The 72,089-nt window shown below is 38.7% G+C and overlaps 2 protein-coding genes across 8 annotated transcripts; one reads left to right on the forward strand and one right to left on the reverse strand.

The window, feature by feature from the left end:
- The first annotated feature begins 6,812 nt into the window (after positions 1–6,812).
- On the forward strand, positions 6,813–25,033 carry LOC104084794 (serine/threonine-protein phosphatase BSL3-like). The gene is made up of 21 exons (XM_009588745.4): positions 6,813–7,934; positions 8,164–8,224; positions 8,318–8,396; positions 8,664–8,743; positions 8,858–8,952; positions 9,031–9,130; positions 13,703–13,772; positions 16,722–16,823; positions 16,906–16,987; positions 17,085–17,264; positions 18,309–18,567; positions 18,667–18,907; positions 18,987–19,157; positions 22,167–22,405; positions 23,298–23,382; positions 23,500–23,598; positions 23,672–23,871; positions 23,950–24,025; positions 24,496–24,631; positions 24,731–24,867; positions 24,950–25,033. Exons 1-21 carry the CDS (start codon positions 7,535–7,537, stop codon positions 25,031–25,033), a joined length of 2,976 nt encoding a protein of 991 aa, XP_009587040.1. The 5' UTR covers positions 6,813–7,534.
- Positions 25,034–25,744: 711 nt separating this feature from the next.
- Positions 25,745–42,994, reverse strand: LOC104084812 (J domain-containing protein spf31-like). 7 transcript variants are annotated; one of them, XM_009588775.4, is made up of 11 exons: positions 42,715–42,994; positions 42,461–42,551; positions 42,296–42,356; positions 31,262–31,339; positions 28,672–28,745; positions 28,433–28,504; positions 28,139–28,252; positions 27,955–28,062; positions 26,186–26,258; positions 26,051–26,089; positions 25,745–25,957 (listed from the first exon to the last, which is right to left on the reverse strand). In XM_009588775.4, exons 1-11 carry the CDS (start codon positions 42,843–42,845, stop codon positions 25,953–25,955), a joined length of 846 nt encoding a protein of 281 aa, XP_009587070.1. In that variant the 5' UTR covers positions 42,846–42,994; the 3' UTR covers positions 25,745–25,952. The 7 variants fall into 7 exon arrangements, with proteins under 7 accessions (XP_009587070.1, XP_009587063.1, XP_070033701.1 ...); XM_009588768.4 differs by lacking the exons at positions 26,186–26,258; positions 31,262–31,339 and adding an exon at positions 29,470–29,547 and having other exon boundaries at positions 42,715–42,992; XM_070177600.1 differs by lacking the exon at positions 26,186–26,258 and having other exon boundaries at positions 42,715–42,990.
- Between the last annotated feature and the right edge of the window lie 29,095 nt (positions 42,995–72,089).

Raw genomic sequence — 72,089 nt, forward strand, 5'->3', positions numbered from 1 at the left:
AAGCGGTTTAGATATTCTGGAGAGTTCAGAGGTACTCCGTCTGGGGGAAGAGGTCAGTTCGTGAGAGGGCAGTCCAGCAGACCCCCATATCCAGCACCACCACTTCCTCGGGGTCCTCCAGTGCGACCTTATTTCAGTTTTATGCTAGAGAGTTCTTATCGCCCACCAGCTATTCAGGGTCCTTCCAGTGGGTATTCCGATTCCCAGGGTCATACTCTTAGTCAGCAGCCTATCACACCGAAGAGTTGTTACGAGTACGAGGATCCCAGTCACATGCGGAGATTTTTCCCCAGGCTTCGGGGTAGACCAGTACAGTAGGGTCATCAGCCTATGATTACCACACCAGTTACTCCACCAGTCGTCCGACCACCAAGAGGTGGAGGACAGGTGGGTAGGGGTCATCCTAGAGATAGAGGTCAGCCAGGCTGAGGCCATCCAGTTGGCGCTCCAGCTCGTTTCTATGCTTTTCTGGCCAGACCAGATGCAGAGGCCACAGATGCAGTGATTACAGGTATTATTTCTGTTTGCGGCAAAGATGCCTCCGTATTATTTGATCTAGAGTCTACATATTCCTATGTGTCATCTCTATTTGCTCATTTCCTGGGTGTTTCTCGTGAGTCCTTGAGTACTCTTGTTTATATGTCCACTCCTGTGGGCGATTCTGTTGTTGTGAATCGGATCTACCGGTCTTGTATTATTACATTATGTGGTTATAAAACTAGAGCAGATCTTCTACTGCTTGAGATGACCGACTTTGAAATCATCCTGGGCATGGACTGGTTATCTCCATATTATGCCATCCTAGATTGCCATGCCAAGATTGTTACCTTGGCTATTTGAGCATTACCTAGGCTGGAGTGGAAGGGTTCGTCTGTTAGTGCATCTAATCGGGTTATTTCTTTTATGAAGGCTCGACACATGGTTGAGAAGGGTTGTTTAGCTTATCTAGACTATGTTCGGGATACTACTGCAGAGACTCCGACTATTGATTCAGTGCCTGTAGTTCAGGAGTTCTCCGACGTATTTCCTTCAGATATTCCAAGTATGCCACCAGATCGTGATATGTATTTCTGTATTGACTTGGCTCTAGATACCCAGCCTATATCTATTCCACCGTATCGCATGGCTCCGAAAGAATTAAAAGAACAGCTTGAGTGTATCGCCTTGGGGTGCACCAGTATTATTTGTGAAGAATAAGGATGGTATTATGAGGATGTGTATCGATTATCGATAATTGAACAAAGTCACTATTAAGAATAAGTACCCGTTGCCATGTATTGATGATCTATTTGACCAGTTGTAGGGTGCTACGGTGTTCTCTAAGATCGACTTGAGGTCGGGGTACCATCAGTTGAAGATTCGGGAGTCGGATGTTCCGAAGACTGCTTTCCGGACTAGATATGGTCATTATGAGTTTCTGGTAATGTCCTTCTGTTTAACTAACGCCCCGACAACGTTTATGGATTTGATGAATAGGGTATTCAGGCCATATATTGATTCGTTTGTCATTGTCTTCATTGATGATATCTTGATCTACTCGCGCAGTAAGGAGGAGCACGAATAGCATATGAGAGTGGTGCTTCAGACGCTGTGGGAACAAAAGCTATATGCTAAGTTCTCTAAATGTGAGTTTTGGCTAGAGTCTATAGCATTTTGGGGGGCATATTGTATCTGGCGAGGGCATTAAAGTTGATCCCAAAAAGATTGAGGCAGTTCACAATTGGCATCGTCCCACTTCGGCGACTGAGATCAGGAGTTTTCTGGGTTTAGCAGGTTATTATCGTCGGTTCGTGGAGGGTTTTTCATCTATTGCAGCAACTTTGACCAAATTAACCCAGAAGGGTGCTCCGTTCTGATGGTCCGATGATTGTGAGGTGAGCTTTCAGAAGCTCAAGACAGCATTGACCACAACACCAGTGTTAGTGTTGCCTGCGGGTTCGGGTATGTATACAGTGTATTGTGACGCTTCACGCGTTGGCTTGGGTTGTGTATTGATGCAGGAAGGGCGAGTTATTGCATATGCTTCATGTCATCTGAAGCCCCACGAGAAGAATTATCTGGTACATGATTTGGAGTTGACTGCGATTGTTCACGCTCTTAAGATTTTGAGGCATTATCTTTATGGGGTGCCTTGTGAGGTTTACGCTGACCATCGCATCTTGCAACATTTGTTCAAGTAGAGGGACCTTAATTTGAGACAGCGCAGATGGCTTGAGTTACTAAAAGATTATGATATTACTATCCTGTATCATCCGGGCAAAGCAAATGTAGTTGCAGATGCCTTGAGTAGAAAGGCAGAGAGTATGGGTAGTTTGGCTTTCATTTCAGTAGAGGAGAGGCCATTAGCTTTTGATATTCAATCCTTGTCTAACTGACTTGTGAGGTTGGACATTTCAGAGCCCAGTCGAGTTTTTGTATGTCGTAGCTCAGTCTTCACTATTTGAGCAGATCAAGGCTCACCAGTATGATGATCCACACTTAATGATTCTTCGAGAAACGGTACTACGGGGTAGTGCCAAGGAAGTTACTATTGGCGCGGATGGTGTTCTGCGACTCCAGGATCGTCTATGTGTTCCTAATGTGGATGGACTGAGGAAAAAGATCCTAGAGGAGGCACACAGTTCTCGGTATTTTATTCATCCTGGTGCTACAAAGATGTATCGTGACCTGAGGCAGCATTATCGGTGGCGACGAATGAAAAAGGACATCGTTGAGCATGTAGCTAGGTGTCTAAATTGTCAGCAAGTTAAATATGAGCACTAGAGGCCAGGTGGCCTACTTCAGCAGATGACTATATCGTAGTGGAAATGGAAACGCATTACTATCGACTTTGTAGTCGGGTTGCTGCGAACCTTGCGAAAGTTTGATGCAGTTTGGGTGATTGTTGATAGGTTGACCAAGTCGGCACACTTTATTCCGGTTGTGACTACGTATACTTCAGAGAGGTTGGCCCAGATTTATATTCAGGAAATAGTTCGGTTGCACGGTGTGCCAATTTTCATCATATCAGATAGAGGCCCTCAGTTTACTTCACATTTCTGGAGAGCAGTACATAGTGAATTGGGGACCCGTGTAGAGTTCAACACAACCTTTCATCCGCAGACCGACGGGAGGCAGAGCGGACAATTTTGACTTTGGAGGATATGCTCAGGGCATGTGTGATTGACTTTGGAGGCCAGTGGGATCATTTCTTGCCTTTGGCCGAGTTTGCTTATAATAACAGTTACCAATCCAGCATCGAGATGGCTCCATTTGAGGCTTTATATGATTGGCGATGTCGTTCGCCCATCGGATGGTTTGAGCCCGGTGAGTCTAAGTTATATGGTACTGATTTGGTGAAAGATGCCTTGGAAAAGGTAAAGTTGATTCAGGAGCAACTTCGTACGGCACAGTCCAGACAGAAGAGTTACGCGGATCAGAAAGCGCGTGATTTATCATTTATGGTGGGTGAAAAAATTCTCTTGAAAGTTTCGCTGATGAAAGGAATCATGAGATTTGGGAAAAAGGGAAAATTGAGCCCAAGGTTTATAGGCTCATTTGAGGTGTTGAGACGAGTTGAGGAGGTTGCTTATGAGATTGCCTTGCCTCCCAATCTATCAGGAGTTCATCCGGTTTTCCATGTATCTATGCTCCGGAAGTATCATGCCGGCCTATTACATGTGTTAGACTTCAACACAGTTCAACTAGATAATAGTTTGGGCTATGAAGAAGGACCAGTTGTCATTGTTGATAAACAGGTTCGCCAGTTGAGGTCCAAGAGGATTTCTACAGTAAAAGTCCAGTGGAGGGGCCAACCAGTCGAGGAAGCGACTTAGGAGGCCGAGGAAAATATGCGGAGCAGATATCCACACTTATTCAGCACTCCAGGTATAATTCTAAATCCGTTCGAGGACGAACGTTTGTTTAAGAGGTCGAGAATGTAATGACACAACCGGTCATTTTGACTTTAAGAACCCCGGTCCCCTAAATAAAACCCTTGTATGTGCTTTTATTAATTTATGACTTGCGGGGATGGTTGGTTCGGGATTTGGAATTCGGGTTGAAATCGGAACACTTGGTTCCTTAAGTTGGTCTTAAAATACTATGTTTGACTTCGGTCAACATTTTGAGAAAACGATCCCGGAATCGGGATTTAACTGTTCTAATAGCTCCGTATGGTGATTTTGGTCTTAGGAGCGTGTTTGAAATTTTATTTGGAAGTCGGTAGTTAAATTAGGCTTGAAATGGCTAAAACAAGAATTTAAGTTTGAAAGTTTGACCGGGGAGTTGACTTTTTGATATCGGGGTCGGAATCCAGTTCCGAAAATTTTTATAGCTCAGTTATATCATTTATGACTTGTGTACAAAATTTGAGATAAATTGGACTTGATCTGATAGGTTTCGGTACCGAATGTAGAAGTTGGAAATTTTAAGTTTCATTAAGCTTGAATTGGAGTATGATTCGTGGGTTTAGCGTTGTTTGATGTGATTTGAGGTTTCGACTAAGTTCGTATGATGTTTTAGGACTTTTTGATATATTTGGTTGAGGTCCCGAGGGGCTCGGGTGAGTTTCGGACGGCTAAAGGATCATTTTTTGCCTTTGGAAGATTGCTGATAGTCGCTGGTATTTTTCTTCTGATTTCCTTATACGCGATCGCGTAAGTTCGTCTACGATCGCGTAGTGTAATTTGGGCAGAGGTGACTTTCTTCTACGCGATCACATGAGATAATTTGCGATCGCGTAGGCTTAGTTGAGGCAGTGTTGATTTTGTTTTTTGCGATCGCGTGAGGTCAACCGCGATCGCGTAGATTAGGCCAGTCTATGCATCGCGATCGCGTGACATTATTTGCGATCGCGTAGGGGAAACTTGAGAGGAAACTGGGCCACGCGTTTGCTCTATGCGATCGCGTGAAGAGGGATGCGATCGCGTAGAGTTGGAATCTTGTGCATCACGATCGTGTGGCATTGTTTGCGATCGCGTAGGGTTAATTTGGGCAGTGGGAGAATTGTACATCGCGACCGCATGGACAAATCTGCGATCGCGTAGAAGAAATCACTGGGCAGAGAGTTTAAGTTCTGAAAATGGGACTTCGTCCCATTTTCTATTTTTTTACCGATTTGGAGCTCAGATTGGGGCGATATTTGGAAGATTTTCACAGAAAATAACGGGGTAAGTGTTCTTAACTCAATATTGGTTAAATTACCCGAATCCATCATTGTTTTTATCAATTAATTGGTGAATTTAAGTTGGAAAAGTTTGAAAACCCTCTTGGATAGATTTGAAGATTTGAGGGCCGAATTATTATTGGAATTTAATAATTTTGGTATGGGTAGACTCATGGTTGAATGAGCGTTCATATTTCATAACTTTTGCCGGATTCTGAGACGTGGGCCCCACTGACGATTTTTGAATTAATTTCGAATTTTTATTGAAAAATATAGTATTTTCTTATGAAATTGATTCCTATAATTTTTAGTGATTGTATCGAATTATTTTGGCTAGATTCGAGCCATACAAAGTTGGATAATCGAGGAAAAGGCCTACTAGTGGATTAAGTTGGAGCAAGTTGAGGTAAGTCTCTTGTCTAACCTTGTAAGGGGGAATTTACCCCATAGGTGATTTAAATTAATAATTGTTGCTAATTGTGGGAGCTACGTACGCACGAGGTGATGAGAGTCCATGCGTAGCTACTATTTATGCTAAAGTTCGGGTAGTTTAGGACTCAAATCATGAATTACGTGTGTTAATTATTTTCTTTATTTAATTAATGTATTTGAACTATATTGTGAATTGCTAGGGAATATAGTAAAAGATTGAAATCTCATATACTTGAACTTTTGTATAAATTAATTAATTGTTAAAAAAAATTATACATCATCTTGTATTAATCTTATAATATATATATTCTCATTCCGGAGGTACATAAGAAAATGTCCTCCTTTCTTGTGGAGCGGGCCGAATACCTCGGCAGTATAGATGCATCTATGGATCGCGCCGCACGTCCCTCGGTAGTATACGCGACACTCTCGATCGGGTCGTACGACCTCGGCAGAAATCGTGCCTAATAATAATAATTACACGATACCTTGATATTTTAATTGCAGCTTGTGAAGTTAAATAAATTGGGAATTGTCGTATTTGAAGGAATTTAATTATTTCTATTAGTTAAAGAAAATTATTATTAATTCTATAAATCATGTAGATTTAAATATTTCTATATTTATTTATTTATTATTATTGACTCTTAGTGAGTGTCAAAGTCGACCTCTCGTCATTACCTCTTTGAGATTAGGCTTGATACTTACTGGGTACACATTGTTTACGTACTCATGCTACACTTGCTGCACTTTTTGTGCAGGACCTGAGACAGGTGCTATAGTTGGACCTATGAGCGCGCATCCACGTTGTCCAGATACTTAGTGGTGAGCTGCCTTTCTGAGCCGTTCTGCAGCAACTAGTGCCTCTTCTTGAAATTTTATTCTGTCTATTTCATTTCAGACAGTATTTAGAATTTTTGTATAATCTACTAGATACTCATACACTTGTGACACCAGGTCTTGGCACACACTAGTAGAATTTTTGAATTTAATTATGTTCGTGTATTTTTTTTAATTTATCGGATCTTTTTATATTGTCTTAATTCTTGCAAGTTATAAGAGTTTAATTACTCGATTAATTTTTAAAAAGTTGAATATGTGTTTAAATCACTAGTTGACTTGCCTAGCTGTAGTGTTGGGCACCATCGCTATCTAAATAATATTTATTTATTTAACTTACAAAATTTATACTCATTGAAAATAGACCAGTAACTTGATAATCATGAACCATTATCTTTAGTCAAAGCCAATCTCTCATCCCATATGTATTCGTCAGGTTGAATCACTTTCATCCATCTCCACACGCGCCGCTCATGCGCGTCTCATTAAATCCTTCATTTTCACCCAATCAACGAGGGAACCCTTCCCGTTGAAATCGGAACCGGTTATCACCGTTAAAGCTGCTGTACCACATGCTGTAATATCTGCACGATCTGCATAAACACAGTGTAAATCTCGCTTCAGGACTTGTACCCTGAGAGGTAAAAATAAAGTCCAGTGTAGTCAGATTTCTTCATAGCCCTTAGACAGATGAGAGAGACAGAGATACTTTATGTGCAGAAAAATACGTATAAATCTATAGATACAGATAGATATACCTAAATGTGCGCCTATACATACATTTAAATATTCGTAGAGAGAGAGAGAACGAGTGATCGAGGATTGGACAGAGAAGAAGAGCGTTTTAGAGAGAGGAACTGTTTGGATTGTTATTCCTCGACCGCCTTGAAGTTTCTTCAGAAGAAGAAGAAGAAGAGAGAAGAAAAACTTAGACTTCTCTCTCTTTTGGTCTGTAATTTTCTCCTAAAATTTGGATGTTTTTGAAACAGAGGATCTGAATTTGTAATTTTCGACATTTGGGGTCTGAACTGGATTGGAAATGTTGATCCGAAATGCGCATGGTTGAGAATTGGAGCTCCGACAAGCTTAAGAATCTAGGGTTTGGAGGTGGGGGATATGGACGTGGATTCAGCGATGTCATCGGAATCCGATCACGATCAGAATAACGGCGCGTCGTCGGAGCAGCTAAACGGCCAGTCATCGGCTGGAGGATCTCCGCCGGAGACTCCTCAGGATCAGCAGCATCCGGCAACTTCTCAGCAGCAGCAGGGCAGTACTCCGGTGACGGGGCCGAGGTGTGCTCCGACGTACTCGGTGGTGCACGCTGTTCTAGAGAAGAAGGAGGATGGTCCAGGGCCGAGGTGTGGACATACCTTAACGGCTGTACCGGCGGTTGGAGAGGAGGGTAGCCCCAATTACATTGGTCCCAGGCTTATTCTCTTTGGTGGTGCAACTGCGCTTGAAGGGAATTCTGCTGCTTCAGGGACTCCTTCTGCTGCTGGAAGTGCTGGAATTCGTACGTTTCCTTGAAGTTTCCTATTTATCCAACTTGTACCCTTTTTTCTGGGCAATTTTTGGACTTGAGTAGGATATGGTATACTTTCCAGTTGTGTAGACTAAATGCAACGAGTGAAATGATTTTTACTGGTCTCAGAAAACCTCTGAATACAATGTTTATGCATAAAAAAGAAACAGAATTTGTTTTTTGTAGAATAATCAATTGATAGAAGAGATCTTAATTGCAGGTTTAGCAGGTGCTACAGCTGATGTGCACTGCTATGATGTTTTGACAAATAAATGGTCTAGGTAAGTGGCTATTGGTATCACTGATAAGCTACTTTCTATTTTGTGGTTTACTGAGAATGGATAAAGTATGTCTCTGCTTCTTAATGATCACAGGATGACTCCCATAGGAGAGCCACCCACGCCAAGGGCTGCTCATGTTGCTACAGCCGTTGGAACCATGGTTGTTATTCAGGTTGGTTTAAACTTATAGTATTTGTATTTAGCCCCTGTAGATTGCCATATTAACTTTTTGGATTTTGTCAGTTCTTTTGCTTTAGCCCAGTATTTCTTCTCTTTTTTGTATCAAAGCTGACTCTTTCCCCCTCTTGTACTTCTTGCATCTTTTTGATGCCTTTTTCTATAAAACTCATTACTTCATCAAAAACTTATAGTATTTTGTCTGGGGTGTCCATGATCATCTACTTCAGCTAATTAAGATGCTCTATATTATCCATCCCAGGGTGGAATTGGTCCAGCTGGTTTGTCAGCTGAGGATCTTCATGTTCTGGACCTTACACAACAACGCCCACGATGGCACAGGTTAGCATTTAGCAGTTCAAGTAATGACTTAGTTTCAGTGAACGTGGTGTATGCTGGTGAAGTGTGAAATATGGAAGTGCTGATCAACTACTGAGATAATTCTGGTCTTTTCAGGGTTGTGGTCCAAGGACCTGGTCCAGGGCCACGTTATGGCCATGTCATGGCTTTGGTAGGGCAAAGATATCTCATGGCTATTGGTGGAAATGATGGTCAGTCCCGTGAAAAAACCCTCCCCATTTTTAAGCATTTAAAGTTTAAGAAATAAAAAGTTGATCCATTATTTTCAGGAAAACGGCCTCTAGCGGATGTTTGGGCTTTGGACACAGCTGCCAAGCCATATGAATGGCGCAAATTGGAACCTGAGGGTGAAGGTCCACCTCCTTGCATGTAAATTTCATGATCGCTTTCTTGAAGATGTGTATTTTAGTTCCTCATTGAACATGACTTTCATATTCTCTTGTTACTTTTGACTGTATTCAATTTGCTTTTTTGAACTTTATGTTTTTTATTACATGGTGAAGAACATGAAGTTTTGTTTGTACATATCAATCAAAGAAGCAGCATGTGGTAAACAGTGGTAGTCTTCAGTGACTGTTTAGAATAAATCTGATCCCTTGACAAGGGAGGGATGGCCAACAGGTAACTCTCCCCTCCAACCACAAGGTTGGAGTTTCAAGTCACCAAGGGATGGCCAACAGGTAACTCTCCCCCCCAACCACAAGGTTGGAGTTTCAAGTCACCAAGGGGTCAAAGTGGGTAAGAGTTACTGTTGGGCTCCTTTTCCGGGGTTTGGTTGGGGGGCTATCCATATAAGAAAATGTACCTGATCTTTTGTACTCTATTCATAAAAGAAAATGCCTCATGGTCATTTCTTGAAGATAACTCTCCCCTCCAACCACAAGGTTGGAGTTTCAAGTCACCAAGGCAAAGTGGGAAAGAGTTACTGTTGGGCTCCTTTTCCGGGGTTTGGTTGGGGGGGTTATCCATATAAGAAAATGCAAGTGATCTTTTGTACTCTATTCATAAAAGAAAATGCCTCATGGTCATTTCTTGAGATACCTACATCGTGATGATTTTGTTATCTATACCCGAGTTCCAAGTCCAATAATCCAGCTTATTCTTTCTTTTTTTTTCCCTTAAGGGAGGGGGTGTCTTTATTTCTTTGGCTTATAAAAGTATGTGTTGACTTATGATGGATCATTGACATCTAAAAAGCTGGCCAGTTTCCGAGTGGTGTGTGCATTTGATGGCAGATAATTTAAGGAAATGAAATTGCATCATAGTTCATTGGTTTTGCTTGCGTATAAAGTAGGCAGAAAGTGAACCATCTTCTGGTGCACTTTTGCGATAGAGTTATTAGCTTTGTTCCTTTTCATTTTCAACAATATGTGAACGCTACCTGAAACAGTTGCAAAGTCCTCGACTGGTTGGAGGATAAAGAAGCTGGATACATGAAATAAAGAGCTGTAGAAGGTCACTCCGTATTTTCTTTTCTTGTTAATTTGAAAGGAATGAAATACGATACTTAAGTGTGTAGAAAATCCTTTGAGGAGAAGAGCTAGCAGCTCCCTTTTGTTTTTTATAAGCTTTTGGTGTTATAAAGATATTCCATATTGTATTTGATATAAACCATACTTACTACTGGAGGAAAAGAAACAACAAATGTTTTGAAGATACTAGCAGCTCATTCAAGTAGTTAAAATGAATTGTATTTTAAATCTTTAGTTTTGGTGTAAAGAGTCTTCTTTAGTAGATGCTGAATCTATTTTGCAATTTTTGGAAGCCTTGTAAAATACACAAGGGCCTGTAGCTTATAAATGCTGTTGCCTTTACATGTTGTACTGATGAATACAATGTTATAATTCTCTCGGAAAATAAAAACATACTTTGTGTGGGGACATGATATTGGGAAATTGCTTAGATCTTTTGACTTTTAAAAAGAAGTATTAAGCTTGTTATAGTTGTAAGTGCAATATAAGAGAAGATCACTTGAGATGGTTTGGTCATGTCCTAAGTTGACTTCTAGATGCACATTGAAGAAAGTTGTTTCAAAGACGTAGAATCTCTTGAAATTTGTGGAGACTTAGAGAAAAATAGGTCATAATGAAAGAAAATTATCCATATATGTGATACCAATTTGTTGGGATTGAGGCTTGGTCATATTGGTTAGCTCACTTTAGGTTCAATAATTTTTTGGAGTCTTTTACTAATGTTAGAAATTTGTTACTTTTTGAAACTTAGAGCCTTCTAGTGTTAGAGAACATAATTTTTTTAAATATTGTATAGAACGAGTCGAAATGAAGCGATTCGGATAGTGATAATTCATGTAGCCGGCTCAACTAACTTCATTTTGAGACTGAGTTGTTATATTGGTTAATTATTCCAATTAAAAAGTATTTTCCATGAGATTTAAATGTAGCTTTTAACGTAGCACGTGATGTGTGGATTAGGCACATGTCACGGGTTCAAGCCTTGGCGCAGACAAAAGCCTAGTATTTAAGTGGAGAATGTTAGGGGGCATTATCCATCGAATCTCAAATTGTGTGCCACTAGCCCTCGGGGATTTCTCGGCTATAAAACAAGAGTTTTCAATTTGGCTTTACTGGTGCGTAACACTAACTTCTTTTCCATACATATTAATGTTGACATGAGATAACTATGCGTGGAATTTGTTCGCTACACTCAAAAGAATCAAGAGGCATTACTACGTATTGTAAATAGACTTGTGAGGAAAATGACATTCCTTTTCTAGTATTGTCTTTAGAGTAGAGCAAATAGTCATATGTTTAAGAAGTAGTTCCTTTAAATCAAGATTTTAAAGTTGCAAAGTTTTTATACATTTTAAGTCACATGCTTTTTTATTTGTATCCTTGATCCTCTGTCAACATTTTGTTCACTTCCTTGTATTCGATGCTTTAGGTAACAGAGCGATTGACAAAGATGTCACACATCGTATTGGACTGGGGGTGGATGAAATAGAGGCTCGCATCCGGTGTTTTATGTGATAAGAATGTGTCACCAAAACTTAAGATTAAGTTCTACGGAGTGGTGGTTAGACCAACTATACTGTATGGGGCTGAGTGTTGGCCAATTAAGAACTCCCATATGTTCAAAAGATGAAAGTAGCAGAAATGAGGATGCTAAGATGGATGTGTGGGCATACCAGGAGAGATAAGATTAGACATGAAATTATTTGAGACAAAGTTGGAGTGGCCCCCGTGGAGGACAAAATACGGGAGTCGAGGCTGTGATGGTTCGGGCACGTGACGAGGAGAAGCACAAATGCTCTTGTTAGAAGGTGTGAGAGGTTGGTCATGGCAAGTTTGAAAAGAGGTAGAGGTAGGTCTAAGAAGTACAGAGAGGTGATTAGGCAGGACATGGCGCTGCTTCAGCTTGCTGAGTACATGACCCTTGATAGGAGGGTGTAAAGGTCGATAATTAGGGTAGAAGGTTAGTAAGTAGTCGAGAGTTTCCCCTTTCTTTACCGGTAGTATTAGTAGTACTCTTGTATTTTCATATTCGTAGATCCCTGTTATGTCCTATGATCTCGTGCGCTTTAGTTATCTTATTTTCCTGTTGTTATTGTTTGGTACTACTTCTTTTTCTTCTTCTTCCTTCTCTTCTTTTTTCTTTTTTCTTCTTCTTCTTCTTCTTCTTCTTCTTCCTTTCTCTTCCTTTTTCACCTTTTCTTGAGCCGAGGATCTATCAGAAACAACCTATCTACCTTCACGTGATAGGGACAAGGTCTGCGTACACGCTACCCTCCCCAGCCCCCACTTGTGGGATTATATTGGGTTTGTTGTTGTTGTTGTGCTTGTGCAGGAAAAATCAATAAATTGTTGACTTCATAAATCACATTCAAAAAATATGATGTTTTCGGAAGTGGTGGTGGTGGTTATTGTGCTTAAGCCTTGTTCAGAAAACCATACTGTATAGACTATTTCAGTAAAGATATATATACGACATTGACTTCAAAAAAGAGAAATTTGCTGAATTATTGGTATCAGCATTTCCGTGGATAAGTCCTTATTTTTGAAGAGGTAGATATGATGGAAATGTTGCCCTGGTATGATTTTAGGAAACTAAAACTTGAAATTCCACAAACTATTGCTACTATTTGATGGTTGAGTGGCTCAATTATGCACCTCGCTGGCATGTTCTTGGTTTCAAGTCAGTTTCAGTTGCTACTGACGGAGTTGCCATCTCTCTAGAATAGCATGTTTTCTTGCACCTACTTTTCTGTTTTCATACATGATGAGCGAAGCTCCTTTTCTGAGGTTTTAATAGTGAAGTAAAGGTACGAGTTTTCAATATTAATAAAACAAGTTAATCCTTCTGGTGATGTTTCTTATAAGTTTTTCGCTGACCTAGAAGAAAATAAAGAATTCAATGAAACAAAGAAGATATATCTTGGCATGTCTTCTAGGGAGTTTGATTGAGGCATAGGATAACAATATGGTCATTCTAGGTTCAAAATCCGCTACTACACTTACTGGGAGCCCATCTGCTGTAGTCATTATTGGCAGGTCTTTGTTACGTGTGCTTATATTGCAAATTGTCTTGGTTGATTAGTTTAGGTGCATGCTCGATGGCCCGGACACACCAATTTTGAAACATAAACATGACAAAGGCTCAAGCAGTGGGATGTACATTTTTTTCTTATCTGAAGATGGGTATTTGATGAACAGTTGTGACAGTTTGAGCATATGTTGGTCTCTTATTTTTTCAAAACTTCTACATTTTTTTAGCAAAGTCTCTTTAGACTGTACTGTTTGTTGAACTAAAGCTGTCGGAGTGCATTTTACACATTTGCATCTTCATCTATTCTGAATTTTGTTTGTGTATTCTCACTAGTTTCCTCTGGTGATGTCCAACTGAAGATAAATTCTTGTGAATCTAATCTGGTCCAAGTGTCCAGTAAAGTAATGAAGTCCTAATCTGCTCTTGTTACTTGGCTAGGTACGCAACTGCAAGTGCGCGATCTGATGGTCTTCTTCTGCTTTGTGGAGGGAGGGATGCCAATAGTGTGGTGAGCGAAGCATGCTTTCTGATGCAATAAGAAAAAATGATGGATTTTATACTGATTTACTTGTTCCCTTGGTTTTTATCATTAGCATTTTTACTTGCACGTAAAAGTTAGAAGGATATCTCGCTAGAAAGATTGTTCTCTTTCTAGAACAAATCATGCTTTCTTTGTCTCAGCCCTATCTCCTTCTCTCTCCTTCTCTGACTCCTCTTTATTTCCATTTCCTCACATAGAGTCATTCTCTTATTTTATTATGTGAATCACCTCTTCTAAAAAGTTTTGCTGCTAGGGAAGGGACTCTTTTATTCATTTACTTGTCTTTTCGGCATCCTCATATGTGAGACAAACTACCTCCTCAGCCAAGTGCATGCAAACTGCTTTTCTTATGATAGGTTGCATTGAGAGTCGAATTTGAAAAAATTGCTTAGGCGAGGACACCTTTGTTTAGTTAATTATGTCTGTAACCATTTTATGTGAACATCCTCTGTCTCTCTGCCCCAAATTTTGCTCATTTGTTTGGAGGGATGCCAATAGTGTGGTGAGCGAAGCATGCTTTCTGATGCAATAAGAAAAAATGATGGATTTTATACTGATTTACTTGTTCCCTTGGTTTTTATCATTAGCATTTTTACTTGCACGTAAAAGTTAGAAGGATATCTCGCTAGAAAGATTGTTCTCTTTCTAGAACAAATCATGCTTTCTTTGTCTCAGCCCTATCTCCTTCTCTCTCCTTCTCTGACTCCTCTTTATTTCCATTTCCTCACATAGAGTCATTCTCTTATTTTATTATGTGAATCACCTCTTCTAAAAAGTTTTGCTGCTAGGGAAGGGACTCTTTTATTCATTTACTTGTCTTTTCGGCATCCTCATATGTGAGACAAACTACCTCCTCAGCCAAGTGCATGCAAACTGCTTTTCTTATGATAGGTTGCATTGAGAGTCGAATTTGAAAAAATTGCTTAGGCGAGGACACCTTTGTTTAGTTAATTATGTCTGTAACCATTTTATGTGAACATCCTCTGTCTCTCTGCCCCAAATTTTGCTCATTTGTTTGGAGGTGCTTCACTTTTCCCATTTCGTGTACCTACTTAGTGGTTAATCGCTTTAATGGATAAACTTGGGTGGAGCTCTTTATCTTTCTCTTTTTTGTTAAATATACTCCTTTATTATTTCTATGGAGAACGACGTTTCTTATTACCTCACTTTTTTGTCATGTCCTCTCACCTTTCTAGCTTTGTCTCACGTCTCATGATTACACTCTGCAGATCTCCCTAATCTCTAGCCTTCTTGATCCCTACCTTGGTTGTACTCCATTGCATTGCCACCTTGTTCTCCCTGATCTACCCATCTGCCAACCTCTGCTGGGAAACCGTTTTCCCAGTGCCAGCCTTCCCCTCCCCCTTCCCTTCTCTGGTACCTAACACAATCCTTATTCCATGATCCCTGCAACATTCTGCTTGGTGATACCCTATTAGTCTGCAGCCCCTCTGCTTTGCCGCTTTGACTTATGTGTGGTAGAACCTAGCCTTACATTTGGGGAAAAGTTCATCGCCAAAATAAGGATCCCCACCCAAGAACCTTGTGAAAGAAGAAGAAGATTTGATCTATTCACAATTGGCTGTATATGCAGTAAAATCTTAAGGACATGTAAAAAGAAATTGTCAGAGTACAAAACTTTGTTTCCCACAATGCCTGCTCAACTAAATGTTTGATTGTGTTATAGCCTTTAATGTTGCGGAAAATGCGACTTCTTCTCATACTTTGAGACATCCATTGGTGGATTTGCTTATTGAAGAGAAAGCTGATTTTCATCTAGAGCAGTCTGTTTTATTGGTTGTAAGTATTTTCGTTGTCTCTTTCTGGTTTATAAAAGGCATATGAGTGCAAAGCTAGTTAAGAAAGGGGAGAGAGGACCAAAAAGAGGGTTATGTGGTCCATAAAATAAGGGGAAGTGTGCTAGTAACTAGAGGAGTGTAAAGTCCTACCTTAGTCCCTAAATGCTTTGCCAAAAACTTATGATCGAAATCTCATATCATTTTGACCTTTTGTTTTATTTGTTTTTCAGTAGGTTATGACGTTTGCCTCTCAAACTACATTTCTAAAGACATTTCCTCTAACTTAAGCTTAATATTGCAAAGCCTTTTTTTTCGCTATAAAATTAAGGACATAAGAGTGAAAAGAGAGATTTCCATGATTTGTATTTTCTGAAGTTTGTGTTGAGCATTGTAATTTGATGTGATATCTTGTTATCATATCATCTTTTAGATACTTCCAACTATTGTTTCTGTACTCTTTCGCTAACTCACTTAAAAATAACAGACTTAGCAACTATCTTTTCCGGATTTCTATGCCCAAGAAACTGTCAGTGAAAGATGATGCCGTGTTGAGCTTCATCCACTTAAACATAGCAATAACAATTTGAGTGGTGGAGCGGATTGGTGATTTGAGATTAATGAACAATGGATGTCTGGGGCTTGAGGTTAAGGAAGTATATGCAGCATGGTTTGATGGTACTTCAGAAAACCGTGTTTTCAACTTCCACCATGTGATTGGTTTAGTTGGATACTCAAAAGGTTATGGGGATTATAGTGCAATGATGCAGGGCAGAAATTTTTTTGTACCGACTATATGAGTACGTATATGGGGTTGCGTAAGTGTCCAGTGCAGTGTTTGATTTTTGGTATTCTTAATGTATTCTTTAGAGCCATAAAGTATCCACACCTATACTACACCTGTTTGACATGGGTTCGTCAAAACAGATTTGAAGATCCATGTAACATAAGTGATGAACTCAAGAGTTGTGTTTTTTTTATTGCTCTTTCATCTTCTTTTGGTATAATTGTTAATTGGATGGGGCCCCGAGCTTTTAAATTGTTACTTCCTCGTATGCTCTTGCGCTCATTGGTTGATTGTACTTGTACTTACTTTTCCCACTGCTTTGTTCATCCACAGCCACTGGCCAGCGCATATGGACTTGCCAAGCATAGAGATGGGCGCTGGGAATGGGCCATTGCTCCTGGTGTGTCACCATCCTCTAGATATCAACATGCTGCTGTACGTGTTTGTTTCATTCCTTTGATCAACTGCATACTTTCACATGGATACGGTATTTATCAATTACGTTCTGATATTATAGGTTTTTGTTAATGCTCGGCTCCATGTATCTGGAGGGGCACTTGGTGGTGGACGCATGGTGGAGGATTCATCTAGTATAGCAGGTATTTTTTGCTTTTGGTCGATACATAGTAGAGATAACACTTTTTGCACTGTTATGTTCATCCCTCACTATTATGGTTCTTTACCCCCTTTTGGCAGTTCTTGATACTGCCGCAGGAGTGTGGTGTGACACGAAGTCTGTTGTCACTAGTCCTAGAACTGGCAGATACAGTGCAGACGCAGCTGGGGGAGATGCTGCAGTTGAATTGACCAGACGTTGTAGACATGCGGCTGCTGCTGTTGGTGACTTGATATTTATTTATGGTGGTCTGCGTGGTGGTAAGACTATAAGATAGACATCAATCAATGTTCTTATATTTGCTTTCAAGTTTGATTTCAGATGACAGTCATTCTTACTTTTTCTTGGAATAGTAAAGTAACTAGCTGGCCAGAACTGTGAAAAAAAGAAATTGTAAAGTAACTAAAAGTATCTTCTATCTTCTTTCTTCGGCTCCAGGGCTGGTTCAGGATGTGCTATGGTTTAGGCATTCATAAGTGGTCTTCACTAGCTAAATCCCGTTCTCTAGTGTGCATATAGCCTGTTAGAATAAAGGTTTTCATGAAGCACACTCATGCTGGTTCCTGTGTCTTTCATCGGTGTAACGCTTATCCTGCCACTGGTGCATAGCAAGTTATCTGACTCAGTAATTAGATATCACTGAAAAATAAACTCACATTGTCACTTTTCAAGTACTGTATTATTATTATTATACCTTTCTTGGCCTTTTGGCTAAGATCAAGTGCTGAATTAATGGAGGGCCTATTCCAGTCGGGTGTAAAAGGATTTCATTCAAGAGTTTTAGAACTGGTCCACTTTAGCTGTAATGATGTGGTGCAACTCATACTGATAAGTAATGTTTGCACGTAGATGAACAACTTTCTCTGTTCAAAAAATTTTAATAACTGCACTGAGGCCAGACAAGAGAGGGTAGCTCAATTGGCAAAGGTTGAGGGACTTGTGTCTTAGGTCATAGGTTCGAGCCTTGCGCCAAGCGAACTAACTCTGGTATTTAAGTGGAGAAGGTTCCCGAGTTCCGGACACTGCGGTGTGCCTAGAGGGTTGGCTCAAAACGGATTTTTCGGTCATAAAAAAAGAGAGGGTTGCTCAAGTGGCAAGCACCCTCCACTTCCAACATTTACGGTTGTGGGTTTGAGTCACCATGTTACTCTGTCAGATGTGAAAATCATACAGGCTCAATTGTATCTGTTGCATGTTTCCAACTGTAAGGAAAAAAAAAGTGTAATGAAAATGCCTTGGGAGAAGTTATTCAGATCACCTCTTGGTTCCTGCAACAAGTTTAGTCCTGCTGTGTTTTTTTGCAGGGGTATTGCTAGATGACTTGCTTGTTGCCGAAGACTTGGCCGCTGCTGAAACAACTAGTGCAGCTTCTTCACATGCAGCAGCTGCAGCTGCTGGGAGGATAGCAGGAAGGTATGGGTTTGGTGATGAAAGAACAAGGCAAACAGACCCTGAGGTAGTTAATGATGGCTCAGTTGTACTGGGAACTCCTGTTGCACCCCCTATAAATGGTGATATGTATTCTGATATAAGCACTGAAAATGCGACGCTTCAAGGATCTCGGTGAGTTTGCAGTTGCATAGGAACGACAGCATCTGCTATCTGTTTTATGTTAATTGTATGATTAGTTTCTAAAGATCTATCTTGTGGTTTGTTTTGCAGGAGACTCATCAAAGGTGTTGAATATCTAGTGGAGGCTTCTGCCGCAGAAGCTGAGGCTATTACTGCCACCTTAGCAGCTGCAAAAGCTCGACAACAAAGTAATGGAGAAGTTGAACTTCCAGACAGAGATCGTGGAGCAGAGGCAACGCCAAGTGGAAAACAGGCGCCGTCTTTGATCAAGCCCGATTCTGTCTTATCAAATAATTCTGCCCCAGCTGGAGTCCGGCTACATCACCGTGCTGTCAGTGCTCAAATCCTTAATGCTATGTTAGTTTTGGTGCTCATAAGGTTGACTAATGATGTGCCTTAATGCATTGAAGGTGGTTGTAGCTGCAGAGACTGGTGGAGCTCTTGGTGGCATGGTACGACAGCTTTCGATTGATCAGTTCGAAAATGAAGGCAGGCGAGTCAGTTATGGAACCCCAGAAAATGCAACAGCAGCAAGAAAACTATTGGATCGTCAAATGTCCATCAACAGTGTTCCCAAAAAGGTAAATGATTTGTCTCTAGATGCATAGCCTGATTACATATCACAATGTGGCTTACCATTATTTGTCTGATGTGTTATTCATGCAAGTAAAAAGGGTAAACTCCTTGCAGTTAGTGCATAACGTTTTCTACATAAGTTGCTGCGTTGTTCAGATCCAGTGTATTTTGCTCTTGCCTCTTTTTCTTTGGGTGTAGTTGTCTGAAGGACCATGTGTAACATCTAACAGCTAGATATCGAAACGGCCCTATTTGGTAGCGCAAAAGTAACCCCCCCCCCCCCCCCCCCCCCCAACAAACAACACACACACACACAGCATAGCTCTATAGCAGGAGGAAGAGGTGACTGTCGTAATGCACAAATTTGGAGGAATAGCTGTTTTGTCATTTATTTATTAGTTTTTTTTCCCTGGAGAAATGCAGCTACCAAATAGAGGTCAGAGTTAAAAATGAAAATGCATATGGTGGAAAGGTTTATGTGGTTCTTTAAAGCAAAATCTGAAACTAATGTCAGACTGCTCATGTCTTACTCCTATCATTTTAATTTCTTCTTAAAGAATTTACCTGTATTTTGCCTCTAGTGAAAAGCAGTGTTCTACCAATTCCCTGCCTCAAGTTAACAATTACTTTAGTGTCTAGTAGGATTGGATTTTGAAAATATGATAGATCATATTGTACGCGTCTTATCTTTGAGTCGGAGAGCGGAAAAAAGGAGAGGAGTGTCTTGAAGATACCACAGTTACTTTTCTTTCATCTTTCAAGACCGTCAAACCTTCAAAAGAATTGAAACAGATCAAAATTGTACCTTCCAGACTTAATAATAGAAGGATCGGGCAAAAATATGCTAGGTTAGGTCTTTAACCATATGCTTTTCATCGAAGAATGTGAGACCGCTCACCATCACTGATCCTATTGTCAGCTCTTTTCGTTGATTGAAGGTTTCATTTTTTCATTATATCTCCCATCCAACAACCTAACCTTAGGTTTGCAATGACCGTGGTTGCATCTAAATTCCTATTTAATGTTAAAGAAAAAGATTTGCTGATAGCTAAGTGAGGATGCTTCTTTCAGCATGAGCTGACCCTTTCAGAACAGGTTAAGAATGGGCGCAACTATTAGAGCCAGAATTCATCCAGGTTCGATTAATCATGAAGTGAGGAAAGAAGAAAAATCCAAAAAGAATTTTTAGAAGCAGCAAATTGAAACTTTTGCTGCTTCATCTACGGAATTTGGCTCCAACCATAGAAGTGAGTATAACTCTAGGTCTCTAGATATATTCAGAGCCATGAATATACACTAACGATACGTTAGGGATACACTAAAATATAGAGGATACACTTTATATATAAAATTTATACAATGTAATAGTATATATACAATTTTTATAATATACACTGAAAAATACAGGATACACTTTATATGCAAAATTTATACAATGTAATAGTGTATATATAATTTTTATACATTGTAAAACAGTCTATATACAATTTTTATAATAACATTAAACAAAATGTAATTATATACATATAACGGTGCATATACAACTTTTATACACTGTGTATATAAAACTTTTATATGAAATTGCATTGTATCTTCCAAACACCATTAAAATTTTAACTCACCACCAATACCCACTTCAAAAGATATGTACTTATAAAATATATTTAGGACCTGAAAAAGAAGATGATGAAGAACAAGCAATCACATAACAAAAATAAGAAGCAAATATGTGTTTCTCCTTTTTTTAAGTAACAACTCAAAATTACAAAATGAATCAATAAGAAAAGAAATGAATATAAGGAAAGGGGAGGATGTTAAGTGAATTGTGCTAGTGGAAAAATGCATGTCCAAATTTATACAAGTGTAAAAGACACTTGCTAACTACTAAGTAACCAAAAAAAAATATATATAAATGCAAATGGAAGAGAGAGAAAAGTAAAAGGTGTGGGGAAAAGGAAAAGTTCTAGGGAAGGGAACTATACCTTGGGATACGTAGAAAAAGAAAAAAAGTTAGGGAACTACAGCTTGGGTAGAGAAAAACCAGGGTTCCAAGAGGAGGAGAATCTATGTATTGAGAAAAGTGGATACAACTTGTCAATAAATTGGGCCTAAAGGTTATTTCGGGTCAATGAGGAAAACATGGGCTAATAAAATTTTTGGAAGGCTATAAAGCGTCATTTCCTCAAAATCATATGTGCCGGACCTGGTCCAGTGGGCTTGTGTGTAGATCTTGTGGAAATGACACCAGGTAGTCGCTTTTAAGCATGATGCTTAAAATATATTCACAGTTTACAATAATTTAAAGATTCGCTCAAATTTCAGGATATGATGTCCTAAAGTTTAAACTTCAAGACATCGTATCCTAAAGTTCGAAAATTGTGTCCAGAAATTTGAATCTTATGTCCTGGATTTAAATTAGTAGTTCAGAAATTTAGGACACTTAGTCTTGAATTTCAAATTAGCAGCTCAAAAATTTAGGACACTATGTCTTGAATTTCAAAATAACAACTCAAAAACTTAGGATACAAAAATTTAGGATACTTAGTCCTGAAGTTTGGGTAAATTGACTAATATTTAAATGCATTGTAAACTATAGATATATTTGAAGTGAGTATAACTCTAGGTCTCTAAGAAGTTGTATGAAGAACTGGAGAGTAAAAGTGTGTAACAATACTTTGAAGGGAAGAAAGAGAGGGAGAATAATATTTTTATTTCCTTCTTTGTGTCTTGTGGCCTTGTAGGGTGAGTTCAGAGGGTTTTTTTCTTTTTCTTTTTTTTTTTTTGGGGGGGGGGAGGAGGGGTGTGGGGACCAGAGGTGGGGTTGCGATACAATTGGACTGCGTTGATTCAATCAGGGTAATTAGTCCATAACCATTCTGAATCTCAAGCAGAGACTTACCTGTTCTGTACTAAATGTAACTGCCATCATCTTTATAACTTAATCTGTTATTTTCGTATGAAGACAAATAACTGCATTTTGTTAGTTATATCATTTCTTTTCCTTACTGTCTCAGGTGATTGCCCATCTTTTGAAGCCTCGTGGCTGGAAGCCGCCTGTTCGGCGGCAATTTTTCTTGGACTGCAATGAGATGGCTGATCTTTGTGACAGTGCCGAAAGGATATTTGCGAGTGAACCTAGCGTTTTACAGCTTAGGGCTCCTATTAAGATATTTGGTGACTTGCATGGGCAATTTGGGGATCTTATGCGTCTTTTCGATGAGTATGGTTCCCCATCGACTGCTGGGGATATATCGTAAGTGCCTTGACTCAATCTTGCTTCTACCTGTTTTATTTTCTGTCCAAGCCCTTTGACAGCATAAATTCCTTGGATTGCAGTATTTTTTCGATTTACCCTCTTTTTATTTTGAATGGATATTTTTATTGAAAATTGCGGGGTCGCAGTTTGCTCGTGTTGTAACTGTCTGGTGTCTCGGTAGGGCTATCAGAATTCTGATTTTGATTTTATGGAAAACGGTCATATTTACCCCTCTGCTTTTGAGAGTTGTTCATATCTACCCTCCATTTGAGTATTCGACTGTGTATAGCCCTACCGTTACACATTTGAACACAAATACCACTCAGCCGTTAAGGGACCCGGACCCATCATTAAAATCAACAAGTGGAGGGCCAATACATATTTTAAAACATCCGGTTCATTTGCCCAAACCCATTATCCGACCCATATGAAAATCTGTTTTAATTCATATTGTTTACAAGGTCTGAATTATCCCCAATTGCTCAAATTAGGAATAATAATTGTACTTTCTCATCTTGGCTGTGTTTCTCCGCCATATACTGTGATTTTGTGCAATGGAACCATTTGATTATAAAATCCTGTAGTTGTCTTCAATTGAAGGGAAAAGATGAGACCAATAAACCTCTTGGTAAAAGTTATGTAGCATAACCAAATATCCTATGTAGAAGATTATGTAGCCTTTATACATCAAAACTAATATTCTAAGTGACTTACTCGGTCTCAGGTGAGGCTGTCACAGTATTCTCTTGGTGTCTATTTGCTGTCTCTCATGTCCTTCTGACTCCTGCAGACTTGTACCATTTTTTGGATTGATCTATCAGTTAGATCAGTTTGATGTGTCAAGATTTGTTCTTTTAGTTTGATACTAATTTTGGTAAGTGAATACCAGGTATATTGACTACCTATTCTTAGGAGATTATGTTGACAGAGGCCAGCACAGTTTGGAAACGATAACTCTTCTTCTTGCTTTAAAGGTACCTCTTGTATCTAATTCTTCTTGCTTTAGAGGTACCTCTTATATCTGGATGTTTGCTATGCTTTCAACTTCTTAGTTACTCTGTGATTTTGATGATCATAAATTGATGCTTTAGGTTGAGTATCCCCTCAATGTACATCTAATTCGTGGGAACCATGAAGCTGCAGATATTAATGCGCTTTTCGGCTTTCGAATTGAGTGCATCGAACGGATGGTATGTTATGATTTACTGGGTGAAGCTTGTCCTTGCCGTCCAAGCTGGATACTGATGTCCATTTATGCAACAGGGTGAGCGAGATGGAATTTGGGCATGGCATCGATTTAATAGATTGTTCAACTGGCTACCTCTGGCAGCATTAATCGAGAAAAAGATAATCTGTATGCATGGTGGTATTGGAAGGTCAATTAATCATGTTGAACAAATAGAAAATATCCAGCGTCCTATCACTATGGATGCTGGCTCAATTGTTCTTATGGATTTATTGTGGTTAGTCTCTCTCTTCTCTTGTGCTTCCTTCATTGACTTTACATACTCATATTTTCTCACATCAGTGTGTGTTTCTAGGTCTGACCCAACAGAAAATGATAGCGTTGAAGGATTAAGACCAAATGCAAGAGGTCCAGGGTTGGTCACTTTTGGGGTGAGTAATTTTCATTCCGTATCAATTTCAGTGAGTTAATTTTCTCTTGATCTTGTTTTGGGGTAGTGGAATCTTTTGTTTTCGTTCAACTATTGTCTCTTATTTTGGGAAGCTGCAACATTCTTATTAGTTAACTGGAGTTACTTAAAAGGGCCCAGTACAGAAAGATATGATATTTCAAACATACAGTTAAGATTGACATTCTATGGGCTGTCATTTTCTTGAGTTTGTTTTGTGCAATTGCAGCCCCTTCCATCTTAGTAAGTTGGATGTTTTTAATTTCTATGTCCAAGCTCTTTTCATTCAAGACAATTGAACTCACAAGTCCTTGAAGTCACTTATCTGTTTTCTGAACTGGAGTTTTGGTACTTCAGTTTATGTGGTGCTTGAATATGAGATATCACTGCTATCCTGATGTAGTTTCTCAGGCATTTCCTGTCGCACTAATGTAAGCACTTGCATACATGCAGCCTGATCGTGTGATGGAATTCTGCAACAACAATGATCTTCAACTGATAGTCCGGGCACATGAATGTGTGATGGATGGATTTGAACGATTTGCTCAGGGACATTTAATTACACTTTTCTCAGCCACTAATTACTGTGGTATGATGTTAAATTTTTTGGATGTTTGGAGGTTTTCTACTTTATATATATGATTTATCTTTATGCAAAATATTTGTGTTCTTTTTTCCCTTTCTATAGGTACTGCTAATAATGCTGGTGCTATCTTGGTATTGGGTAGAGATCTTGTTGTAGTTCCGAAACTTATTCACCCGTTGCCGCCAGCAACATCTCCTGAAACTTCACCAGAGCGGCATATAGAGGACACTTGGATGCAGGTTTGTTATTTCCAGATCTTCTTCGACCCACATATTCTCTGCTTTAATGTGTATCTAATCAGTCTTACAATTGTTGGGATAGGAGCTAAATGCTAACAGACCACCTACACCAACTAGAGGACGTCCTCAAGTTGCCAACGATCGAGGTTCTCTCACTTGGATTTAGAATATAGTTCGATTATTTTGCTATACTTCCAGGCTCATGCTAACATGTAGGATTTCCAGTGATATGTACATAGCACGACACCATTCACAGAGTTCCGTGGAGATGCTTATCCTATTGAAAAGCTGAATGCTTGAGGCACCTTGGGGATTCTTCCACAAGAAAACATACTTTCAGAGAATCAGATTTAGATATTGGAGGTTGCAAGCGCATGGTCAATTCATCAGTTCGGGGTTTCCAATAGTTGCCCTTTGTACAGCGAGCCAGAAGAGGTAGAAGGATTTTATCATGATGCAGAGCTAGATTCGGGTGGATTTTTATTGTATTTTATTCCTTGTTAAGGAGCCAGTTCCGAGTGGATAGTGCTGGGTTTTTGTTGTATTCTATTCCTTGTTAATCCTACATAATTTTCTCATCGTTTAGGGTGTATCATTTTTGTCTACGGTAGAAGAGGACTTGAGTCGTCCCCCACATATGATTGCTGTCGTAATTCATGTATCTTAGAGGTGGTTACTTTGTGTAATTGTATTGCTGCCTCTTCCACGCGAACAAGAAAAAGATATGAAAAAAATAGCTGGTCATCTACTATTTATCCTTTTTATTTTCGTCTTTATTTAAATGCTTACAAGGTGCAGTACACATTCACCTTTCATTAGGAAGTATGATGATCTAATAAGGTAACCAGTGCAGAAGAGAATGCCAAAAGCTGCCATCTTAGTGTAATTTGCTGCTCCATAATTAGTTTCTCAAAGTATACAACTTTACAAAGATGCCAGTTCTTAAGCGTGGATGAGATTTACGTAAGTGTGAAAGGAATAAAAAAACTATCAAGTACACGTGTTAACCTCGTTTAACTGGTCTTTGAACATAAGATTTGTTGGGATCTTCTGTCTTAAGCTTTGGAGGGCGAATCTCTCCTTTCTTAACCTGCAAAAAAGCATGTTGAAATTTCGATTATAAAATGCTCGCCACCCACACCCTATTCTTTACCATATTACAATCTAAGCAAACCAAACTTACCTTCTTCCCGCCCTTCATGAAATCCCTCCAGCTGGACACCTGATGACACGAAGAAGTGGAATTCAGCTATCACAAAGAAATCTTCCTGTAGATTATATTTCAGATAACATTTAACTATAGTGCTGCTGTTCCTACGCGTCAAGAATAACCGAGGATACACCATTAGTATTTTTCGATTTTTGTGACGAGCAATAAAAAGCGAATAGTCCTGACAAGCAACAAGCAAGATAGGTAAGTAGTAACTAAGAAGTTCACCTGCAAGTTATATGAAAGAAAAACATACTCCAATCAACATAAAATAAGTATTCCAGCAAGCTAGTTAAAACGTAAACTCCAGTTGCGCTGCAGCTATACATAACAGTTATGGACCTAGGCCTTCTCCTTGTCTTAAGTTTATGGTGTGAACACAAGAAATGGTGAGTTAGATGTTACAGAAGATTGGAGCAAACGGAAGGCAGCTTGAAGAAAAAACACAAGTATGTCTCTTCGGATTATTTGCAAGGAAAGAACTAGGAGATTATTTCACAATAGTGAGATGAAGTTGACAAGAATAACAAGCTTATTTTTCGTTCATATTTCGGAGCAAAGAGACAATCACTTTTTCACATCATAGATTACAATTGAGCCACAAACTTAGATACTTTTGACACCGTCTTTTGTGCTAATAGTGTACGTTATTTGACTTGTTGAAAGAAAAACAAGATCTTATTCAAATGAGTGCCACAAATTGGAAAACCTTTGGTGCTACTTTTCAAAGCAAGATGAGGAGTGCAAAAATACTTCATAAATTGGCGAAAAATATCGAGACCTCCTTGAACTTGATACTTTTTATTCAGTCTCCACCTGAACTAGTTTTGGTTCTCATTACCCCCTTGAACTTAGCAATTTAATAGCCTCGGCCGCCTTGGACGTTGATGTGGCAAAAAACATGAATATACTATCTTTTAGGCGCGTGGGGGAAGAAAAATCGAAAAATCGGCTTCCAAGTGGGGTATTTTCCAACTATTAATTGTCACATAATCAAATACAATAATTTATTTGTTCCAACTGCACTTCTCCTTGTTTCTTCTTAATATACATTGCATATTTTATCCAAAATTGTATTTTGTTTCCTCTTTATGTCTTCTCCATTTTCCAGGATCAAATTTGCAAAACTTAGTTGAAACTCCACTATTTTAGCCAAATAAAAAAGATGGTTTAGCCAAAGTGATGGAGTTCAAACGATGTATTTTCTAGAAGAGAAAAAAAATGTGCATTTCTTCTTTTCATGCGGGGACTATTTATTTCAACGGTGTATTTATTCTTTTTGGGGTCAAATTTGTAAAATATTTGGTTGGAGTTTCATTATTTTTAGCCAAAACATTTCATTCGCCAAAATAAAGGAGTTCCAACTGAGTATTTCTTTTTATTTCTTCTTTAGATGCAATGATTATTTGTTCTAATTGTGTATTTCTTCTTTTCTAAGCAAATATGTAAAAACAACTCGACTAGAATATCATTATCTTTAGCCAAATAAAAAAATGGTAGCCAAAATGATATTGTTCCAAGTTTTTTACAAATTTGACCCGAAAAGGATGATCCAAATAATGGGTGGATTTACAAAGCTCAAAATATATATTTTATTTTAAAAAATGTCACGCGGACAAAAAAATCCACGTGGCAGCATGTATGTCACACTTCCATGGGTTGAGATCATCTAGGGGGGTCGAGGATAATGAAATGTCTTGTTCAGGGGAGTAATTAGGACAACGAAAAGTTCAGGTGTGCACTGAATAAAAGTCATCAAGTTCAGATAGTCGCAATCTATTCTACCTCACTCTGATGGAGTATAATAGTGATCTTGTGCAGTAAATTTAAAAATAAATCATGAAACAGTAAGGTACATAATGCAATTGAGAACTAACCCTCTTTTCTCTAGTTCCTTCCCACTGCTCCTCATGCTCACGTTTTCTTTTCCACATCTCCTTTGTTTCTTCCTCATCTTTCTTCAAGCGACCTTCCTCTTCAGAAATCTGCATAAAATCCACAAGGAAGCTTAAGTAAAAATTCAGAAAGATGATAGATAGAGAAAACAGCACGGGAACATACTCTCATTGCCATTTTTCTTCTCCGCCATTCTTGTTCTGTCAATATTTCTCTAACCTTCAACTTCAGCTGCTGCTGAAATTCCTGTGACTGCTCATGTTCTTGGTCATATTTTCCCTGTTTTCACAATCAGAAGGTAAAGAAATCAACCATTTGAAACTCAAAAGTTACATAGAGCTACAAAATTTTCTTAAATGCTCTACTGAAACGGAAGCCATGTAAGTTCCCTGCGCAAATCATTAAGGTGGAATAAGAGTCGGGAAGAAACAAAACACAAGGAGTTCACCAAGAAGTTACCAGTAGAAATGTAGAGAAAAGATTAAGTCCAAAACACATCAAGTTACAGAACCAAATCAAGGAGTCGGTCACCTGCACGGTTCAATGTGGTTTTGGTTGTGTATAGATGAACACGGTGTCATTGTAAGAAATAATGCGTTTCAGCTTCAAAAGAAAATTCACCCTCCAAATATCCAGAAGCAATATTTCCAGCTAAATTCAGATGAAGTAGATAAAATCTGAGACAATTGCAGAGTTACCGCAGTAACTAATGACTTCAATTTGCTAGCAGTGTCTTTCTTAAGCTGCTTCTTCCACTTTGATCTTAGTTCTTCTGTGCTCATACACAAAAAGGGGAAAACAAGTAACTTCCAGTGTAAGGAGACAAAAAAATGACAGAGACAGAGAAACCAGAAGAATAATTCATATACTAGTTCCATGATGGGAATGCAAAACAGTCTCCATTTATCCATGTTGAGTTACAGAAGAAGACTTCCAAAAGCAAAACCAACAATCCACTTGCCCCCTATTGATCATCATTATGCACATATAAGTACAGAAAATCATACGTCTGAACATCATTTTGAACAAAAAGTTGTGCAAGCTGATTTGATTGGATAGTTGTTGTTTTTAGAGAATTTATGTGTGTTTTCTGTGAGTGAAAGAAGATCTTTAAGGTGAATATCAGCTCCTCAGCACCTCTTTAATCTTTAACCAAAATTTCAACTTTTTGCAAAAAAATTCAAAATTTTGAAACGAACCCTATTTCCTGAAAAATACAACAACATACCCAGTATATTTCCACATGTGGGGTCTGGGGAGGGTAGTGCGTACGTAGACCTTACCGCTACCTAGTGAAGGTATTTCCCGAAAAAATAACGACGCTTTTTTCCAAAAAGAAAACAGTCACGAACAAATGCTGACACAGTTTTGTTGAACTCAGACCACTGAAGAGTTGCAAGGCCTGTTCTAAAGCTCCATCAGAAATACAGTAAAATGTGAATGCAGTCTATCCACGCAAAAAGGACACAAAAAGGAATAGCGAAGTGATGGCGGACCTTTTGCCGCATTAACTTGGTTCAGAATGTAATCCCTCTCCTGTGGATCAAGCAATAACTGTTGCGCTTTAGCTAAGGCTGCATAGAACATGAGAAAGAATTGCATAAAAGAATTCACAAGCAGGAAGGGATAGATATAAAACAGCTACTTCATACTGAGCAGTAAAATAATAAATCAAACTAAATCATCCTACAGTAAGACTACAGGTAAGCCTGTATTTTTTGAAATTCAAAAAAAGCTTAAACTCCTTTCGAGCTCTCTCCATTGCTTCTTCTGATTCTTTTGACTCAACATCTGTGATATTTCTCCTGAAAGTGCATTCTTTTGATAGTCCTTAAAGATTGTGACCATAGAATATTGATTCCTTTTTTTAGAAAAAGAAGGGAAAACGACACACAGAATAACTGATTCCAGCACTAAACCATTTCATTTTACCATGACAAGTAACTAAGTTGACAATGTGGTGAAGGGTCCGGTACTACCATTCAAACAATAAGAAATCGGCACGGTGCTATTTGAAAAATAAAGTGCTCCAAGTTGAATGATCAATTAAGCAGGGAAACATGATAAGAAACTCATTATTCTGCAATCTGAAAATGAAAATTCGATCAACCACTACTTCAAGCAATACACTAAATAATCAAAAGTTGAAGCTTAATTAAAAGAAAAGGCTTTATCCAGTTAGTTAAGAAGATGAGCCCAGTACAAACCAAAATTCTGAAGTAGTGAAATTTGCCTTTGCTATAGTGACACAGTCCAGCATAGACTATACTTCTGAAGTGATCATTCATGTGTATTTATAGAAACAAAAATAGTGTTATACATGATTAAACGAGAGTTATGGACATGAAAGTAATTACGAAAAATAAACACCAGAGAGATAAATGGGAACTTGAGAATTTCTGAAAGAAAAAAATTGAATATTAGTATTTTTTTTTTGATAAGGTAAATTGTATTAATCAAAAGGGAGAGAACTCCCGTATACACGAAGTATACCAAAGACGTAAAGAATTTACATCAGAACATGATTCTCTACAAAAAACGCCCAATCTTCTATACAAGTAGGGGCTAAATGAGTGCACCAAAAAGCGATCAAAGATAAAAGACTATTTTTAAGATGTGAAAAAGGAGACTCAATCTCCTCAAAAGCTCTCCTATTTCTCTCCCCCCATACTACCCACATGAGAGCTAACGGGGCGAACTTCCACGCCTTCTGCTCTCTTCTTCTCCGAAAACCGCCCCAACTATGTAACATTTCCTTTACAGTGCTTGGCATCACCCATTGAACACCAAAAAGATTCAGGATTGCCCTCCACAAAGCAGAGGACACAGGGCAATGCAACATAAGGTGATCAACTTCTTCCCTGAGCTTTTGCACATGTAGCACCAACTAACAAGTGTAATTCCCCTCTTTCGAGGATTTTCAGCAGTCAAGATCACTCCCCTTGCCGCTAGCCATGCAAAAAAGAACACCTTCGTGGGCGCCCTAGGAATCCAGATCGAGGAGTGTGGAAATGTGGTCTCCTCTCTCACCAACATACTCTGGTAAAAGGACTTTACGGTAAACAAACCATCGTCACGCAAGCCCCATCTCCAAGAGTCACAGGATGGCTGAAGCCTGTCTTGCCCGTATAGCAGCGCCAACAAAACTTGGAGCTCCACAAGAATGAGAGGTCTCATACTACCCCCTTCAAGGCCTGTTCTAAAGCTCCATCAGAAATACAGTAAAATGTGAATGCAGTCTATCCACGCAAAAAGGACACAAAAAGGAATAGCGAAGTGATGGCGGACCTTTTGCCGCATTAACTTGGTTCAGAATGTAATCCCTCTCCTGTGGATCAAGCAATAACTGTTGCGCTTTAGCTAAGGCTGCATAGAACATGAGAAAGAATTGCATAAAAGAATTCACAAGCAGGAAGGGATAGATATAAACCAGCTACTTCATACTGAGCAGTAAAATAATAAATCAAACTAAATCATCCTACAGTAAGACTACAGGTAAGCCTGTATTTTTTGAAATTCAAAAAAAGCTTAAACTCCTTTCGAGCTCTCTCCATTGCTTCTTCTGATTCTTTTGACTCAACATCTGTGATATTTCTCCTGAAAGTGCATTCTTTTGATAGTCCTTAAAGATTGTGACCATAGAATATTGATTCCTTTTTTTAGAAAAAGAAGGGAAAACGACACACAGAATAACTGATTCCAGCACTAAACCATTTCATTTTACCATGACAAGTAACTAAGTTGACAATGTGGTGAAGGGTCCGGTACTACCATTCAAACAATAAGAAATCGGCACGGTGCTATTTGAAAAATAAAGTGCTCCAAGTTGAATGATCAATTAAGCAGGGAAACATGATAAGAAACTCATTATTCTGCAATCTGAAAATGAAAATTCGATCAACCACTACTTCAAGCAATACACTAAATAATCAAAAGTTGAAGCTTAATTAAAAGAAAAGGCTTTATCCAGTTAGTTAAGAAGATGAGCCCAGTACAAACCAAAATTCTGAAGTAGTGAAATTTGCCTTTGCTATAGTGACACAGTCCAGCATAGACTATACTTCTGAAGTGATCATTCATGTGTATTTATAGAAACAAAAATAGTGTTATACATGATTAAACGAGAGTTATGGACATGAAAGTAATTACGAAAAATAAACACCAGAGAGATAAATGGGAACTTGAGAATTTCTGAAAGAAAAAAATTGAATATTAGTATTTTTTTTTTGATAAGGTAAATTGTATTAATCAAAAGGGAGAGAACTCCCGTATACACGAAGTATACCAAAGACGTAAAGAATTTACATCAGAACATGATTCTCTACAAAAAACGCCCAATCTTCTATACAAGTAGGGGCTAAATGAGTGCACCAAAAAGCGATCAAAGATAAAAGACTATTTTTAAGATGTGAAAAAGGAGACTCAATCTCCTCAAAAGCTCTCCTATTTCTCTCCCCCCATACTACCCACATGAGAGCTAACGGGGCGAACTTCCACGCCTTCTGCTCTCTTCTTCTCCGAAAACCGCCCCAACTATGTAACATTTCCTTTACAGTGCTTGGCATCACCCATTGAACACCAAAAAGATTCAGGATTGCCCTCCACAAAGCAGAGGACACAGGGCAATGCAACATAAGGTGATCAACTTCTTCCCTGAGCTTTTGCACATGTAGCACCAACTAACAAGTGTAATTCCCCTCTTTCGAGGATTTTCAGCAGTCAAGATCACTCCCCTTGCCGCTAGCCATGCAAAAAAGAACACCTTCGTGGGCGCCCTAGGAATCCAGATCGAGGAGTGTGGAAATGTGGTCTCCTCTCTCACCAACATACTCTGGTAAAAGGACTTTACGGTAAACAAACCATCGTCACGCAAGCCCCATCTCCAAGAGTCACAGGATGGCTGAAGCCTGTCTTGCCCGTATAGCAGCGCCAACAAAACTTGGAGCTCCACAAGAATGAGAGGTCTCATACTACCCCCTTCAAGTCCCTTGCGAATCTGTTGGACCATCAGTTCTTTCTGGTTTGAAACTCTGAAGACGTGGGGGAAGGAGACCCTGAGAGTATCCTCTCCACACCACCTATGATTCCAAAAGCTGATTCTCCTTCCATCTCCCACCCTGTAAGTGATGTTGCCACTGAATGCTTCCCAATTTTTCATGATACTCCTCCACATGCCACAACCGAAAGGTGTTGTGATCGCCTTGGTCCTCCAACCCCCTCCCGTTGAGTCGTACTTCCGTACCTTTCTACTATGACCTCCCTCCATAGAGCATGCTCTTCTACCCCGAATCTCCACAACCACTTCCCCATTAAAGCTCTGTTAAAAACCCTAAGATCTTTCACTCCAAGTCTACCCCACTTCTTTGGGGAAGTGACTGTCTGCCAATTCACTAGATGAAACTTTCTAGTTCCATCCGCCGCATCCCACAGAAAGTTCCTTTGAAGTCGCTCCAGTTTTTCTGTGATGCTCACCGGTGCTTGCAACAGTGATAAGTAATAGGTGGGCATACTCGATAAAGTGCTTTTGATAAGCACTTTCTTACCTCCTTTTGACAAATATCGTTTCTGCCACCCTGCTAATCTTTTTTCAACCCGTTCGATCACTGGATTCCAAACCGTAGTATCCTTATATGAAGCGCTCAAAGGGAGACCCAGGTAAGTAGTGGGAAGGGAACCCACCTTGCATCTGAGAACACCAGACAAGGCATCAATATTAGTAACCACACCTACCGGAAAAATCTCACACTTGCCGAAGTTGATTTTGAGTCCTGATACTAACTGGAACCACTGCAGGACCTGCTTAAGGTAGGTCAACTGATTCATGTCGGCATCACAGAAAACCAGTGTGTCATCCGCAAAAAGCAGATGTGAGACTCTTCGGGCACTGTGCACCCCAATCGGAGTTGAGAATCCTCTCAAGAAACCTCCGCCCGCCGCACGATCCATCATCTTGCTCAGAACATCCATCACTAGAATGAATAACATGGGGGATATGGGGTCACCTTGCCTGAGACCCCTGGAGCTCCCAAAGAATCACTTGCCGATGTTGATTTTGAGTCCTGATACTAACTGGAACCACTGCAGGACTTGCTTCAGATAGGTCAACTGATTCATGTCGGCATCACAGAAAACCAGTGTGTCATCCGCAAAAAGCAGATGTGAGACTCTTCGGGCACTGTGCACCCCAATCGGAGCTGAGAATCCTCTCAAGAAACCTCCGCCCGCCGCACGATCCATCATCTTGCTCAGAGCATCCATCACTAGAATGAATAACATGGGGGATAGGGGGTCACCTTGCCTGAGACCCCTGGAGCTCCCAAAGAAACTACACGGGCTACCATTAACCAGGATAGAGAATCTAACTGAGGAAATGCAAAACTTTATCCATCCCCTCCATCTTTCCCCAAACCCCATCCACATCATAATGAAGCCCAGGAACTCCCAATTGTCATGGTCGAAAGCCTTCTCAAGATCCAACTTGCATAGTAAGTCGGGTTCTCTATTTTTCCTTCTGGAGTCTACAAGTTCATTTGCCACCAAGGCAGCATCCAGTATCTGCCTACCTTCCACAAACGCATTTTGGGAGGACGAAACAGTCATGTCAAGTACCTTCTTAAATCTGTTGGAAAGCACTTTAGAAATAATTTTGTAAATGCTCCCCACGAGACTAATAGGCCTGTAGTCTCTTATACAAGATGCACCTTCATTCTTAGGCACAATAGTAATAAAGGAAGCATTGATACTTCTCTCGAAAACACCATTCGCATGGAAGTATTTGTTGAGGTTTTATTTTTTAAGATGTAATATTCTTAAAATGAGGGTGAATGGAAAATGGAGGGAAAATGAAATTTTGAGTAAAATTTTAAGTTTCCCCCTCTTAACAATGAGACATTGTCCCATATTGGAAGTGGAAGACATTTTTGGTGGGTATATATATAATTGCTCTTCTTGTAGCTCTTAAAGAGTTAAGAAGAAAGCAAGCCTCGCGCCGTCGTCGTCGTCGCTCGCTCGGCTCGGCTTCGGCTACGGCTACGGCTTCGGCTTCGGCTTCGGATTCGGATTCGGATTCGGATTCGGATTTGGATTTGGATTTGGTCAAATGATCGATTGATTGATTAATTTTTTGGACCAAATTTATTTGTTAATAGTAAATATTAACGTAAGATTATCCGTATTTGTAAACGGATATTTTCCAATCCGTGTATTGATAATTTGGCAGCCGGATAATGGTCTTCCCACTATGAAGTGCTTGCTCCACAAATATGAAGTGCTTGCTCCACAAATATGTAATGCTTGATCCACCATGAAGGGTGGACGTTTGGTCTTGCACTCCTTCTTGGCTGCTATATATATGAGCAACAAATGTTGAAGAAAGATACTCAACTCAACATACAATTCGCTCAACAAATTGGCTATACATTGCACTCCTTCCTCTCAGAACTTCCATACGTTTTTCTGAGTATATACTCCTTCGTTCTGCATTGTTTTTAACTTCAAACAAAGCAACTGTAAGTGTGATTTGCTACCGAACTTTGTGTTCGCCGAAACACTGGGGTTTGAAGTACCGCTACACCAGTGTGTTATTCGTTCTATCCTGGGAGGAAATAATCCATAACCTTGGGTACTAGGAGGGGATTAAATTCCTTAAGGAAACACTGTGAATTCAGTGGGCTCGAATTTATTATTATTGTTTCATTACGTTAACTTATATTTTGCAGAATTAATATTTACAAATACAGGAATATTGACGGGAATAACAATCTTAAGGAATTTAATATTTATTTCTGTACTTGTGTTATTCTTATTATTCTGCAAACTAAAACCTTTGTGGTTTGTGTACTCCCGTTTTGGAGAGTTAAGCCTTCGTGGCGTTTTGTTGGATATTAAAATCTACGTGATTTTTACTCCAGTTTGAAAACGTGTATTAAACGTTTGTTTGTGTCATTCTTTTACAGAAAAGATGATGACTGAAAACGAAAACCAAGCTGTTCCGATGGCGACTGCCAACGCAACGACAAGCCGAACACCGGCGTTGGCACCGGCAGAAAAACCCGGAAAATTTTCCGGGATTGATTTCAAACGCTGGCAGCAGAAGATGTTCTTCTACTTAACTACGTTATGTCTACAGAAGTTCATCAAGGAAGATGTTCCTGATCTGCCGGATAAAACTCCAGATAATGAACGCTTTCTCGTGATTGAAGCGTGGAAGCATTCTGATTTTTTATGCAAGAATTATATTCTTAGCGGACTGGATGATAATCTGTATAATGTATACAGTAGCATGGAGACATCCAAAGAATTGTGGAATGCGCTTGAAAAGAAATATAAGACTGAAGATGCCGGGATGAAGAAATTCGTTGCCGCAAAATTTCTGGACTACAAAATGATAGATAGCAAGTCTGTTATTACTCAAGTCCAGGAATTGCAAGTGATTATTCATGATCTACTTGCTGAAGGTCTTGTAATCAACGAAGCATTTCAAGTAGCAGCAATGATTGAGAAGTTGCCTCCGTTGTGGAAGGACTTCAAAAATTATTTGAAACACAAACGAAAGGAAATGTCCCTTGAAGATCTCATTGTTCGGTTGAGAATCGAAGAGGACAATAAAGCTGCTGAAAGGAGAGGCCGTGGAAATTCAACAATAATGGGAGCAAATATTGTTGAAGCTAACAAAAAGAGGAAGAAGGCTTCTGGTCCGAAATACAACCCAAGCAAGAAGCGGTTCAGTGGAAACTGCTACAACTGTGGGAAAACCGGACACAAATCTACGGAGTGTCGTGCTCCGAAGAAAGACAAGAAAAGGGGTCAAGCAAACATGGTAGTAAACCATGATGATGTTGATAACTTGTGTGCCATGCTCTCTGAATGTAACTTGGTGGGAAATCCTAAACTGTGGTGGTTTGATTCAGGAGCCACTCGCCATGTTTGTGCAGTTAGAGAGGCTTTTGCTACCTATGCTCTTGCTGAACCCGGAGAGACAGTTTATATGGGAAATGCTTCAACAGCAAAAGTTGAAGGATATGGGAAGGTATTTCTAAAAATGACTTCTGGCAAGGTCATGACTTTGAACAATGTCCTTCATGTTCCCGAAATGAGAAAGAATTTAGTCTCTACTGGACTTCTTGTTAAGCACGGTTTTAAGTGCGTTTTTGTATCCAACAAGGTTGTAATTAGTAAGAATGGAATATTTGTGGGAAAAGGTTACCTCACCGAGGGCCTTTTCAATCTAAATGTAATGGTTGTTGAAAATAATAATAATATTTCAGCTTCTTCTTACTTACTTGAGTCAAATGATTTATGGCATGTACGTTTGGGTCATGTCAATTATAAAACCTTGCGGAAAATGATTAACTTGGAAGTACTGCCCAAGTTTGAATGCGAAAAATCAAAATGTCAAATATGTGTGGAATCTAAGTATGTTAAACATCCTTATAAGTCAGTTGAAAGGAATTCAAATCCTTTAGACTTAATTCACACAGATATTTGTGACATGAAGTCAATACCATCTCGCGGTGGAAAGAAGTATTTCATAACTTTTATTGACGATGGTACTCGATATTGCTATGTTTACTTACTGAATAGTAAAGATGAAGCAATAGACGCATTCAGGCAATACAAAAATGAAGTTGAAACGCAACTTAACAAGAAAGTAAAAATGATAAGAAGTGATAGGGGTGGTGAATATGAATCTCCTTTTGAAGAAATATGTTTAGAATATGGAATTATTCATCAAACAACAGCCCCTTACACGCCCCAATCTAATGGGATTGCGGAAAGAAAGAATCGCACATTAAAGGAGATGATGAATGCGTTGTTGATAAGTTCTGGTTTGCCACAGAACTTGTGGGGGGAAGCCATTCTTACGGCTAATCGAATATTAAATCGAGTGCCCCATAGCAAAACACAATCCATTCCTTATGAACAATGGAAAGGAAGGAAGCCCAACTTGAATTATTTTAAAGTGTGGGGGTGTTTGGCAAAAGTGCAAGTTCCTAAACCCAAAAGGGTAAAGATAGGACCGAAAACCGTTGATTGTGTTTTCATAGGATATGCGACAAATAGTAAAGCATATCGATTTCTGGTTCATAAATCAGAAAATCCCGACATTCATAATAATACGGTTATAGAATCAGATAATGCTGAGTTTTTTGAAAATATATATCCGTATAAAAAGGAATGTGAGTCGTTTGGTGAAGGATCTAAACGACCTCGGGAAGAAACAAAAGAAAGTACATATAATCAGGAGAATCCAAGACGTAGTAAACGTCAAAGAACGTCTACTTCATTTGGACCAGATTTTGTGACTTTCTTATTGGAGAATGAGCCTCAAACATTTAAAGAAGCTATGACTTCTTCGGAATCATTGTTTTGGAAAGAGGCAGTCAATAGTGAAATAGAATCCATATTGAACAACCATACATGGGAATTGGTTGATCTTCCTCCTGGAAATAAACCTTTGGGTTCTAAATGGATTTTTAAGAGAAAAATCAAAGATGATGGCACTATTGATAAATTCAAGGCAAGGCTCGTAGTCAAAGGGTATAGACAACGAGAAGGTCTAGACTACTTTGATACATACTCTCCAGTTACAAGAATTACGTCCATACGGATGTTAGTAGCATTAGCTGCAGTGTATGGTCTTGAAATTCATCAAATGGATGTTAAGACGGCCTTCTTAAATGGAGAGTTGGAGGAAGAAATTTACATGGAACAACCTGAAGGGTTTGTGGTTCCAGGTAAAGAAAAGAAGGTATGTAGACTTGTTAAGTCTCTTTACGGACTAAAACAAGCACCCAAACAATGGCATGCGAAATTTGACCAAACAATGTTGTCAAATGGTTTTAAGATAAATGAATGTGATAAATGCGTGTACATTAAAAATGTTCCAAATCACATAGTCATTGTTTGCCTATATGTGGATGATATGTTGATAATGAGTAATGACATTGCCAACATAAATGCTACTAAGCGTATGCTCAATAGCAAGTTTGATATGAAAGACTTGGGAGTTGCTGATTTAATTCTGGGAATTAAGATCAATAAGACTCCTCAAGGTCTGGCATTGTCACAATCTCATTATATTAAGACAGTACTTGAAAAATTCAAGCACTTGGGCTTTAAAGTTGCAAAGACTCCAATTGACGTGAATCTTGCATTAGCAAAGAACAAAGGCCAAAGCATATCACAATTGGATTATGCTCGTGTATTGGGATGCTTAATGTATATCATGAATTGTACACGACCAGACATAGCTTGTGCTATAAGTAAACTGAGTCGATATACGAGCAATCCAGGCCAATCTCATTGGATGGCAATGAAACGAGTTTTGGGATATTTAGAACATACCCAGAACTTTGAATTGCACTACAGTAATTTCCCTGCGGTGATTGAGGGATACTGTGATGCAAATTGGATCACCGGTTCAACTGATTCTAAGTCCACGAGTGGATATGTATTCACTATTGGTGGAGGAGCGGTATCTTGGAAGTCGTCCAAACAAACATGTATTGCCCGCTCTACAATGGAGGCTGAATTCATAGCCTTAGATAAAGCCGGTGAAGAAGCTGAATGGCTCCGGAATTTCTTGGAAGACATTCCATTTTGGCCCAAACCGTTGGCACCAATATGCATACATTGTGATAGTCAAGCGGCAATTGGAAGGGCTGGGAGCGTCATGTATAACGGTAAATCTCGTCATATACGACGAAGACATAAAACCGTTAGGCAATTACTCTCTAGAGGAATTATCACAATTGACTATGTAAAGTCAAGTGATAATGTGTCGGATCCACTTACAAAAGGCCTAACTAGAGAGGTAGTTGAGAAATCATCAAGGGGAATGGGGCTATGGCCGAGAACAAGTCATTGTGGCGGTAACTCTACCTAGAAGACTGGAGATCCCAAGATCTAGGTTCAAAGAGATCAAACAAAGTCATTAATGACGGTTCAACATTGTCAAATAAAATTTTAGTCCATTCTCGTGATGAGACAATGTTCAGTACCAAGGATAAAGCATTAAGGCTTTTTAATGATTTCTAAATTTGATACGGGGTATATCAAATAGTGTATCTACAGGATGACACGTTTAGGAATCACCTATTTAAGTGTGAAGTGTGAGCCGCTTCAAGGAGAACTTTGTAAGGCCAGTTCTCTACGCACTTATGAAACCAGGCGGTGTTCATGGCTGAAACGAACACAACAATGAGAACCAAAGACGGTTAAGGGTTGATTGTGTGACTTATGGTTGTCTAGGTATACACCAAAGATCGACGGTTCAAAGATATCAAATCTACCGATTGACCGAGTATATCCGACATAAGTTTACTACGGAAAGTTCAAGGGGAAACCTACTTATCCAGATGCAATTAATCCTTGCTTGTAAATCACACAGTTTTTTCATGCATACTTCCGTGATATAGCCATTCCCCATTCATGCGGGGGATTGTTGAGGTTTTATTTTTTAAGATGTAATATTCTTAAAATGAGGGTGAATGGGAAATGGAGGGAAAATGAAATTTTGAGTAAAATTTTAAGTTTCCCCTCTTAACAATGAGACATTGTCCCATATTGGAAGTGGAAGACATTTTTGGTGGGTATATATATAATTGCTCTTCTTGTAGCTCTTAAAGAGTTAAGAAGAAAGCAAGCCTCGCGCCGTCGTCGTCGTCGCTCGCTCGGCTCGGCTTCGGCTACGGCTTCGGCTTCGGCTTCGGCTTCGGCTTCGGCTTCGGCTTCGGCTTCGGATTCGGATTCGGATTCGGATTCGGATTCGGATTCGGATTTGGTCAAATGATCGATTGATTGATTAATTTTTTGAACCAAATTTATTTGTTAATAGTAAATATTAACGTAAGATTATCCGTATTTGTAAACGGATATTTTCCAATCCGTGTATTGATAATTTGGCAGCCGGATAATGGTCTTCCCACCATGAAGTGCTTGCTCCACACACCATGAAGTGCTTGCTCCACAAACATGTAATGCTTGCTCCACCATGAAGGGTGGACGTTTGGTCTTGCACTCCTTCTTGGCTGCTATATATATGAGCAGCAAATGTTGAAGAAAGATACTCAACTCAACATACAATTCGCTCAACAAATTGGCTATACATTGCACTCCTTCCTCTCAGAACTTCCATACGTTTTTCTGAGTATATACTCCTTCGTTCTGCATTGTTTTTAACTTCAAACAAAGCAACTGTAAGTGTGATTTGCTACCGAACTTTGTGTTCGCCGAAACACTGGGGTTTGAAGTACCGCTACACCAGTGTGTTATTCGTTCTATCCTGGGAGGAAATAATCCATAACCTTGGGTACTAGGAGGGGATTAAATTCCTTAAGGAAACACTGTGAAATTCAGTGGGCTCGAATTTATTATTATTGTTTCATTACGTTAACTTATATTTTGCAGAATTAATATTTACAAATACAGGAATATTGACGGGAATAACAGTATTCAATGGCTTCCGTCAACTCCCCCTTGATGGTGTCCCAGAAGAACTGAAAGAAAGCCAAGGAGAAACCATCAGGCTCGGGGGCCTTATCGCCAGCACAACACGACACAACCTCGTGCACCTCCTCCTCCTCGAAAGCCCTTTCTAGCCACTCGTTGTCTCCCTCCCCTATATGGTTGAACTCTATTCCCCCCAAAGTCGGCCTCCAACTAACTTCCTCTTTAGTGTGGCATGGATTTTGAAGAGTCCAAGCAACATAGGTTTCACATTAATGGCCCAGGAACCGCAGTCTTCTGCTCTCTTTAGTAGGTTACCCATTCATTATGAAAAATCTTTCTCGAGGCAAAATGTTTTTAACCGATCATTTAACAGGCGGTCTATACTTGAAAAAGATCATTTAAGGGGCAGTCTCTACATGAAAGATACCAATTTATAAACATTAAACAACCTACTGAGCAGAACAGGGATAACAATTAAAGCATAACCCAAATATTCAGTGAAAAGATACATTTATAAGACTAAAGAACCAAAAAAAAATCTTTTAATAACCGTGAAACCCCCCGAGGGCGAGTGGTGCACTGTTCGAAATTAAGTGGATAATATGCTTGCCTTCTATCCTTCTCCACTTAAATACCAGGTTGCGCCACGATACAAACCCGTGACATGTGCCTAAGCCACACATCACAAGTTGCGCTTGTACCACTAAACCAAAGCCTTGGGGGATTAAGGAACTAAGAAATATGAACCTTAGCATTCATCCAATACATAATGAATGTTTGTTTGAATAGAGAAGTCCCTCACCCAAGAAAGTACCTAAAATAAAAATACTCTCCTTTACACGAGGAACAACACAGAGTGACTATTCTTACCACCAAATGCCTCCTTCGCTTGTGGATGCTTGCATTTATCAGGGTGAACAAGCAAAGACAACTGCACATACGTAATTTATGTAAAAGATATTAGGGTGGAGTCACAAAATATGATATTAAAAAATGGACTCATTTGAGTCCAATGGGGATGTTTAAGACATATACCTTGCGATACTGCTTTTTAACATCGTCAATGGATGAATCAAACGACATGTTAAGGTATTCAAATGGATTCAACTTGAAACATGAAAGTATCCTGCAGAGTTTTTAAGTTTTAAAACCAAACGAAGAAACTAGAATCAAACATATAAAAAGCAATATTGAATTTGCATTTCATCTGCTATAAAAAGCTATATATGTGTTCTTTAGAGTGTGTGTGTGTGTGTGTGTGTGTGTGTGTGTGTAAGCGGGGGCTGGACCTGTTAACTTCGTTATCGCGCTCAACCTCGCTGACCTCAGCGAAGAATTGCTTGAGAAGCGCGTCCTCCTCAGCGGAGGATTTTCCCGGTGGCGGTGGTGGTGTGGCGGTAACAGAGCTGTTTTCTCCCATCTAATCACGCGTTGAGTTCACGCTCCGCTGCGAATCTCTTTCCAGTTACTCGTAACAACCACTCCCCCACCGGGAATGAAAACTCCCAAAATGTTTACGGTTTAATGGGTACTCCAGTTCTGATACTCGGGTTCTGGGCTCCTCTGAAATGCAACCCAAAAAAGAGTCAATTTCACTTTTAGCCGCTCTCACTAAAACTTTTGACAATTTCTAGCCCACAAATCTATTATTCAAGTTGAAGTCAAAAATTAATTATAATAGCTAGTCATTAAAATAAAAATCTCATTAGTCGCATTCTAAACCCCATGTCAAGTATTTCAAGTGATTTTTGATCTTAAAAATCTCATTTAAAGTAATAAAGAATACGAAAAAGGGCCAAAAATGCTCTTAACATATTGAGAATGGCTCAAAAATACCCTCTGTTAATCTTTTGGTCCGCAAATGCCCCTAACGTTTATTATTGGGATCAAATTTACCACTATTTCTAACAGAAGAGCCAACAATACCCCTAACATTTTGAAAATGGCTCAGGAATACCCTCTGTTAACCTTTTGGTCAGCAAATACCCCTAACGTTTGTTTTGGGGCTCAAATTTACCCCTATATATAACAGAACTAACCTGGTTAATTTTTTAACTTTAACTTCGCCATGTGGCATTTTTTTAATCCGCCACGTGTATTATTTATATTAAATAAACCCACATGTATCTTTTAAAATACCCAACGACCCTGACCCGCTCCTATATATTTGGACGGTCGGCTAAAAATAATTATATTCGCTAGTTAAATATATATAAAAAAATTATACATTAATTATATATAAAAATATGTATATTATACATTAATATTTTAATATATATTTTACATGATATTATTTTTAGGAGAAATTATACGGTGTAGTTTTCCCTTCAAATTTTGCAGATTTTAACAAGTTTAACAAATATAAATTTTAATTTGCAAAGATAAAAATGATAATGTTCTATTTATATTATTCTAAAGGAGAAGCAAAGAAACATATGGAAAGGAAATTATTTAAAACCTTTAATTATATACATATCCAACTGCTTACCACATTAATGGACTTCACATGATCTTTTCAATGGGAACTAATAGTGTTTTAATATATAACGATAGAGCTAAAATATTAGCAAAAACTGTCATTCCATTGTTAGATTTGCTTAATAAATTCGAGTTATAGATCATAATTAATAGAAAAAACTACATTGTATAATTTATCCTAAAAATAATATCATATAAAATACATATTAAAATATTAATGTATAATGTACATATTTTTTTATATAATTAATGTATATTTTTTATATATTTAACTAGCGAATATAATTATTTTTAGCCGACCGTCCAAATATATAGGAGCGGGTCAGGGTCGTTGGGTATTTTAAAAGATACATGTGGGTTTATTTAATACAAATAATACACGTGGCGGATTAAGAAAATGCCACATGGTGAAATTAAAGTCAAAAAATTGACCAGGTTAGTTCTGTTAGATATAGGGGTAAGTTTGAGCCCAAAAATAAATGTTAGGGGTATTTGCTGATCAAAAGGTTAACAGAGGGTAGTCCTGAGCCATTTTCAATACGTTAGGGGTATTGTTGGCTCTTCTGTTAGATATAGTGGTAAGTTTGAGCCCAAAAACAAAACGTTAGGGGCATTTGCGGACCGAAAGGTTAACAGAGGGTTTTTTGAGCCATTTTCAATATGTTAGGTGCATTTTTTGCCCTTTTTCGTAAAAAAAAATATATCTTCGGTCCAAACCAATGTAAAGCATAAAACTCTTCCAGTCAAATAAGTTTTTTTCGATTACACAAACAGATCAATTCGATCAAAAGTATAAAGAGCTGGTGAATTCAAAAAAAAAATCAAAAGAGAAAAACTAAAAAATAATTAGAAAAAAAAAAAAAGCTTCACCAAATTACAAAAAGAGAAACCCAATTGTCTTCTCCACAACCACCAAACTTCTTCCTATTTTACACAAATTACAATCCCCTTTTTATCTTTTACAAAAAAAAAAATTAAATTTTTAGTAATCCAATCTACTAAAATATAACATTGCATAAGCAAAAACACCCATGATATAACAAGAAGGGGAAGAAGGTGATGTATAGATTGTACATGTACTATACATATTATATAATAGTAGAGTGTATATACACGTTTTTATACATTGTTGAACAATATATATATTTTTTATACACTTAAAATATACAACATATTCGGAATACACTAAAAATACATTGTCAAACTCATGAAACACTATATATAAAACTTTTAAATAGTGTATAACTGTAAATATACATCTTCTATACACATTAATGGGTTATATAGAATTTTTATACAAAAATACACTTGCGTAATATATATCAATCTTGTATAAATTATGTATATAATTTGTATATACTATATTTAAATATTATATAGTATACATACACAATACATAGTATATATAGTTAGTGTATACTTTATAAAAACTTAAAGTGTATACTGATACACAGAATATACAAAAGATACACTAAATATGAATTTATTGTATATGAGATACACTAATTATACATCTCATATACAAAGACCTTTAGAATCCAAAGAAGAACAAGAAGAAGAAAATAGCAGCAATAACTACCTGCATAAAAATTCATTCCAAAAGAGTCATTGAGTTCACTCCAAAATGGCCAGCAAAACACCATTAAACGATCAACAATATTTATATTGTATAAATAATGTATAAAAATTATATAATCGTACATATACACCTATTATATAACATATATACATTATACATACATTTGTAAGGCTGATGTAAAGAAGTCGGAGCCATGAATATACACTAACGATACATTAGGGATACACTAAAATATAGAGGATACACATTATATACAAAATTTATATAACGTAATAGTATATATATAATTTTTATACATTTTATAACAGTTTATATATAATTTTTATAATATACACTAAAGAATACAAGATACACTTTATATGCAAAATTTATACAATGTAATAGTGTATATATAATTTTTATACATTGTAAAATATCTATATACAATTTTTATAATAACATTATTATACAAAATGTAATTATATACATATAATGGTGCATATACAACTTTTATACACTGTGCATATAAAACTTTTATATGAAATTGCATTGTATCTTCCAAACACCATTAAAATTTTAACTCACCACCAATACCCACTTTAAAAGATCGGTACTTATAAAATATTATTAGGACCCGAAAAAGAAGATGATGAAGAACAAGCAATCACATAACAAAAATAAGAAGAAGAAGCAAATATTTGTACACAATAATAAGAAGAAGCAAAATTGTTTTTCTCCATTTTTTTAAGTAACAACTCAAAATTACAAAATGAATCAATAAGAAAATAAATCAATATAAGAAAAGGGGAGGATGTTAAATGAGTTGTGCTAGTGAAAAAATGCATGTTCAAATTTATACAAATGTCTTTGTAAAAGCCACTTGCTAACTACTAAGTAACCCAAAAAAATATATAAAAATACAAATGGAAGAGAGAGAAAAGTAAAAGGTGTGGGGAAAAGAAAAAGTTATAGGGAAGGGAGACATGAAAACTTTCTAGACATTTGTATCCTGAATTTTTGAGCGAAAAGTATAACGGGGGACAAACTTAAACTATATACCATAGTATAGGGGCAATTTTGGACCTTTTCCCATTTAAATATTAGTCAATTTACCCAAACTTCAGGACTAAGTATCCTAAATTTTTGTATCCTGAATTTTTGAGTTGTTATTTTAAAATTCAAGACATAGTGTCCTAAATTTTTGAGCTGCTAATTTGTCAGGACTAAGTGTCCTAAATTTATGAACTACTTATTAAAATTTAGGACATAAGATTCAAATTTTTGGACATAATTTTTGAACTTTAGGATCCGATGTCTTGTAGTTTAAACTTTAGGATGTCATATCCTGAAATTTGAGTGAATAGACTAATCTTTAAATTATTGTAAACTCTAAATATATTTTAAGCATCATGCTTAAAAGTGACTACTTGGTGTCATTTCCATAAGATCTACACACAAGCCCACTGGACCATGTCCGTCACATATGATTTTGAAAAAATGATGCTTTATAGCCCTCCAAAATTTTTATTAGCACATGTTTTCCTCATTGACCCGAAATAATTTTTAGATCCAATTTATTGCCCCTATACTATGGTATATAGTTTAAGTTTGTCCCCCATTAACAAATTTTCTAGAATTGCCCTTAACCCTAACGGATATTCATCGTGGCGCCCAATCCCTCTATTAATTTGTCCACATCAGCTGCCATATCAGCATGTCCCACGTTAAAATCAACCTCATCATCAGATACCAGACTCTGTGACCTTCATCTTCCTCTTTCAATCCAAAATAAATTCACACCAAAACCACCGGATAACATGGTAGCTCACCAAAAACTTCCTCCGATAGTACTAACCTCTACTGTACTGGCCCCCCTCTTCGTTTCTCTTCTTCTCTTCTTCTTTTTCTTCGTGTTGCATCATCCAAACAGCAAACCCGTTCCACCAAATAAGCAAACGAAACTGGTGAAACTCGCCGAAAAATTCACAAACCCCTTCCTTCATTTTCTTCCACTTATTTTCTTTATCTTCTTTCCAATTTATTGGAACTAACAAATTAGAGGTTTCGCCATTTTTTTAACTTCGCCGGAAAATAGAACCTTTCCAGATCCCACTGAAATTCTCGGATTTGCTTGTTGGTTTTTATTTTTCCTGTGACCTTTAAATAGATGCTCATGTTAATAAAAAATCGGTAAAACTTAATTAGAAATCTGCTTGTGTTATCATTGTGCAAAAAATTGCTTCACTTTAGCTAATAAGGAAGCAATATCACCTGATGAATATGACTTTTCTATTAATTTGTCCTCTTAAGTTAATCCCATTTTCGTTGATTTGTTTCAACTTCGAATTACAAAGATGATGTCAATTAATAGTTGATAGAAATTACACTAAAAAATTATTGTAATAATTGTAAGATACAATGCCGAAAACCTGCTCCAAACATCCAGTGACCACCGGTGAACGCCGCCGCTTACCAACAAGAAAATCCCAATCCACTTGTCACGATCCGAAATTTCTACCATCGGGACCGTGATGGCACCTAGCATTTCACTTGCTAGGCAAGCCAATATTAGAGAATCATTAAACCAAATCCTTATTTTCATTCACTAAATAACAATAATTAGATAAGATGAAATATAATAAGTACGGAATAATATAAAAACTGTATTAATTACTATCACCCGGATCTGGAGTCACAATTCACGAGCATTCTAGAATTTACTACAAGTAATAGTCTTAAAGAAATACAACTGTTTAAATGAAAGAAACAGTAAAACAAGAGGATAGACGGGGACTTCAAGGTCTGTGAACGCCGACAGATCTACCTTGAGTCTCCGGATAGCGGGCCCAACAGCTAAAATCTCGATCAACCCGAGCCGGTACCAAAATCTGCATAAAAAGTGCAGAGTGTAGTATCAGTACAACCAATTCCATGTACTGGTAAGTGTCGAGCCTAACCTCAACGAAGTAGTGACGAGGCTAAGGCATAACACCTACAAATCAACCTGTACAATTTAACAGTATATATACAAATAACAGTAATGAAGAGCTAGAAAAGAATTATAGGGAGGGGAGAACATGCTGGGGGAAATACGAAATAAAGAGCTACAACAGAATAAGAACTGGAACAACCAATATACTATGAATCAACAGGAGCACGAATACAGTAAAGGAAAAGTGCACGACATCACCCTTCGTGCTTTTACTCTCAATCTCACCATAAAATCAATAGAAACAGCACGACATCACCCTTCATGCATTAACAATCACAATATGGCACGACATCACCCTTCGTGCATTAACACTCAAAATATGACACGACATCACCCTTCGTGCATTAACACTCTCCCTTACCATAATGCAATGCATAAATAACAACATGGAGATAGAATAACAAGTACAAGCCTTACTTCAACATTTCGTTCCACAATATCAATCTCAACTTTGAAATAAATACTCAATTATCACCAGAGAATCCGTAAACATGATAAGAATGATCAATTTAATAACTCTAGTCTAAACACGTAACAATTAGGCATAGGAAAGAGACAAAATAAGAAAAACGGGAGAAAACAGGGAAAACAGGTAAATTGGCAGCGCATAAGTACTCGTCACCTCACATATACGCCGCTCACATGAACATCACATAGCAAATAATCTAAGGTTCCTAATTCCCTCAAGTTAGGGTTAGACACAACACTTACCTCGCTCCGAAGGCCACTTAATACTCAATCACAGTTTTTCCTCTAGAATTCACCTCCAAACCACTCGTATCTATTCAAAAACGACTCAATAATATCAACTATTACTAAAGGAATTAATTACATTGCATAAATTTAGATTTCCCGACTTTTCCTCCAAAAAGTCAAAAATCGACCCCGGGCTTACTTTGTCAAAACCCGAGGTTCGGACCAAAATTCAATTACCCATTCACCCCCGAACCTGGATATATAATTGGTTTTGGAATCCGACCTCAAATTGAGGTCTAAATCCCTAAATTTCTGAAATCCTTAATTTCTACCCAAACCCCTAATTCTACTATGAAAACTCTAGATTTTAGGTTGATAATTTATAAAATGTAATGGGTAATTGAAAGAAAATGGTTTAGAATCACTTACCAACACTTTGGGGAAGAAAATAACTCTTGAAAATCGCCTCTAGTCCGTTTGGTTTTTGAGAAAATGAAATAAATGGCCAATTCCCGTTTTGATTCTGTACTGGGCGACAGTGTTCATCGCGATCCCGTAAACACTGTCGCGTTCGTGAAGGGCAGCCTCCTAAGGACTTACGCGATCGCGGGAGGCTTTACGCGTTCGCGAAGGTTTAGCCCGCCTTACCTTCGCGTTCGCGAGATAGGGCTCGCGTTCGTATAGAGCTTCCTAGGACCCCTGCCCGGCCTAGCTAAAGCTACGTGTTCGCATTCGATGGGTCGCGTTCGCGTAAAGCAACTCCTCACAATGCTCCGCGTTCGCGGTCATGGTCTAGCGTTCGCGTAGAGTAAACCCTCCCCAACTCAAGTTCCCCTTCGCGATCGCAAAGCACGACATATCAGATACCAGGTACAGCAGAAACACCAGATTTCCTTAAGTCTAAAACATCCCGTGGCCTATCCGAAACTCACCTGAGCCCTCGGGGCTCCTAACCAAACATGCACACAAGTCTAAAAACATCATACGAACTTACTCGCACGATCAAATCGTCAAAATAACACCTAGAACTATGAATTTAGCACCAAATCGAATGAAATTTTCAAGAAAGTTTTAAAATTTCTATCTTTACCACCGGACGTCCGAATCACGCCAAACCAGCTCCGTTTCTCACCAAATTTCACAAAAAAGTCATGAATATCATATTGGACCTATACCGGGCTCCGTAACCAAAATACAGACCCAGTATCAACAAGGCCAAACATCAACCAATTCTTAAAAATAATTAATTTTCAGACTTTTAATTTTCATCAAAAATTCATAACTAGCTCTAGGGACCTCCGAATTTGATTCCAGGCATATACCCAGGTCCCATAATTCGATACGGACCCACTAGAACCGTCAAAACATGGATCCGGGCCCGTTTACCAAAAATATTGACCGAAGTCAACTAAAATCTACTTTTAAGGTAAAAATTCTTATTTTTATCAGTTTTTAACATAAAAATTTTCCGAAAATACTCTCGGACTGTGCACGTAAATCGATGAGGGTAAAAATGAGATTTTTAAGGCTTAAGAGCGCAGAATCAAGTTCTAAAACATAAGATGACCTTTTGGGTCATTACATTCTCCACCTCTAAAAACAATATTCGCCCTCGAACAGACATAGAAAAGTACCTGAGCTGGTAAAAAGGTGGGTATATCTACTCCGCAATCGGACTCAGACTCCCAAGTAGCTGCCTCAATAGGCTGACCTCTCCACTGCACTCGAACTTAAGGGTAACTCTTTGATCTCAACTAGCGAACTTGTTGGGCTAGAATAGCCACCGACTCCTCCTCGTAAGTCAAATCCTTATCCAACTGGGATAGATCGCAGTGATACTTTCGAAGCATGTACACATGGAACACCAGATGAACTGATGATAACCCAAGTGGTAATGCAAGCCTGTAAGCCACCTCTCCTACCCTTTCTAGGATCTCAAAAGGTTTGATATACTTAGGGTTTAACTTGCCCTTCTTTCCGAATCTCATTACACTCTTCATGGGTGATACCCGAAGCAACACTCTCTCTCCGACCATGAATACAACATCACGAACTCTACGGTCGGCATAACTCTTCTGCCTGGACTGAGCTGTGCAAAGTAGATCCTGAATAATCTTGATCTTATCCATGGCATCTTGTACTAAGTCTGTGCCCAACAACCGAGCCTCTCCCGTCTCGAACCACCCAACTGTTGACTGGCATCGCCTACCATATAATGCCTCATAGGGAGCCATTTGAATGCTCGACTGGTAGCTGTTGTTGTAGGCGAACTCTGCAAGGGGCAAGAACTGATCCTACTATCCTCCGAAGTCTATAACACATGCACGGAGCATATCCTCTAAGATCTGAATAGTACACTCGGACTGCCCGTCCGTCTGAGGATGGAATGTTGTGCTCAACTCAACCCGAGTACCCAACTCATGTTGTACTGCTCTCAAGAAATGCGAGGTGAACTGCGTACCTCGATCAGAAATGATGGACACAGGCACACCGTGAAGACGGACGATCTCGCGGATGTAACTCTCTGCCAACCGTTTCGAGGAATAGGTAACTGCTATAGGAATGAAATGCGCTGACTTAGTCAGCCTGTCCACAATAACCCAAACGGCATCGAACTTTCTCTGAGTCCGTGGGAGTCCAATAGCAAAATCCATAGTGATATGCTCCTACTTCCACTCAGGAATCTCTATCTTCTAAAGCAAACCACCAGGTCTTTAATGCTCACACTTTACCTGCTGGCAATTTAAACATCGAGCTACATATGCAATTATGTCTTTCTTCATTCGCCTCCACCAATAATGATGTCGCAAGTCCTGATACATCTTGGCGGCACCTGGATGAATAGAGTACCGGGAACTGTGGGCCTCCTCAAGAATCAACTCATGAAGTCCATCCACATTAGGCACACAAATACGACCCTGCATCCTCAAAACTCTTTCATCTTCATCAGTAACCTGCTTGGCACCACCGTGCCGTACTGTGTATCTAAGGACAAGCAAATAAGGATCGTCATACTGCCGATCTCTGATACGCTCAAACAAAGAAGGTCGAGCAACTATACAAGCTAGAACACAGTTGGGCTCAGAAACATCCAACCTCACGAACTGATTGTCCAAGGCCTGAACATCCAATGCAAGTGGTCTCTCACCAATGGGAATATATGCAAGGCTACCCATACTAGCTGACTTTCTACTCAAAGCATCAGCTACCACATTGGCCTTCCCGGGATGATACACGATGGTGATATCATAATCTTTCAATAGCTCTAACCACCTTATCTGCCTCAAATTGAGATCCTTCTGTTTGAACAAATATTGTAAGCTTTGATGATACGTGAACACCTCACATGGCACGCCGTAAAGATAGTGCCTCCAAATCTTCACCGCGTGAACAATGGCTGCCGGCTCTAGATCATGAACATGGTAATTTTTCTTGTGAAACTTCAGCTGCTGCGAAGCATATGCAATAACCTTGCCACCCTGCATCAATACCGCACCCAGACCAATACGAGATGCGTCATAATATGCTGTATAAGATACCGAACCTGAGGGTAACACCAATACCGGTGCCATAGTCAAAGCTGTCTTGAGCTTCTGGAAGCTCGCCTCACACTCGTCTGACCACCTGAACGGGCCACCCTTCTGGGTCAATCTGGTCAACGAGGCTGCTATGGATGAAAAACCCTCCTCAAATCGACGGTAATAACCTGCCAATCCTAAGAAACTACGGATCTTTGTAGCTGATGTAGGTCTAGGCCAGTTCTGAACTACCTCAACCTTCTTAGGATCCACCTGAATACCCTTTGCTGATACAACGTGACCCAAGAAAGCAACTGAACTCAACCAAAACTCGTATTTTGAGAACTTAGCATATAACTGGCTATCTCTCAGAGTCTGAAGAACGATCCGAAGGTGCCGCTCATGCTCCTCTCGGTTGTAGGAGTAGATCAAGATATCATCAATAAACACAATCACAAAGGAATCCAAGTAGGGCCTAAACACCCGGTTCATCAAATCCATGAATGTTGCTGGGGCATTTGTTAGCCCAAATGACATCACTAAAAACTCATAATGCCCGTACCGAGTCCGAAAAACTGTCTTAGGGAGATTGGATGCCCTAATCCTCAACTGATGCTAGCTAGATCTCAGATCAATCTTTGAAAACACCTGGGCAACCTGAAGCTGATCAAATAAATCATCAATCGTCGGAAATGGGTACTTGTTCTTGATGGTAACTTTGTTCAACTGCCAATAATCTATACACATCCTCATCGATCCATCTTTCTTCTTTACAAACAACATTGGTGCACCCCTGGGCGAGACACTAGGTCTAATGAAGCCCTTATCAAGCAAGTCTTGCAACTATTCCTTCAATTCTTTCAACTCTAGTGGGGCCATGCTGTATAGCAGGATGGAAATAGGTTGAGTACCCGGAGCCAAATCAATGCAGAAATCAATATCCCTGTCGGGTGGCATCCCCGACAGGTCTGCAGGAAACACCTCTGGAAACTCACGAACAACTGGCACTGAATCCAGGGAAAGAACCTCCGCACTAGAATCGCGGATGTAAGCCAAATAAGCTAGACACTCCTTATCGACCATATGTCGAGCCTTCATATAAGAGATAACCCTGCTGGTAGAATGGCCAAGAGTACCTTTCTACTCTAATCGAGGCACCCCCTGCAAGGCTAAGGTCACCGTCTTGGCGTGATAATCTAATATAGCATGATAAGATGACAGCCAATCCATACCCAGTGTGACATTAAAATCAACCATATCGAGAAGTAGAAGGTCTACACGAGTCTCAAGACTCCCAATGGTGACCACACACGAACGGTAAACACGATCTATAATAATAGTATCCCCCACTGGCGTGGATACATACACATGAGCACTCAAAGATTCACGGGGCATAACCAAATATGAAACAAAATAGGATGACACATAGGAGTAAGTAGACCCCAGATCAAATAGAACTGAAGCATCTCTATTGAAAACTGAGACAGTACCTGTGATAATAGCGTCATATGACTCAGCCTCAGGCTTGGTTGGAAAAGCATAACACTGAGGCTGGGTCCCATCACTCTGAACTACGTCCCTGGGACGACCTCTAAATTGCTGGTCTCCACCCCTAATGACCTGACCTCCACCTCTAATAGTCTGGCCTCTACCTCTAGCTGCCTGACCCCTGCTTCGGGCTGGCTGAGCAGGTGGTGCAGTAACTAGTGCTGGAACCATGGCATGAGAACTCTGATGTTGTGAGCTGCCCATTGCCCGAGGGCAAAATCTAGCAATGTTCCTCGGATCACCACAAGTATAACATAACATCGGTTGCTATGGCTGCTGACCCTGAAACTGACTATGTCGACCTGAGTAACCACCCTGATAACTCTGGAGTGGAGGTGCACTAATAGAAGCTGGTGGTGCACTCTAGGCTAGCTGGTCGGAGTAATGCATCTGAGGGCCACGACCACCTGAGGCACCGTGGGATACCTGGAGTGCGGAATGAAACGGCTTGGGAGGATGGCCTCTACCAAAAGTACCCCTGCCTCTAGACGAGGCACCGTTGAACTCACCGGAATGATGAGGTCTCTTGTCAGACCCGTGACCTCCCTGAGCAAGAACCATCTCGACTCGTCTGGCGACATTAGTAGCCGCCTGAAAGGAAATCTCACTCCCAATCTCCTTAGCCATCTGATAGGCTGAGCAAGTCCATCAATAAACCTCCCCACCCTCTCTCTCTCGGTGGGAAGCAGAAGAATAGCATGATGGGCCAAATCCACAAAACGGGTCTCATACTGATTAACAGTCATACTGACCTGCTCGAGACGCTCAAACTGATGGCAACGCTCCTCTCTCAATTTGATAGGCAGAAATTTCTCTAGGAAAAGCTGAGAGAACTGGTCCCAAGTAAGAGCAGGCGACCCAGCTGGTCTGGTCAGCAAATAATCTCTTCACCATTTCTTGGCGGAACCAGTCATCTGAAAGGAAGCAAAGTCGACCCCATTGGTCTCCAATATACCCATGTGCCGTAGAACCTCGTGACAGTTGTCGAGATACTCTTGGGGATCCTCTAAAGGAGCGCCACTGAAGTGAACTGGGAAGAGCTTGGTAAACCTGTCCAATCTCCATAAAGCCTCAGAAGACATAGCTAACCCATTACCGGTCTGTGGCGCAGTAACCGACTAAACTACTCCGACTAGATGAGCTGCTGGAGCCTGATACTGGGGATCTATCTGCTCCGGAGCGGGAGTAGTGGGAGTCTGGGCTCCTCCTCCAGCCCGAGAGACTGCTGGTGCCATGGAAAATGCGCCAGTCTAGGCCACACTCTCCATAAGTCCCACCAAATGGACCAAAGCGTCCTGAAGTACATGAGTGGCAATGAACCCCTCCGAAACCTGAGCTGGTCCGGCAGGAACAGTCTAGGATGGAACCTCCTCGTCAAGATCTATCTGAGGCTCCACTGCTGGGGCTGCTGCTCGAGCTCTAGGCTGAGCCCTGCCCCTACCTCGGCCTCTGGAACGGCCTCGACCTCTGCCCCGTGTAGGAGCTGCCACTGGAGGCTCTGGCTGCTACTCAGCTAAGAAAGCGGTATGTGTTCTCGCCATCTGCAAGAGAATAAGAGTAGAAGAGTTCAATCAGTATTGAGAAAACAACATCGCACGACATAGGAGAATAGAAGTGAAATTCGTTCCTAAACTTCATAGCCTCTTGAAGATAAGCACAGACATCTCCGTACCGATCCTCCAAACTCTACTAAGCTTGCTCGTGAATCATGCGATCTAGGTAAACTAGTGCTCTGATACCAACTTGTCACGATCCGAAATTCCCACCGTCGGGAGCGTGATGACGCCTAACATTTCACTTGCTAGGCAAGCCAACGTTAAAGAATCATTAAACTAAATCCGTATTTCCATTCAGTAAATAACAATAATTAGATAAGATGAAATATAATAAGTACAGAATAATATAAAAACTGTATTAATTACTACCACCCGAATCTGGAGTCACAATTCACGAGCATTCTAGAATTTACTACAAGTAATAGTCTGAAAGAAATACAACTATTTGAATGAAAGAAACAGTAAAACATGAGGATGGACGGGGACTTCAAGGTCTATGAACGCCGACAGATCTACTTTGAGTCTCCAGATAGCGGGCCCAACAGCTAAAATCTCGATCAACCCGAGCCGGTACCAAAATCTGCACAGAAAGTGTAGAGTGCAGTATCAGTACAACTGACCCCATATATGTACTGGTAAGTGTCGAGCCTAACCTCGACGAAGTAGTGATGAGGCTAAGGCAAGGCACCTACAAATCAACTTGTACAATTTAACAATATATATACAAATAATAGTAATGAAGAGCTAAAAAAGAATTATCGGGAGGGGGAACATGCTGGGGGAAATACGAAATAAAGAGCTACAGCAGAATGAGAACTGGAACAACCAATATACTATGAATCAACAGGAGCACGAATACAGTAAAGGAAAAGTGCACGACATCACCCCTCGTGCTTTTACTCTCAATCTCACCATAAAATCAATAGAAACGACACGGCATCACCCTTCGTGCATTAACTCTCATATCATGGCACGACATCACCCTTCGTTCTTTAACACTCACAATATGGCACAGCATCACCCTTCGTGCATTAACACTCACAATATGGCACGACATCACTCTTCGTGCATTAACAATCACAATATGGCACGACATTACCCTTCGTGCATTAACACTCAAATATGGCACGACATCACCCTTCGTGCATTAACACTCTCCCTTACCATAATGCAATGCATAAATAACAACATGGAGATAGAATAACAAGTACAAGCCTTACTTCAACATTTGGTTCCACAATATAAATTTCAACTTTGAAATAAATACTCAATTATCACCAGAGAATCCGTAAACATAATAAGAACGATCAATTTAATAACACTAGTCTAAACACGTAACAATTAGGCATAGGAAAGAGACAAAATAAGAAAAATGGAGAAAACATGAAAAATAGGTAAATTGGCAGTGTATAAGTGCTCGTCACCTCACGTATACGTCGTTCACATGAATATCGCATAGCAAATAATCTGAGGTTCCTAATTCCCTCAAGTCAGGGTTAGACACAACACTTACCTCGCTCCGAAGGCCACTTGATACTCAATCACAACTTTTCCTCTAGAATTCACCTCCAAACCACTCATATCTATTCAAAAACGACTCAATAATATCAAATATTACTAAAGGAATTAATTACATTGTATAATTTTAGATTTCCCGAATTTTTCTCTAAAAAGTCAAAAATCGATGCCGGGCCCGCTTGGTCAAAATCCGAGGTTCAGACCAAAATCCATTTACCCATTCACCCCCGAGCCCGGATATATAATTGGTTTTAGAATCCAACCTCAAATTGAGGTCTAAATCCCCAAATTTTTGAATTCCCTAGTTTCTACCCAAACCCCAAATTCTACCATGAGAACTCTAGATTTTAGGTTGATAATTCATAAAATATAATGGGTAATTGAAAGAAAATAGTTTAGAATCACTTACCAATACTTTGGGGAAGAAAATAACTCTTGAAAATCGCCTCTAGTCTGTTTGGTTTTTGAGAAAATGAAATAAATGGCCAATTCCTGTTTTGATTCTGTTTTAAGTGCCAGGCGACAATGTTCATCGCGATCGCGTGAACACTGACACGTTCGTGAAGGGAAGCCTCCTAAGGACTTACACCATCGCGAGAGGCTTTATGCGTTCACGAAAGTTTAGCCGGCCTTACCTTCGCATTCGCGAGACAGGGCTCGCGTTCGCATAGAGTTTCCTAGGTCCTCTGCCCACCCTAGCTAAAGCTACGCGTTCGCGATCGACGGGTCGTGTTCGCGTAGAGCAACTCCCCCTAATACTCCGCGTTTGCAACCATGGTCTCGCCTTCGCGTAGAGTATACCCCTCACCAGCCCAGGTTCCCCTTCGCGATCGCGAGTGTGACTACGCGATTATGAAGCACGACATATCAGATACAGGTACATTAGAAACACCAGATTTTCTTAAGTCTAAAACATCTCGTGGCCTATCCGAAACTCACCCGAGCCCTCGGAGCTCCAAGCCAAACATGCACAGAAGTCTAAAAATATCATACGGATTTACTCGCGCAATCAAATCTCCAAAATAACACCTAGAACTACGAATTTAGTACCAAATCGAATGAAATTTTCAAGAAAGCTTTAAAAATTCTATCTTCATCACTGGACGTCCGAATCACTCCAAACCAACTCCGTTTCTTACCAAATTTCACAGATAAGTCATAAATATTATATTGGACCTATACCGGAATCCAGAATCAAAATACGAACCCGGTATCAACAAGGCCAAACACCAACCAATTCTTAAAAATAATTAATTTTCATCAAAATTTATAACTAGAGTTAAGGACCTCCGAATTCGATTTTGGGTATACGCCGAGGTCCCATAATTCGATACGGACCCACCGGGACCGTCAAAACATAGATTCGGCCCCGTTTACCAAAAATATTGACCGAAGTCAACTAAAATCAACTTTTAAGGTAAAAATTCTTATTTTTATCAATTTTTAACATAAAAATTTTCTGGAAACACTCCCGGATTGTGCATGCAAATCAAGGAGGGTAAAATGAGATTTTTAAGGCTTAAGAGCACAGAATCGAATTCTAAAATATAAGATGACCTTTTAGGTCATCACACCACTTCCTCTGTTTCATCTATAAGATTTCACTTAAATACCAAATTGGTACCTTTTTGTTATGATAGAACTTTGTTGGATTTCCTTAGAAACTTTGTTGGATTTCCTTAGAAGTGTGCTTTATTATGGGTTTACTATCGATTTATGTAGATTAAGAAAAAAGGGATTTACGATGAAAAGGGAGAGAAAGTGAGGGGTTCGGATAAGTGGGGGTGGTAAAGGAGGAGATATAAATGGGTACATGAGAATAGAGATGAGTAGCGTGAAGTGGCAGGAGGGAAGGGGGTGGAGTGACTTGGCAGCTGACATGGAAAACATTGAGAGATTATGTGCCACAGTGGAGATCCGTTAGGGTTAAGGGCAATTCTAGAAAGTTTGTTAACGGTAGGGTGGATCTGAACGAAAAGTATAACAGAGGACGAACTTAAACTATATACCATAGTAGAGGGGCAATTTTGGATATTTTTCCTATTTAAATACATTATAAACTGTAGATATATTTGAAATAACAAACTTAAAAGTGGCTACTGGTGCACTTCGCCCATAGATCTTATCAAATTTCACTGATTTAATTGGACAGCTTATTGAGATTTCTTTTTTTATTTTTAGAAATGTTTATTTTTAGCCACACCAAAAAAACATTTAGCCACACCCAAAATTAATATATATATATATATATATATATATATATATATATATATATATATATATATATATATATATATATATATATGAACTTGTGTGTGTTTGTATTATGAACTTGTGTGTGTTTGTATTATGAACTTGTGTGTGTGTGTGTTATATACAAACAATATACATATTTTTTATACTTTTAGACTAGCGAATACAATTAGTTTCGACCGGCCAAGCATTTTGCTTTTGTTTTAAAATTAAAACAAAATAATAGTAATCACATAACCCAAAAAAAATTTAGCCACACCCAAAAACAATATATATATATATATATATATATATTAGTAATTGATACTATATTTCATTAAGTAATTCAGCTCATCATCTGTTTAAGAGTTTTAAAAGAGGCATATTTTACTTGTTTTTTCTTTAAAAGTTTTCATCGGCTGTTAAAAACTTTTCCTTATTATTTCAAATGATTTTAAACCTTAGAGCTTATTGGGCCTATTACTAGATAAAAGGTCATTGATTTAACTGAAGGTAATTATCTCTTTACCTAAGAAGCTGCAAATTCAAATGCAATTTGCAGAGATTGCATGATCTCAATATATCCCTAGCTGCCTACTCACCACGCCCAACTATGCCTTATAGAAAGGAATAAGCGGTGTAAACACCTAATTTTTGACTATATTTGAATTCTTACTACCTTTTACTATGTAAATATTTTTAGAAATTTAATATATATATATTTTTAGCTTTGTTATATTTTTTTATATAGGGTAAGAATTAAAAATAATTTAATAGAAAAATTAAAAGTATGGAATAAAAAAGTAAAAGTAAAAGTAGGTGAAAATTATTTTTTTAAAAAAGTAAAAGAAAGTAAAAAAATTAAAAAATAAAAGTAAAAGAATGTAAAAATTTTAAAAATAAAAAGTAAAATAAAGTTGGAATTAAAAAATAAAAGTAAATGTAGTTGAACTTTTTTTAAAAAAAATTAAAAGAAAGTAGAAATTAAAAAAAAGAAAAGTAAAATAAGTGGAAATTAAAAAAAAGAAAAGTAAAATAAGTGAAAAATAAAAAAGTAAAGTAAAAAAAGTGGGAAATTAAAAAAATAAAAGTAAAGAAAAGTGGGAAATTATTTTTATTTTTTTAAAAAAAATGGGAAGTGAGAATTCTTTTTAATTAAAAAATAAAAAATAAAAAATAAAAAATAAAATCTGAAACAATTCTGATTTTTTTCCCTATAAATAGAAGTGAAATTTGAGGGGAATAGAGAAAGGAAGGAAAAAAGGGAGGAGGGAATTGAGAGAAATTAGTTTTCTTCTTCTACGCTAAGGGAATTTCTACTCGTGTCATTCTTTCCTCGTCTCTCTTTCAAAAGATCCAGCAAGTCGTCACCCAAAATCCAACAAAAATACTTCATTACATCCCTTTTTACACGCCAAAAAGTGGAGTCAATAGTCGAGGTCAAGGATTCCGTTGGAGCTCCGTTCACTAGGTTTGATGATATTCGTCGCTTATGCTTGTTCGACGTTCGTCTGAGTTATTGTACCTGTTCTTGGACACTCATTTAATTGAAAATTTTGCATTAAAGGTTTATTCTTCCCTCTGTTCTTTTTATCTTATTTCATGTGATTTTATTTATTTGCCTTTAAATTTTATAAATAATAATGTAAGTTAGTCCTTAAATGCTATATGCTTAATCATGTTTTTGGAAATATGGTATTCAAACTTGCTTTAAAGTTGGGAAGATTTGGACCCTAGTGAGTTTGGGCTTCAATTGTTGGGTTGTAAGGTATTGGTATATGATGGTTATTTATTCAAATAATCTAAAATCATACACTTCTTCCACAAGTAATTCCATAAGTTATGGCCTTCACAATAATCTCAAACGTAGGAAAGAAACAAATCATGAATGCGCTAGAATGTTTTAGGCGTGCTCTTAATTAATTGAATCATCGTGATTATGTATACGTTTGCGTGACATAGTTACGATTCCCAAAATTAAAATCAAGGTATGCGTTCGCGCAACTTTGGGCGAAACAAACTTAAATATAATAAAAATGCTATTAATTGCGTGCACGTACACGTGATATGATTTTGGCACAATAAATAAAACGGATTCACACACGTGATTCGTTTCAAAGATAATTCTATATTTTAATATAAAAGCGGATATATAAAATATGGAAACCAATAAATCACAGTTTATCTAAAATTAATTCAAGCCAAGTTTAGTCAATAAAGCGACCGTGCTAGAACCACGGGACTCGGGGAATGCCTTACACCTTCTCCCCAGTAAACATAATTCCTTACCCGGACTTTATTTTCACAGACCAATAATAATAGAGTCAAACCTTCCTTTAACTAGAGATTCAAATAAAAAGTGACTTGGAACACCCAAAAAATCAATTCCAAGTGACGACTCTGAAAATAAAATAATCCCTATTCAAATTTGTCACTTTAATCGGAAAAACTCTTTAACCCACAACAATCCATAACACATATATCTTTTGGGGAAGAAAGAGGTGTGACAAGCGGTCACTGTAAAAATAATCCGATTCAAGAGTCTGGAGTCGAATCCCACAAAGAACTAACCTATTTGCTACAACTTTTCGGTATCATGATGACAAGCTCAAACAACTTTCAGAGTTCAAGATTTGATTTATGAATTAACAAAAATTACTTAACTAAAAAGATGACAATAAAAACTATCAACTAGCAAGAATGAGGTTGAATCAAGGATAAAAAGGTCTAGGGTTTATGATTTCCCCAATTGCCGGATTAATTCCTAACACGTTAGCTATGATCTCGCGACACCACTCTCTAAAGATTATGAGTTCTTGTTTATCGCAATTATCTCTCGATCAATTATGATAATTTACTAGAAGTATTCTCTCGAATTACTCTAGCTGACAATTCGTACAACTCATAAAGATCACACCAAAGCTTCGTTATCTCTAATCCCACTTTTAAATTCAAGTAATTAATCTATTAACTTACTCTAAAATAGTTGTTACACCCCATATTTTCGTACGTAAGAGTGCGTTGTAAGCCAATTGATGCAAGCCCATAAATGAGATCGTCTTTGAAAGTACATAAAATATGTTAATCATGTTACCTTGGAGGTTACAAATATTTAAGATCATAAATAACAAGTACCAAGAGGGTTGGAAAGCTTATACGCTAAACAAATTGAAGAAAATAAGTTTCGTTGAAAGTCGACAAGTTTGGAATATTATAACATGTACTTTTGGGGTGAGACTAGGCTGCTTAACATGATAAGGATGTTATGTTATGATTATTTTAGTCGCATGATAGTCGTGTGTTACGTTTTGAAGTCAAGCAAGTTGTGGAATAAAAGTTGGCAAAGGTCATCACAAGTTACATTCATAATGTACTGAAAATTAGGTCAAATGTACCTGTGTTTTTCTCCCAATATACTTGGAATTAAGGGATGATACACATATCAAATTGAATATCTATGAGTCTAGTTTCTAACACATTAAACCGTTTGTTGATACGACATCAGAGTATAGAGATATTCGCGTTTTTGCGAGACCACACAAGCAGCTCCCAATGGGACCCACTTAGGCGGTGGTCGACCTACTTCACTTTATAAACGATTTGGGCGCCTATTTTTTGCTACTTTTCGACTCAACTTTGTCTCCAAACTTCTCCTAACCCTCCTAAATTGATACCATAAGGGTTTGAAGTGATTTCAAAGTGATTACACCATATTTGAACATCAAAAGTTAGTTCTAGTGAAGAGCAACACCTCTTTGAGGTTGTGTTGTCATTGAGGATAGTTGTGGGTTGTGTTTGGCTAAAATTTCAAGTTGTTTCTACTGGATAAGGTGAGTATAACAGTCTACTAATTGTTCTTAAGCTTGCTTGTATGTTGGTTAACTTGTTGGGGTGATAAACTACAAGATAATACTTAGATTAGGTTAAGTCACTTCTATGGTGTTGTATTGCCATTGAGGGCTGTCGTAAGCTAAATATAACATGTATTTCGAATTGAAGCTGCTGTAGGAGGTATGTGTATTGTTTTATTGCATGTGATTAAGGTTATCTTGATGTTGATGAAGTTAAATGGATGGACTAGACATGAACTAGTGAATAAAGTTGCTAATTGAAGATAGTTGGAGTTGTTGATTATTTCCTTTATTATAAATATATGGTATAAGGATGGAATCATTGATGAATGAATTAATTATCATGTTAATGATACTTTTAAGTTAATGTAAGAAGTCTATAAGGGGTGATATGTGTTATACGATTTCCAATCGGAGCTTACCGCTCGTCGTAAAATAGTTGTGACTTGTTGTTGTTATATGGTGTCTTGTTATTGATATTTATATGTTGCTGTATTTATCTAGTTGTTGTTGTTGGTATATGGTATTGGAGGAGGCCCTTGTTACATGGGAGATGCTTCCCAAATTTACATAAACGAGCTACTAGTTTAAGTTGCGGATTTAACCTTTACTCAACACTGATTTTGAATTTCCTAATGCTATGGTAGATTGATTTGAGTTGTTTGAAAAATTGCTTGGAAGGTATAAAGGACTCAATGGAGTTAAGGTATGTTAAAGCTATACCTTCTTTCTTTTTGGCATGGTTCATATGCTACAAACGAAACGAGCAAACACGGAACTTTCACAAATGATTTTATTCTTCGAAGTACTAGGGGTGCCTCTATTCTTGATTCCCCATGTGTCCTATTATTATATCGCTTGTTAATAGGTCTCATAAAATACGTAAGTTGATAAAATTTATTTCATGACATTAACAAAAGGCATATTGTTCTTATGACATCCCGAGTGATCTTTTTGACTTACTTCTTATACATTGCATTCATTTTTACATTTACACTGACCCATGACCAGATGACGTTATATACACGTATATTATATGTATATGGGGTATGTGGAAAGATTATGGTATTATATACGCATCACTACCTGATCAGCTAGTATATGTTGATGATTTCGCCAACAGAGGCGAAGATGATATGAGGGGATGCCCTCGGAGGCTTGATGATATTATGTACGCATATACCTACGCATGATATGACATTTATACGCATATGCATGACATTATAAATATTTCATGATTCATAGAGCTATTCAGACTTACAGGTCGAGTTCTTTACTCCATGTTTATTTCATGTCTTTTATATACTGTTTTCATGCCTTACATACTCGGTACTTTATTTGTACTGACGTCCCTTTTGCATGGGGACGCTACGTTTCATGCCCGCATGTCCCGATAGACAGGTTGACAGTCGTCCTACTAGGCTATCAGCTCAGCGGAAGGTATTGGTGCACTCCCCTTGCTTAGGAGTTGCCTATTTGGTCAGTATGATGTGGACATGTATTGATTGGTATGGCGGGGGCCTGTCCCAACCTTTATGATGTTTATGTACTCTTAGAGGCTTGCAGATAGATGTCATGTATATGGATACTTGTATGGCCTTCTCGGCCTATGTTTTGAGTATACAAATGATCATGTCAGCCTTATAGGCCCGTATATCACATGTATAAGTTTCTATATCATGTTGGGTCGTCCTATATCTAGCATTCCCTTATGTTTTATTCTGGGTATCTCATGACGGATCTTCTAACACATTTACCCATGATGGTGTGATAAAAAAATACGTTACATTGGTACTCGGTTGAGTATGGTACCAGGTTCCCGTCGAGGCCCTCTGATTTAGGTCGTGACAGTACTGTTGTTAAACAACAATATAATCAAGTATTCTCTCTCAAGAAACACAAGATAACTAGACACGATCAATCAAAGTCCCTTCAATTAACCATAAGAAGCACATAGTTGAACAATTAGAGAGTAAAAACCACTAAATTATACTAATACGCAATCAAGAATTCATCCAATAATTGGTTCCATCAAACCCTAGATGACGGGTTTAGCTACTTATAATACTACTCAAAAATACATAAACCATTGTCAAACTAATATTCATAGAAATAAAGATAGAAAAGTAGAGAGAAACTCTTCGATTCGTCTTCTCAAATGAACTTGAGGATCTTTCGGGCTCAATTTTGCCTCAACAATGATTTTCCTTGCCTTCTCAGGTCAAGTGCGTGGCTGAAATAAGGTCAGAAGCTTTTATATCATGTCTCTAAGCCAAATGACTAAGCTTCCTCTCAAGATAAAACGCAGGCAAATTTGCACTGGTGCTATAGCTGTGCTTCGCACAGGGTTTAGTTGAATTTTTTAGATTTTTCTGTGCTTTTCGAAGTTACTTCATTGCGTGGGTTCGATTTTCTTTTTCTTTAGAAATTTTCTTTTAGATTCATTATTGCTCAGATCACCTCTATTCTTCACTCTTAGTTTCCTACGTAACACACTTCAATAATTAAGCTCAATTGGTCATCTTTCAACCTTCAAAACACCTAAAAACACACCAAAGTAGGGGTAAAACATATTTTATTACATATAAATCTTGCATATTATCATCACCCCGCACTTAGACTTTTGCTTGTCCTCGAGCAAACATAAGACATCACAAATAAATCATAAAGAAGCAATCAAGCTCATTCAAACTCCCTGTCAAGCGATTATTCAAAGATATCAATCACAAGAGTGGACACTTTTCTTTTGCTCATATTCATATATTGAAACTCGAAACTTTTCTCCTCACAAATCCTATTTTAGCTCACAATAAAAAAGTGCCCCCAAAACACACATCTATAGTAGCAAATTACAAGCACTAGGGCATCTAAAATAGAACACTCACACTTATCAAAGAATTTCACATGCAACACATACAGCACCATAAGCTTGCCCATTATGTCACTATCCACTAATATAAGAGTCTCAATCCACATTCAAGTAGGACGTTTCAAAGCTTGTAATGTTGGCTTGGGGTGAGGTATGGACATTTTTGGTTATATAGTGACTAAATCTTCCCCTAAACACTTTAAGGATCACTAACTTCTACGTTTCCCACTCTTTTCTTTTGTAAACAATTTTCACATTTTTTCACAGCTCAACCACAGAAGTCCCCAACTATACATCTTTTGTCTCCCTCTTATTTTTCCCAACGACTTTTTTTTAAAGATAATGGAGCTTCAAAAAGGGAGTATCAAGGGACTTAACTTTCATTACTTTCATTCTTGGTACAACTTTGACTTTTTAAGTACATAATATTTTCTCATAAGCACAACTTCTGCCCAATCACAGAACCTAAAGTAGTTAAGGGGGAGATGGGTCAACAAGAGAACAACTTAGGCGACTCTCACAAAACAAAGCTTTTCAAGGAGTGAATTCTCTTTGTTTGAAGTTATCTCTATTTTTTTAAAATTACAAATGGATTCGATACAATTCAACAGCCTAGTAGCCCTGCCAAATGGTGATTCTGGTAGTGAAAGAAAAAGGCGAACAGTCGTATATCGTAATATAATATAAAAAGGTCCATGAGAGAATGCAAGGTTAAGAATGGATGTTACCTATAATCAGACCCACCCGTTGCAGTACTTGAGAAAAAAGAAAAATACCCAGATCTAAGGCCTTTCAGTAATGATCCTTTTAAATAATAATGGGAGTCCAATGGATGATTTAGATTCCTTCCCCCTTCTCAACGTAGAAAAAGATCGAGAGGGGCCCGAAATAATCAGTTAAGGGAACAAATTCAGACGCAAGGTATAAGATTGACAAGCAAATGCTTGTTTAATATGCTAGTTTCCATTTTCGATTGAGAAAGCGGTGGGCCCAGTGAGCTCTCCAATAGTGCACGGCTTAAGCGAATACCGACGCAAGGTAATTCCATTCTTTAGTTTGTGGGGCCTCGACTATTGAGAGGACTCCTATTGTCTTTTTTTTTATTTACTGGAGTTTCTTATTCCCGTTGAATAATATAGTGTTGGGTCTTGAGGACCAGGATGGCCGAAGATGAAAACCTAAATCATTTACCCTTTCGTGGAAGTGCAAGACCATGAATCTCTCGTGGAAAGTCCTATTCGCAGCAACGCACTCTGGTAGTTCATTCGCTATCATAACAACTGGAATATTCTTTTTCTTCGTAAAAAGTCTTCCATACTTTGAGTAATGTGAGGCAGCAAAAGGGGGGGGATAATACTAGAGAGTCAGGAACTTTCACTCGAAGGGCAAATGATTCATTTAGAAAAGATCCGATACCAAGTAAATGAGGAAAAATGGGACTTCTTCTTCAGCGCCACACATAATTGGCTCTCGTAAAGGCAGAAGAAAGAAAGCCCAAACACGCCATATAAGTCAAAAGCTAGCTTGAGACCTAAAAAATCAAGGTTAAAATCCATCCCTCTTTTGGTATACTGAATGGGTCTTCCTTGCCAACCTTTAGAAGGATGTAAGTATTCCTCTTGAGAATGAAGAAGAAGAGAGATCCTCTCTGGAAGGATCGAAACCACATTCGTAGGCCGATAATTTTTCTGGATAGGTCGAACTATTGGAAGAAAATAGAAAAGGAAGACCAAGTGGGAGCAGCCAAGCAAGCAGCTATTAGAAAGAAGTTCAAGCTATAGCTTATGTTTTGAAGAGGAAAAAAAATCTCTCTACCGGCTGCCAACAGTCTTTCTTCGGAATTATCTGAACAGGTCGATCCTCCCATCACTTTATCATCCCGAAAAGCAGTGGCTATGTTGGTTTGCACGCCTACATAAAGAGACTCCAAAAGTAAGAGATACTAAGCAAGACTTTCTATGCAACGATTTCTCCTGGTGTTTTAACTAGTCATTAATGGTTGGCTTAATTAGTACCCTTTCGGTATGTGTTGTGAACAATTTCATTTTTAGCCTCTCATCTTCTCTAGAGAAAAATTTCAAACAATTTTGATCGGTATACAATTCAAAGGCGTAAATGAGTTTCTCATAATCAGCCCATAGAAAGTACATAATGAAAATGTGCAACCACATAATAAGTATCATGTAGAGTAATGTTTAGTCCAAAATTAGCACTTTCTATCCCCCCCGTGCTACAAAACAAACAAACTTATCTAAGAACGAAAAACAACTTTCTTCTTTTTACCATGCGATAGGTCAGCGAAGTCTGAGCGGGCGCGGAGAGAGGAGGTAAGCATAGCCCAGGCTTGTGCGGTTAATGTTGTTGTACACGACCTGATAAGAAAAGAATTGTCTTACAACACGACATGGTAATTGATCGAGTGCGCTTTCATTTCTCCTACTCCCACTTTGGGAAGGGGGATTTCTTTCCATCTTCTTTTCTGCCAGGGGTAGATGCCTTAGATTTAGAAAGGGTTGGTAGGCCCTTAGTCCATTCCTGATGATCCTCTCCTGGTCAATTGCTTTCCTTGTTCCCTTTAATTTCCACGACATGGTAATTGATCGAATGCGCTTTCCTTGTTCCCTTTAATTGCACAATTCCAACGCAACTTTTCCTTTTGGAGCTGATGTAATAAACTACGCGAGCCTCCCAACGAAGCTGGCCATCATTCTCTGGCAAATTCTAAAGCTTTTGGATCTACTATGGATAATGAAAAATCATGTGTATTCGATCTAGTGATCTCACTTTCCCCCAAGGGGCCAGAAGAATATACCTAATATTCAGGGTAGAGAGCCAGGGTTTGGTACTTTGACGAGCTGGCCGCCGAGAGAGCACTGAGACGAAGAACCTAGCTAGGAATTTCTACTCTTTCCCTATCTTTTCTATCAATCGAACCATCTCGAAAGCACTAAGATCCAGATCTATCTAATTGACCAGCTTTGGTCGTTAAGTCTGGTCACTCGGTCCATTATACCTTTTGATTATGGTGTGGTATCGTCAGATCCAAACATAGGGTTGCTTTAATTGTTTGCCATATGTTCGCTAGGTGTTTATTTGATGCTTCTTGGGGCTTCTTTGGCGACCGTGAAGTCACCAGATGAATTGCTGAGTAAATAGATTAGAAAATCTAGTGAATGAGGTTCCATATTCATGAAAAGTCAGGTTTGAAATGATCCACGTTATGGAACCAAGACAACCTATCTTACTAATAATAAGAAAGGGTTAAGGGCCTCCAACGCCTATAAATAGAAGCTTCTTTCAGTCTCTATTTGGCAAAGGGAGACGGAGAGGAGTCGAATTCACGAAAATAATCATATAGGAAATCGTATGATGAAGAGTTTCCTAGCTAGACTTCCTTTCCTATGCTTTTTGTAGACTAAGACTCAGACTAATGAATATATTAGCACTGCAAAGGTAGGAATATTCATAGTCAAACTCCATCCGAAAAGGCTCACACCTTACATCAAACTAACCTATCAACAGAAAGAACCGAGGTTGATTTCTTTGCAATAGCGAATGCAGTTGAAATAAAGATTCGCTTGAAAATGATCCTTCGTGCATTATTTATCCTATTCCAATTTGATTTAGCTTTCTTTTAGTTGCTATATTTTTATTTTGAAGAAAGGTGGATCTATATGTGAGTATCTCCTCAGGAAGCAGAAAGAGGACGCGACAAACCTTTTCCATAGGAAACTCCAACTTAAGCATGAACTGGCCTAGAACTACAGTAGCGTCCTTAGAATCTAATTTGAAGCGCCAATAGTTGTAACTGTGGTCACCGCAACTCAGTGAAGTAGGCAACAACTGTTATTAGGGTCTGTCTTAAGGCATTGGCTCTCTGATTGAGTGATGGTTAGGCCAAGCCCAAGAAAACCCTTCATATACCGTAAGATGCCTTTTATAGCCTGGAAATATATGGTGGTGAGAGTGAGGTATTGAAGGGCGCCAACAATGCTACGATATTCCGTTGCATCAGAGAGTGACAAACAGAAAGAAAGAAAAAAATGCTTGGTTCAAAAGAAAAACTCATTGAGAAAGAACCAAGTCCAAGAAAATCCAATGAGATTACTATGCTAAAAAAAATACACTACAGATAAGATATTCCCCCACCCACAAGTAAGAATCCGCAATGTCCCCAATGCAGCAAAATAAAGAACAGGGGTGAAGAAATACTCCCTCTAAGTATCATAGTCGGAGTCGCCAGTATCAGAGTCGCCGACGTCCTCCACATATGCATTACCCTCAATATCATCAATAGCAGTGGTTGGACCACTCTGAGAAGGTCCCACAACAGAAACTAGGGTAGGCAAGGCAAGAGTAGAAGTACGAGCATGAGGTGCCTCCTTCTCATTAAAATCATTATCACTTTCATCATCCTCTTCTGCTGACATGGGTGGTGTAACCCTGTCCTCGGATGGATGAACATCACTACCCTCATCAATGTTTAGTGTGAACTTTGATTCAGCACTAAAGGGTATAGACCTAATGAAATCTTTATGAGTTTCCTATAACTTCTTAACTTTAGAGGCAGTAATAGACCATAATTGTTTGAAGTTATCATTGATCACATCGAATTTCTGGTTAGTACTTAACTTCATAGATTTTTCAGGACCCCTGACCGTAGAGTAGTTGTCCAATTTAGTCTCAGCTTGCTGCTTCACATCACCTCCTTGGTTGGACACTTTAAATTTATCATTCATGTATTTGGTGAAGGTTTTTGCATAGAACAAGCGACATCTTGACCACCTCAATGCCCGCTGCATCTCTAAGCACATAAGGGCACCCACATTGGCCGTGACACCCGTCATAAGGGCATAGGTCAACAACTCACGTGTGTGCCACACATAAAAAATATGCTTGCATGGTAAGATCCTGTTACATATAAAGTTCAGATACACTCTAGCTTTCTTGTTCAAATACCTTTAGGGCAGCACATGGTGTCGACTCCGACCCTTTCGTTTCTACTTAGACTTCTTGTTACCATCATATAGAACTTCTTTGATTCTAGCGTAGTCACACTACTTTTTCCAACTGAAGACATCATTTGGATTGGGGAGTCCTAAAAATTCATTAAAGTCTGTTAGAGTTATGTAAATTTCAAACCCTCTTACTTTAGATTCCCCGCTCTTCCAATCTACCCAATTGACCTAAAGTTCCTGAACCATTGTGACGTTAGCATTACCTACTAGATTGAACAACGGACCCCAATGCAGTTCTCTATTAAATCCTTCCAAATCCCCGTATACTTCTTCAACTTTTCTTCATCTACGAGTCATTCTGCCAAGTACTTATTCCTTTTAACCATTTCGAAGATCTTTGTTGCCTCGTCATTGGCAAATTGTGGAGGCGCAGGAACCTTCTATTTGTTTTGCTTGCCTCTGTCGGTCTATCCAACTGCCTCTTTCTCCATAAATAACTAATTTTTTCCGTACTTAGGTGCAGCCCGAGAGGATGAATGTTGTGATTTTGCCTTTGGTTTGGGTGCCATAGAGTTACATGCAAAGCAAGCAATATCTAATGTTAGCTGCATAAGCGAATTATAAGAATTACAGTATAACAACTGAATGTTCCCAAAGTCGCATATTGCTCTATTCAATTTAACAATTGCGGCGACCATAAACTTAGAAATAAGTACTCAGACTTCCCTAATTTAACAAAGCTTGCAATATAGAATAGTGATTGGTAGCTTCTCCGACACACATATTCTAATAACAGAGACAATCAAGTGGATACTCAGACTTCCCCTCAAACAAAATCAAACAGACCTACCCATTCTACATTTAGTACTTGGGACCATGACAATATTGTC

The sequence above is a fragment of the Nicotiana tomentosiformis genome, chromosome 6, assembly GCF_000390325.3.
Source record: "Nicotiana tomentosiformis chromosome 6, ASM39032v3, whole genome shotgun sequence".
Taxonomy (NCBI): domain Eukaryota; kingdom Viridiplantae; phylum Streptophyta; class Magnoliopsida; order Solanales; family Solanaceae; genus Nicotiana; species Nicotiana tomentosiformis.

Excerpts from the sequence above, each read along its gene's own strand:
- LOC104084794 (XM_009588745.4), top strand. The coding sequence starts at position 7,535 with ATGGACGTGGATTCAGCGATGTCATCGGAATCCGATCACGATCAGAAT. Across the intron at positions 8,225-8,317 it reads TTGACAAATAAATGGTCTAG|GATGACTCCCATAGGAGAGC; the intron begins GTAAGTGGCTAT and ends TAATGATCACAG. Across the intron at positions 18,908-18,986 it reads TCCGGCTACATCACCGTGCT|GTGGTTGTAGCTGCAGAGAC; the intron begins GTCAGTGCTCAA and ends AATGCATTGAAG.
- LOC104084812 (XM_009588768.4), bottom strand. The coding sequence starts at position 42,845 with ATGGGAGAAAACAGCTCTGTTACCGCCACACCACCACCGCCACCGGGA. Across the intron at positions 42,357-42,460 it reads TTAAAAAGCAGTATCGCAAG|TTGTCTTTGCTTGTTCACCC; the intron begins GTATATGTCTTA and ends ACGTATGTGCAG. Across the intron at positions 29,548-42,295 it reads AGCGAAGGAGGCATTTGGTG|CCTTAGCTAAAGCGCAACAG; the intron begins GTAAGAATAGTC and ends TGTTCTATGCAG.